This window comes from Delphinapterus leucas, chromosome 13 (assembly GCF_059928025.1).
Source record: "Delphinapterus leucas isolate spDelLeu-1000000601 "Yukka" chromosome 13, BTC_Dleu_Yukka2, whole genome shotgun sequence".
In the NCBI taxonomy this organism is placed as follows: domain Eukaryota; kingdom Metazoa; phylum Chordata; class Mammalia; order Artiodactyla; family Monodontidae; genus Delphinapterus; species Delphinapterus leucas.
Window position 1 is genome coordinate 79,295,709 of NC_143141.1, and position 69,445 is coordinate 79,365,153.

Sequence of the window (69,445 nt, forward strand, 5' to 3'; positions counted from 1 at the left end):
TGCTGTTGGACGATCCTTGAAGCCGAGGCACTAAGAGACCCTGCATCAGGCCTCAAGAACCCGGATGAGGATCTGTCGTCCCTCATAGACAGATCCGGGGACACTGAGACCCCGGAAGGGAGAGCTGCCTGAGGTCAAACAAGTATACAGGAGCAGAGGCAAAACCAGGGCTGAGTGCTGTGTCGGGGTGGGGGTGGAGGTGGGGCATCAGTGGCCTGATGGGAGGAGCGTCTAAGATGGGGGCGCAGGAGGTTGCGTAGCTCACCGCAAACCTGCAGAGTGGGTGGAGAAGAATCCAGGGGCCCACAGCCAACTGTCCCTACTTGCAAAACCCAGGACCCAGGAACGTTTAATCCGTTTAAAGAGAAACACGGGAGACTGCCCAAGAGGCCAAGACGCCTCAGGAGGCTTTCTGGTTCCTAGTTCCGGCCAACCGGGCGGGCCTTGTCTTCTGCCTGGGGAGGGCGGGTGGGGAAGACGCCATCTTTGGTCTCCAGGTCCAAGGTCGTTTGGCACCATCTCTCCCGCCTACCAGATTGCCGGCAGGGCTCTGCCGGTTCTTCCCCTTTTCTTTTCCTGCAGTGGAAGCATGGAGTCTTAACCACTGGACCGCCAGGGAAGTCTCCCCCCCCTTTTCTTTCGGGGCCTTTTGCAGTACACCCGCAGGTCTTCCATAGTCTTTTTGCACCGAGGTTCCAGATTGGTGATGGAAAGACTGAGGTCTGGGGCCTCTGCGGGAATCATGAAGGAGCAGAAACCTCAGTGGTGCTTCTCAGACCTGCAGGCCGGAGATCACCTGGACACAAAGCCATTTATTTTTCCTTTTAGCTCGGAGGATGAAGAGAGAGGGCACTGTTTTCTACAGAGGCACCGAAAAGTCCTTTCTTAATTCCCCACCTTGCCTCGGCAGGCGGAGGTGACCGGAGATTCTTAAATTTTTTAACAGCCCCTCCTGAGCGTGTCCAGCTGTTTAAAGTAAGGCCCCGCGTTCCCAATACTGGCAGAAGGCGAGCGCATGTGGGAACCTGTGCTGGGGGGAGGGAGGGGGGGGCGCTGACAGCCCCATCCGCAGCCAGGGAAGGGTCCATCCGTTTAAGGCCCCATCACCTCGGGGCCCCGCACAGCCTCGAAGTGTTCCTGCCCGGATCTGGGAGTCCCACGCACCTGGAGGGCGCTCGGTGTCCGCTCCCAGAGGGCGCTGCTGACCGTCGCCCACAGTCGACAACCAACTGCCGCCCCTCCCGCCACTCTCCCAGGCAGAGCCTCAATACCCTGGGCCGGGGCGCAAAGGAGTGCGCTCGGCCCCCACCACCCGGGAACCTAGGAGCAGCTGAGCTGCAACGCCGGAACCACGGCCAGCTGGGAAGGTGGCTCCGGAGGTAGGCGAGGCTCTGCCCACGCACCGCAGGCCGGGGGCGGGGCGATCCTGAGGGGCCGGGCCACTCAGGGGGCGTGGTCTTAGGGGGTGGGGACTGGGGCTGGCCCCAGGACCTGGAGAGCTGGGGGTGGGGGGCTAGTTTTTGCAACGGCTAAGGGCCTGCGGCTTTATTATAAGGCGGAGCTCGGCGGGAGAGGTGCAGGCGGGAGCCGAGCTGAGAGGGGAGGAATCCAGCCGTAGAAAGCGGATTGCAGCCGGCGGACCCCGCAGCCCTCGCCTAGGACAGCCAGCCGCGCGCTGGACATCGCTCGAAGGAGCTGCGCGCAGCGCAACCCGCGGAGCCGACCCGGAGCCCCGTGCAGTCTGGGCAGCGCAGCGCAGCCCTGACCCGCGCAGCTCGCCGCGCTCCAGCCGCCGGTCCGGGCAGCATGAAGCGCCCGGCGCTCTGGCTGTGGCTCTGCGCGCTGGCGCTGCGCCTGCAGCCGGCCCTCCCGGTGAGTGTGGCCCGGGGCCGGGCTGGGAGGCGGCGGGAAGCCGGGGTTGGCAGAGCCGCCGATGTCGGCGGCTGCACGTGGAGGGGGAGGGGAAGCGGGGACTTCCCTTCTTCCCGCGCTAGCCCGGCGGGCCCCGGTACCCGGAGCCCCGAAATCAGGGCTCCCGCCCCAATTACCTCCGCCGTCGGGGGGCGCCGCACGGGTTCCGCCGCTCGGGGCGGAGACCCGGGGCCCGCGGCGCCCAGCGGAGCGGAACCTGCGCCGGGGCTCCGCGCTCAATTAGGTAAAACGGTTCCACAGGCGAAGGAGCCCGCCAGCCTGCGGCGGCGCCTGGGGTCGCCGGCTCCCACCCGGTCACCCCGGGCGCCGCGGCGCCGGCTCCCCCGCCTGTGACCCGGGAGGGTGCGGTGATCGCGGCAACTACACCCCGTCCGCGGACCCTAATTCAAACCAGACTCGCCGAGCCCCGGCTCCCGGCCCCTCGGGCGGAGGCAAGTTTGGGCGCAGCGGTGTCGGCGCTGGAGCAGGCGGGCGTGTTCGCTAAGGAGCCCCAGCCAGGGCTGCGAGGGGGACTGGGGCGGGCGGGCGGAGGCGGGGTCCTCGGCTGTCCGTTGGCTGCCCGAGACGAGCCGGGCCGAGCTGGTAGAAGGAGGTTCCGGGAAGTTGGCCCCGGAATGCTAGAGACCCGCAAGAACCCAACTTCTGGGCTGCTGAAGTTGTGCTGCCCGGGGAGGGACGCGAGCCGGCGCTGGGCACCGCCGCGGCGCGCGGGCAGCTTCCCCGAGAGTGGACCCGCGAATGGCTCTTCCCCTCCCCCGGCCTGGCTTTGTGCTGGAGCCGCGCCGAGGGAAGGCGGGTCCCTTGGCCCGCCCAGTGGAGCTGGAGGAAAAGGGGGACAAATGTGGAGCCCGAGGCTGGGGGGGAGGCCTTTGGGTAGGACTCCAGCATCCACCTTTGGCGAGGAGTGAGTCCCCTCTGAAGAGGGACCTGGCCGACAAAGAGCATCCCGAGGGTCCCCAGAAAGTGATCTCCCGCCTCAGCCGCAGTCCGCTGGCCCGCCTTCCCCAAAGGGGGCGCTTTGTTCTCGGACCCTGTAACCCTTTCCTGGGAACCGCCCCGCAGCGCCGTCCCTAATGTGGGTTGGGACCTGGGCTGCCGCCAGGTGTCAGCCCTGGCCGCCGGGTGGTCATGTCCATCCCCCCGCCCAGTCCCCACACCCATTGCTAGAGTCCCGGGGTCCTCCGCGCGGGCCGGGTCGGCCATCCCCCGGGATGAAGAAGGGAGGTGCGGACCGAGGGGCTCTTCCCGTGCCGGAAGTGGCAGTCTCTGGCCTGCACATCTGGACGGCTCGACTTCCCTAGTTCTGGCAAAAGGAGGCACGTGGGAGGGGAAGGAGCGGCTGCCGGGCGTGGGTACTCCGGTCCTCCACTTACAATGTATTATCTGGACAAGTCCCTCAGCAACGCCAACCCGCTGAAAGCGGGTCCCTCCATAATAATAGTAGCTCCCAATTATTGAGAGCCTTGCGGTATTTTGCAGGGTCTGGCTCAGGTGAGGTGCTTTTCAGGCTGATCTGTGAAGTGCCCTCCTTGCTTCCCAGGTGACTGTTATGCTTGGAAACATTTTGGAGTCCAGGAAGGGGTCCCTAATGCCGCTTGAATTGCTGATGAGTTGGGAGTGTTCATGTGGGGTGCCCTATCTGGGGGAGCCATGGGGAAGGACAGGATTTCTGAGCTGGGTCTCCATAGCACGCCTGGCTTTTAGGTCCAAGAAGTTGGCATCTGGCTTCCCCTTCACTCTTGAAGAGTATGGCTTCTGTGGCATTCAGACTGCACCTTGAACCAATAGTTAGTACTCTGGAGAAGAGGGTGAAGGTGTTTGGCTTACCTCCCTGGCCCACCTGGCCTTTCCTGGCTGCCCCACGCTCTCCAGGCACAAGATGGGGCCTTAGCAGCACTCCGCCTATTTCCAGCCAGAATCAGGAGTGCTGGTGGTGGTTCCTTTGCTTGCCTTAGGTGAGGCTGGCATTCCTGAGCGGGGATCCCAGAGCACCTTTTAACACGGGGAGGCAGGTGGGGTTAGAAATTTTCTGTGGGCCACGTTTCCCAGACTTTTTCTGTGTGCTGGGAAGAAGCAGATGCTGCATGTTTTTTTTCTACCCTAGAAAATGTGATACATTATGGAAAGGCAGGGCAGTTGAGTTTCAAGGGGGAAACGAGGAAGGGAGGGAGGCTCATTAGAGCTGTGGTGGTAGGAGGGCTTCCTGGAGGGGGTGTTTGAGCTGAGCCTGAAAGCACCAAGCTTTGGGGTCAGACACTGGCTCAGAACTTAGGTTTTTGTTTGTTTGATTGTTTGTTTATTAAGTTTAGTTTGTTTTCTCTTTCCCAGCCCTGTCCTCTCCCTTTTATAGTGGCTGTCCATATTTGGTTCAAAGTGGGGGCACAAAGTACCTTCCCAGAGCCCTCTTACTAAAAGAAATAAGGCAGTGGGATTTGCTGAAATAGGAGGTGTCCACTGGTTGCAGAAATCTGGCTTCTCCCAGGGTTCACTTTGGCCCCAGTGGGAAGCAGGTCAGAATCCCCTGGGGATCACTGAGGTAGGGTATGATCCTGGGCGCCTGACTTTGGACAAGGGAAGGCTGCTAGGGCAGGAGGTTGCTCAAAACCACTCCCAAGAGACGAGAACAGGTTTGTCTAAAAAGGTTTCCGCATGGTTGTGTGTGTGTGAGATTCCCATGGTCTTTTGTTTCTGCCATGCAAGAAAAATTGCTTGTTCTGGAAAGTTATTTGCTGTTTCCTCTCTTTCTCTCTTCTCTTTCTTGAAAGGCAGAAAATCCCTTTTTGCCTTAATTATGGGGGCTAGTAGAGACATTTCCCGACGGCCTGGCGGAGTGGGTGGGGCTGGGGGAGGCATTAACTTCCTCTGCCTGGGCTCCGAGCCTTCTGGAGGTGATGTCACTCCTGGCTTGAGCTCCACAGGGAGGGTGGGGCTGGTTTAAGTCTCTACCTGTGGCTCATAGTGGGTTCCAATAAAACCTCATTAACCCAGATTCGTGGGGAGAGAAATAAGAAAGGGAGGGAGAGGAGCCTGGAAAGAATTAATGAAAAGCTTGAATTTTGGAGTAGTTTATAGAGGAATCTTTTTTATTGCCGCAGAATTTTGGATTCTGAAGTCTCTTGAGAATGAGGTATCCTTGGTATCCAGGTTTTTTCAGAAAGTTAAGAATCCTTATTACCCTCAAAAATATTCTTACTTTGGGCGGGACTCCGAAATATTTATTTCCCTTCCTTTATTAACGAAAGACTACTAAGCATAGTTAAATCTCTGGATGCCAGGGTCCTCATAGCTGTCACCATGTTAGGTTATGGCGTTTGTCTCCTGGGTTTATTGAGCTCTGAAGAGCACTTTGCCTCTGGCCTGGTGCCCTTCTGTTGGTGCACTTGGGATTCTGGTTTGCGTTTTTTCCTCTTCCATCCCTGTCTGATAGCAGCCATAAGTGACATTTGTGGGCCTGAGTATAGCAAGCGGCTTTTCAGTTCACTTCTAACTGGCACTTTTCTCCAGCAGTACTAAGAAGCTAGTCAGATTTGTTAGAATTATTTCTAAGACAAGAGTTTTCAGCGCTGAGTAAGGGTCTCACCTGTGAGCAATGACCTCTGTGGTGTCCTGATAGTACCTAGAATAACAGAGGCTGTCAAGGGAGGTGCTTATGGGCGGGCTCCCTAGGGGAACAGATGACCCCATGTTCCAAGTTCTTCCACCTGGCTGAAGTTGTAAATGACTTGTCAGTCATGGGTAGCCTGGACCCAGTAAGGCTAACTCCATCTAAATCCTGGTTGGCAAGGGCCCTCATTCCTTTTTTTTTTTTTTAATTAATTTAATTTCTTTATTTTTGGCTGCGTTGGGTCTGTGTTGCTGCGCGTGGGCTTTCTCTAGTTGTGGCGAGCGGTAGCTACTCTTCGTTGCAGTGCGCGGGCTTCTCATTGCAGTGGCTTCTCTTGTTGTGGAACACGGGCTCTAGGCACGCAGGCTTCAGTAGTTGTGGCATGTGGGCTCAGTAGTTGTGGCTCGTGGGCTTTAGAGCGCAGGCTCAGTAGTTGTGGCACACGGGCTTAGTTGCTCCACGGCATGTGGGATCTTCCCGGACCCGGGCTCGAACCTGTGTCCCCTGCATTGGCAGGCGGATTCTCAACCACTGCGAAGGGCCCTCTTTCTTAGCTTGGGCCCTGTCTCTATTTTTCACACTGTGTTTTATTCGGGTGGCAGTGCACCCATACTGTTTGGCTGGCCAGAAACAGCTTTGGGTGAGGTAGAGCCCCCGGTATTGGGTCTCTGCTCCGCCACTAATGTACCACGTAGTCTCAGGCGAGTCACTTCACAGCCAAGTCTTGATGTCCTGTGTAAAGAGAACATCATACCTGTTCTCCTCGTCCTGATTCTTTCATTTGCGTATTCATTTCATAATGAAGGTGTGAAAGTGTTTGGTAATGAAAACGCCAGAGGAAAGTTAGCTGTTAATAGAATTAGGATCACCTTTAACTGAGTGCCTGCTGTTGGGTGCTCGATGCTTTTCCTGCATCCCTATTTCATATTTACCCCAAACCTTTACCATGTATGTCATTGTACCCATTTTGTGGATGAGGCCTGCAGAGGTGAGCCCCTACAAGGGGCCGACATGGGAGAACCAGGATTTGTACGTACGTGTGTGCATATGTGTGTGGCGTGAAGAAATTGAAGGACTGGCAAGTCTCCCCCACAAACCCAGCATAGGAGACTGGCTGAAACCAGCAAGGTTTGCCCTTGTGCTTGTCCCCAGGGCAACAACCAGCCTGCACTGACTTTCATCATGGACACTGGGGAGACATTTGTGGAATTAGTAGATCTTTTTTTAAGCCTCGAAGCCGGGCACCGTGGCCCCAGTCGGGCGACCAGAACCCAGGACTCGTGGCTCCTGTGCTGGGCTCACCTCCCGGCCCCTTCAATGCCAGGTCCCGCCGCCGCTTCAGGAGCAGCCCCATGAGGAATTGTCATTAAGTGCTGGAACCCTGGGATTTCTACAGAACAAACAATTTCCTGATTTCCTCCTTCTTTTCAACAACGAATTTTGGAGTCTTGGGTTGAAAGCCGCCCCTTGAGGGCCTGCGTAAGTGTGTCTAGAGAGAGGGAAGGGGATTAACGGAGTCTGTGGAAAGAGGGCTTTAGGCGCCAGGATCCTGCACCCTGGAACAGATTCCGTGCGGTGTCATTTCCCTCTCAGCTGTTCGGCAGAGGTTGGGCGTGTATTCTGGAATCTCCCTCTGAACGGCCATGAGTGCCCTGGCGGTGCGGAGAGAGGGCAGGCGTGTGGGCATCCCCTCACCCCCGGAGGCACGATCCTGCGCTCGGGGTCACTTCAGCAACTACGCAACTTCCAGCTCCAGGTGGATGTGGGGAGCCCCCTCCACTGCCCCCCGAAGGGCTAGCTTTATCTGTGTGGTGTTACCACCTCTGCCTGTCCTTGGGATGCTGACATTGGGTGGGGAGTCAGCACTAGAAAGTCCCCTGCATTTCCAGGTCCAAGGCAGGGGCACCTGGTCAGCTCCCTGGGGCTTGGTACCCTGCGGGGGAGCGGTGCAGAGGAGGGGTGGCACGGGCCAGAGTGGTCTAAGCTTTTTCTGGAAAGGGTCCTGCTGCCTGTCATGCCGTTGTGGGTTTGGGGAGCCAGGGGTTCTGGCAGGGCCTCAAGGCTGTGGAGGCGCTGGGCAGTCGTGGGGCTCGGGGCCGTCGGATCAGGAGGGGGAAGGTTTGAGGGTCTCTCTCCCGTGTTTATGGCTCTGTGGTGCTGCCTAATTATATGGAGAGGCTGCTCTTCCTCTGGCCTTCAGCCCTGGGAAGAAACTCCTCTGCCCAGTGACTCATGTGAGGGTTGCAGCCCCACGAGAGGCCGTGTGTGCGTGCACACGCTGCATGGGTTGCAGCTATGACTGGGCTCTGCTTGGCCTGTCGATTTCCTCACTGGGCTTCCCCGCAGGTTAGGCTGCAGTCTGAGATTTTGGGAAACCTGGTCACCACCTGTCTGCCACTTCCTCCTCAGAAACCAGGAAGCTGTCTTCCTCCCTCCCTCCCTTTTTAACTGCAGCTCTTCCTCTATCCCGGGCTTTAGAAGAGTCTGTGGAAGTTATTCCTACAGACGAGGGTGGCCAGGACCCCGTGCCCCACCTAGTCTCAGTTTAATCCTCCGTGGTGTGACTTGGGCAGGTCCGCGCCCCTCTGCGTCTCAGTTCCCCTGTGCACTCAAGGGGCCCCCCTTACCTGCTTCAGCTCCAACAGCCATGTGGTTGCAAAGAGACCTTGTCCTGGGGAGGGTGAAGGTGGCACTGGGGGGACCTAGCGGGGGCTCAGAATCCTCCAACATTATTCCTCTGGGGACTCGAGGGGGCACTGCCTGCCTGAGGGCTCATCTGTGGGATGGGAGTCACGGCAGGCTGCTCTTGGAAGAGGTGGACTTAGGGCTCAGTATGGGAACCAGAGGTGTATGGAGGCCCCTGGGCAAGGTCAGGCTGGGGGTGAGGGCCGGGTGATGTTCTCTGCGCACGCCCAGGCCTCCTGGCCACCTGCCCCAGGTCCGCTCATCCGCAGGAACGGAAGCCGCGGCGGGCAGGTTGTGGCAGTGGGGCAGGCAGGCGTGCTTATCGCTCCAGTCATCGGCTGAATCATGGTGCCAGGCCCACAGATCCTCCCCTGAGACTCATCCAACCAGCTTGTCCCTGAGCCCACTGTGTGTGAGGCAAGACTAGGGCTCGGGGGCCTGGCTTCCAGCCCGACCCTTTTTACCGCTGAGTGACTCTGGGCACGGGCCTCTCTTGGGCTCAGTGAGTCCACGTGTGAAATGGGAGTGCGGCTGAGAGGCAGAGGCGAGGTCACGCCTTTGGATGTTGGTGACGTCTCGCGGCTGTGTCACAGGGCTGGTGGCGTCTGGGTGGGGCCTGCCTCTGCTCCTGCTGCCTCAGGAGAGTTCTGCCGCAAGCGTGGGGGGTTGGGAAGCCTACCTGGCTTGACCAGATCTAAAGCCCAGAGCCTGGCTGCCTGCCGTGCGCACAGCCCTGAGCAGGCGGGGAAGGGTCCACGCCTGGTCCGGGGCCGCGTGTAAGAGAGGGTGGCCATTACTGGGACCAGACAGCAGGGTCGGTCTGCGCAGACAGGCCAGGGGGGTAGTGACAACCAAAGGTCATCCAGCCTGAGAAAGGGTTCATCCCAGAGCCCCTCCCATCAGGAACTCAGGCCTAAGGCAGGGCATTTTCTGTGTTAGGGCAGGGGGCCCCCCGATGGAGGCAGCGGGAGTGGCGGAGGCTACCAGCCCCGCTCTGGGACCCCTCTTGGGCTCCCTTCGTCTCCGGAGCAGTGCAGGGACTTGTCCCACCACGGGACGTTGAATTCACAACTTTTCCTGCTTGGGCTACCTGACGCTTCCTGTGGCCGTGCTGGCCCTCGTTGGGTGCCTTCTGCCCCCAGCAGGCTTAGGTGACGGGGTTCTGGGGCCTGGCCCAGGGTGGGTGGGGCGTGGGGAGGTGGGGGGGAACTTCTGGAGGGCCGAGGTGGCTTGTCCACCCCAGCTCCTAGCCCGTGCTGGGCCCCGGGAGGCCTCAGGAGGACCTGAGGACTTGCACTGCTGTTCCCATGTCACGGCTCATGCCCTGGCCGCGTCTGACCTGTTTGGGGACTTGACTGTGTCAGTCCCTTGGCAGGGGCTCTTCTTTCCAGGAGCTCCTCAACACCCCTGCTGCCCACAACACTGTCCGGGGCCTTGGAGTCCCATCTCTGGGGAGTGTCCCGGATGGACATGTGGTCAGGTTTGGGCTTGCAGGGTGTTTCAGGAACCTCTGAGACTATAGTAGAGGCTGAGGTCACTCCAGCTTCTCCCGGAGAAAACCGCTGGGGGCCATACTGCTGTCCCTGGTGACCACACTCCTCCAGGATGCCGTGGGGGGAGGGCCTGGGCAGCACGACCTCCAGGCTGGCCAGGGCCTGCCGGGCTGGGAGAATGGGCCCGCTGGGGCTGAGCTGAGATCCTCGGGTGCTGCCCCTGCCTCTCCTCCGGTGCTGCCCCTGCCTCTCCTCCCTGCCCCCCACAGGCACTGGGGAGCAGGGGACAGGGGTTGGAGGGTGAGCATAGGTGCAGAGTTTCCCTGGGGCAGGCCTGGTTGTTGTAAAGTCCTGGGAGGGCTCAGGCCAGGAAGTCGGCCCTGAGGTCTCCATGGTGACTCTGAAGGAGTGGCTGAGGCCACCTGGGTTCTGTGAGCTGTGTGAATAGCAGAAAGCCCCCAGCCTAACCCCCTCTCCCTTCCACCCCTCTGTGGGACAAGATCGTCCTTCCAGAGCCTCATCTAGGGGCTGGGCGTCCAGTGGATGCCCTGGTCCAGCTCTCCTCCCAGGGTAGTGGCGGCAGCCCGAGCCTGGACGTCTGAGTCTGCCTGCCTGTGGAGTGGATTTGGGGCCCCGTCTGGGGTCCTGAAACCTTGGGCCTGGGCAGGCGAGGTGGGACCCAGAACTGGCAGGTCGGTCTGCCTTGGTTAGTCCCACCTGGGGCTGGCGCAGAGAGAGGTGCTGTGCGGAGGCCGGGAGAGCACAGGGCGTGGAGTCTGGCCAGCCCACATCATTACCAGGCTCCACCGCTTCCTCCCCGGAGCATCCTGGGCAGGTTTCGGCACCTGCCTCGAAGCTTCAGTTTCTTTACACGTATAATGGGATTTTTTAAGTCCTGCTTTGGAGGGCTTCTGAAAAGATCCTGTGAAATAACCTGTATGGTGTGATTGGGAGCCTCTTCCTTGTCTGGGCTCAGAGGAGCAAGTCTGGGAGAGCTTTGGGGCTGACGCTGCTTAGGGAGTCCCCTGGGGAGAGACCCCTGTGGCTGTGGCTGGGGGGAGGGGCACAGTCTGACCCGACCTGTGTAGTCATCCCTCAGTGTGAATGGCCAGCTGGTCTTACCCCAGGGTGCTGATGTCGCAGGACCTACAAACACGGCTTTGGCCCCTTCTCAGAAATACGAGCCTTCCCTGTCAGGCCGGGCTTTGCTCGCCTCTGCCTGAGCCTTTGCCAGGGGCCGGCTCCTGCCCCGAGGAGGTGTGGGCTAGGCTGGTAAGCAGTGGCAAGAGGCCCGGTGAAGCTAGATGCCGGGGCACCTCGGGGGGCGGGGGTGGTCTCAGGCCAGCTGAGCAGGGCCCCCTGGCTGTGGGGGACCCATGGTCTGTGCCCAGAACTGCAGACTGAGGGGTGCCCTGGAGTGGGAGCGGGGCTAGGCTGCAGGGTGGAGGGGGAGGGCCCCACCCCTGGGTCCTCCTTCCTTCTGCACTTTCTCCTGTGCCGCCTCCAGTGGAAATGATGGCTGTTTTCTCCCTGAGGGTCAGAGAGCCCGCAGTCCTCCCTGTGATGGGGTGGCTAACTGCATACCTGCTGGAGCAAGACTGCCTGGCCCCAGACCCCCTCTCTAAGCACTTCAGTGGCTGTGTGCCCTGGGACAGATGACTCGTCCCCTTTGCCTCAATTTTCTCATCTGTAAGATGGGTTTGCACTAGAATCTAAGGTTATCATGAGGTGTAAATGAATTCATTCAGGTAAAGTGCCTAGACTAGTACCGGGCACGTAGTACTCAAGACGTATTAGCCGTGATTACTATTTTCCCCCCAAGACCTAATTCTGAGATTTCTATTGTTCAAGTGACCACCCCCCCCTCCCCCCCCCCCCGCCCAGCCCAGGTCAGGTCCTTGGGTTTTTCCTTCCGCCCCATGACTGTCCTGAGTCCTGGGCAGGTGTTAGGGCTTCTTCCCCTTTCTGGGGTTTCTCTGAGTTCATAAGACTGGGGCTGCATCCATGGTCCTCCTTTTAACTGCCTTAGCACCTACTGTGTGCAGAGGCTGCCAGGGCCTGGGAACTCAGTGCCGGGCATTTGAAGCTGTGCGAACCTTCTAGCCATCAGGAAGCCACTGGAGGAGGGCAGCCTGACAGTGAAGGGGCCCAGGCTGCTTTGCTTCTTATTGGCGGGGGTCCCACCAGTAATCTGGGAATCCAGCCTATTCAGATCTGGCCTTCACAGGAAATTCTGCCTTCCATCACTCAGGCCGGAAAGTACCAGCTCTGCTCTGCCACTGGACCCCCTTCAAGGACACTCTGACCTTTCTTTGTCTTTGTCTGGGCTCCAGCAGCCTCAGTGCCTACTTGGTCTGAATCGTACTTTATCCCAGAGGCAGGTTCCCAGACTAGCCCATTATTCTTCTGGACGTGGGAGGAGAAGCCATGTACACCTGTGGCTTAAGCAGGAGCAAAGGGAATTTCGTCATTCTTTCTTGGGTATGGGGTTGGCTGGCAGCCACATTGTGACACAGGTTAAAAAATTTGCTCTTGGCATCTTTCAGCCTCCTTTTAGCAATCCTTTCCCATCTTCCAAAACCCCTACCCATCCCCAGTGCCCCAGTTCCAAAACTACCCGTCCCCCATAGAGCTAGTTTCTGCTCTAGTGTGAGTGACTAGCACCCCTTAGCCCTCCCAGCGGCATTTTCATCTTAAAAGGGATACTCTGTAACTGCACGGACACTGCTGGGGAGATCTGGAGGATAAAGTTCTCCCCCTCCCTCCACATACACACAGCTGGCGCCCTGACCAGCGGCTGCAGGTGTCAAAAGCTGCAAGTTTCTGCCTCCTTGAAACTTGAAGACGCTTTATTTAGCCAGATCAGGGGGAGGATGTCTCTAGAAGCCCATATGCCAGAAGTGTCAGGCCCCCAAGCCGGGCGGAGTTTGGGGATTAATCAGCTAGAGAGCAGCTCCAGGGGCCCTCATGGGGTCCGACTCGGGGATCCTGCCTGAGCTTCTGGCCTTAGCTGTCTCGTTGGGACAGCCAGGGCTGGGGTTGGGGAGAGGCTCTGGGGGCTTTGGCTGCTCGTTCTGTCCCCGTGGGTTGACAGTTGCCATCTCCAGAGGCACTTTGATGTGGGACATCTCCAGCATCCTGCCGAGGCCATCATGCCCTTGGGAAGCGGAGAGCGATGACCCTGAGTCACTGTGATCAAGTACCCCTCCCCCCACTTGCCATTGAGGGTCCTCCCCCTGCTGAGTGCCATGTTGGTGGTTGGCTGCCCCTCCAGGGCGGGCCTTGAGTCGCCACCCACAGACTCGGGACTCGGACCCCCCTTGCGACCTCTTGGCCAAGCCCCTGTCGTGCAGAAGGGCACCTGAGGCACGGTCTCTTCAAGGTCATCCAGTAAGTTGGAAATAGAGCCCAGGTTTTCCAGTACCAGGTCTGGTCACTCTACCCTGGCCAGCCCTTGTCTGGCTCCCAGGACAGTGCTGGGCACAGAGGCTGGCTGGGCCGGGCCAGGCGGCCTTGCTCAACGCCCAAGTGGAATCCTACCCTGCCCGGCCCAGGTTCTGGCAGGTGGGGAAAAGCAGAGGAACTGGTCTTCCAGCTCCTGGCCTCACACCCAGCCCTCAGCTGGGCCTGTTCTAAGACGAGCCTCGGCACGCGGGCAGTGAGGCAGGCGCCAGCTCTCCGGAGGGGTGGGTACGGGGGTGCTGGTGGCAGCTGTCACCTGGCTTGGGCATCGGGGCTGGAGCTGGCTGCCAGGATCCCCCCTCCTTCAACACAAGCCTGACCCCTGGGGTACTCCAAGGGAGAAAGGCTCCATGACCTTGACCTCGGGTTTCCCTTGTGAAAGCCCTGACGTGCAGTGCCCTGGGAAATGCTACTGCAAAGGGTCTTTAAGCCAAGTGTGGATGGCGCCCTGCACCCTGGCCCTGTCCTGGAATCCCCCAGAGCAGTGAAGTCTGTCTCCTAGGGGCAGGGTGGGAACAGCTGAGGTGGGGTTGTGTGTGTGTATGGGGGGAAGGGTGCATGCCCAGGAGGTCCCCTGAAAGGTCTTCCTCCTCAGGGGGACCTGCGGGTGCCCTCACCGATGCACGTTCTCAAGGTGAGGGCAGACGAAGCCCCCTCTTCCCTGCCTGTCTGTTCCCGGGCCCCTCCCGCCTTGAGCTGTACCCATCACCCCTCTGCAGGTCCCAGCCTGACTTAGTTCTTGGTGAGCTGATAAATGATCATGCCTGTCAGGCCAGGAAATGCTGATGCTGCCCCGAGGCACCAGTGGGGCCCCTCCCTCCTGGAAGTAGAGGGGGTGGGGGGAAGATTTCAGGGTCTTGAGGCCAAAGCCGGGAGATCCGGGCCTCCTCAGTGGCCTCGGCAGGCCTCCCTGGCAGCTCCCAAGTGAGGAAAGCGGTGTTCAGAGAGGAAGTGATTTCTCTGCCACCACCGTGATCTCCTGGGCTAGGGGGAGCCCAGCGTCTTCCTGGGCCCTGGGCTGCGGTCCTGCCCTCCCACCCACCCCGCCATGGCCGTCTGTGGCCAGTTTATCACCCCCACGCCACTCTGGCCTCACTGGTAAGGAATTGGGGCCGCAGGGCCCAGCCTAGCCTGTCAGAACCCTGAGAGGGTTTAGGGCTCTTCAGCCAAGCCCCTTGTGTTGTCCAGGCGGTAACCAGGTCCAGTGAGAGGCAGAGAGCTGCCCAGGTCCCCCAGCAAGGGAACAGTAGAGCAGGACCTCCGCCTGGGGTGGCCCCCCCGGTCAGGGCTCTCTTCCCCCGGCATCCTTAGCTCTGGTCCCTTCCCGGAGACCCTTGATCCAAGATGTTTTGGCCCGCTTGGCCCCTCAGGTCCATGCTTAGGCCGTGTTAGCAAGGGCTGAGGGAGGGAGTGCAAATGATCCCCCCGAGGAGGGAAAGCAAGAGTCACAAACGCCACCCTGCTGCCGGGCACCAGGGCGTTTGGTGGGCCACGGGAGGGGGCTGGGTATTTGTAACATTCTCTTCCCCCGCCACCCCTAGGCGGGCAGGTACCCCGGGCCGATGGCACCGAGGCTCTGCAGCTCCCCATCCCCTCTCAGCTCCTTGGCCTCGTTGGTGGTGCCCCCCACCCCCCACCCCAGAGAGGGCATCAGCGGCTCTGCACGGCTCCCGTTGGTTTCAGCCTGGTCACTGCATCAGGCCAGCTGACGGGATGAGAATTGCCCGGAGAATCGAGGAGGTCCTGTTCGGCCCCGGGCAGGCAGGATGGAGGCTCAGCTCAGCTTCAGGACAGTCGAGTGTTGCTTTTCTTTGTTTCCTGTTTCTAGCACTACTGGGAATTGAGGGGTTCTCCCAGCTCTGCAGCGAGACCTCTTCCTCAGACCGGGCAGGCGCCACAGTGTACTGACTGTAGAGAATGGATGTATCAGAAATGTAGAGAGAATGTTCTGGAACTTTCTCGGATCACTTTGTCCCTAGGACTTGTTTTCGGGGCTACTTGGTACCTCTTCTTTGAACACTGGACCTGAGTGGGGCTGGCGGGGGGGGGCGGTTCTTGCCTCCCCCAGCCCCCAGGCCACTCTGGGTGAGGCCTTCTCCTGTCCAGACTATCGTTCTCCACGTGCAGTCTGCAGACCACCTACAGGATATGGAGTTTGCAACATGCAGAGTCCAAGGCCTTTGCCCCAAACCCACTGAATCAGCCTCAGGGATGGAGCTTGGAAGACTTCATCTCCAATAGTCTCCTGGTGACGCTTAGGGACCCCAAAGAAGAGAGCCCCTGGCCTGAAGGCAGGTGATGGTGTGAATGTCACCTTGGCCAGTTTGGCATCTTGATACACAGGTCAGGGGCAAAGGCTGAGGTTCTGTAGCCCAGACACCTCAGCCCCCGAGAGTTGTGTGGGGTTGGGGGAATCAGCTGTTCTCCCTTAGATCCGTAGATCTGACCAGGAAACTGAGGGGGGTAAAAAAGATTTTTAAAAACCATGAATCTCATTTAAGCCTCCCGAGGATGCCTGCTGTTGGGTGGGATTTTGGTGGGATGGGAACGAGGGGTGTTTATCCTGGTGTGATTGTGTGGCCCGCCTGCCTTTAGACTCCTCAGGCTGGGCTCATGGAACAAAGTGGGCCCCTACCCTCCACCTGCTGCCTTCAGCCCCAGCACGGGCACCAAGGCTGGCTCCTTTCACAGGGAAAGGCTGTGACCTGGGCACTGTGACAAGGGGCAGCTCTTTATCCTTGTGGATTCAGTGACTGAGCTCCCACCACGGCAGCCAGGGCTTCTATCGCCACACCCAAGCCTTACAACCAACAGATACCTAAACCTCCCAAGCCTTACAACCAACAGATACCTAAACCTCCCTTTCCCACTTTGCTGTGGAGGCTGCCACACCAGTGAGGCCCCAGCGTCGCCGAAGTTGTGACTCAGGGCCGAGCGTTGTCCTGACCTCTCCGGGGTCTGGCTGGAGGCTTCATCTGCCGGCCCTAGCGTCCCCAGTGGGGTGACCCTCTGTACCCCATCCTGTGCAGCTCCCCCTTCCAGAAGCGTCCTGGAGTGGGAGCTATACCTGGGAGCTCACCAAGGCCAAGACGAGACCATTTCTTACCCTCTCTTCTCCCCGAAACCCTTGGATGACGGCCCCTGAGCTTTCAAGACCGTTTCTTACCCTCTTTACTGTCGAAGGACCTTGCGTGATACTGTACTTAGGCATGTGACCTCAGTAATGCTTTTTTTTTTTTTAATTTATTTATTTGGTCGTGCCAGGTCTTAGTTGTGTCAGGTGGTCTCCTTAGTTGTGGCATGTGAACTGTTAGCTGCGACATGCATGTGGGATCTAGTTCCCTGACCAGAGATCGATCCCGGGCCCCCTGCATTGGAAGTGCGGACTGTTAACCACTTCGCCACCAGGGAAGTCCCTTCAGTAATGCTTTTTAAAGGATTTGTGTTTATTATCCATCACTTAGATCAAGCAGTGGGTAACACATCAGTGATTCAGGGTGTGGGTTGGAAACCAGAGGTCTTTGGATCTGATGGCTGCGGGCTGATGGGGTGCTGGGGTCAGGGGTCAGACAGGCAACCTCTTCAGTCAGCCTGGAGTTAGAAGCCCTTCACCTGAACATCTCTGAGGTGCCCACTTGGTATCCTGACTTGTGACCCTCCCAAGGAACTTTCATGCTCATGCCCAAGGTGTCTTGGAGGGATGCTGCAACACAGCCCCAGGCCCCCTGGGCCAGCCTGGGCAGAGGTCTGCTCAGATGGAGGTGGCCCTCCTATGGCCAGTGTGGGGTGAGAGATGGCAGGAGTGGGCTTGAGGCTGCCTTCTTGAAGCTTTCTCTGCCAGCCCTCTGCCCACAGACTACCGACATGCTCTTGGGGATGGCTGACAACCTGGTGATGGAGACCCTTAGCCCCTGGTAGCCCTGACCCTGCTTGTCCATGCCATCCTGTCTCCACCTCTGAAGCTGGGCTGGCATCTTGGTCTCCCCTGCTGGCAGGGGTCAGGAACTCTTTTTTTTTTTAATGGTTTGCCTTTTTAAAAAATTTATTTTATTTATTTATTTAGGGCTTCATTGGGTCTTCGTTGCTGTGCGTGGGCCTTTCTCGAGTTGCGCTGAGTGGGGGCCACCCTTCGTTGTGGTGCGTGGGTGGCTTCTCGTTGTAGAGCACGGGCTCTAGGCGCACAGGCTTCGGTAGTTGTGGCTTGCAGGCTCTAGAGCACAGACTCAGTAGTTGTGGTGCACGGGCTTAGTTGCTCCATGGCATATGGGATCTTCCCAGTCCGGGGCTCGAACCCGTGTCCCCTGCATTGGCAGGCGTATTCTTAACCACCAGGGAAGCCCAGGAACTCTTACTTGGTGAGGATGACATGCTCATCCCATGGCTCCTGGGGCCTGTGGTGCATTGAGGAGATTTAGGCAAGTTTCCCTTAAAACAGCTGGACCATCAGGCAAGGTGGTCCTTCGGGGCAGGGGAGGGAGAGAAATGGCAGGTGAAGGGAGCAAACACTGCCTGCAAGTCTGCAGATACTGCCCGGTGACCACTGGCAAGACCCTCACCCTTATCTCTGGGAGATGCTGATCTCAGCCCTGCCTGCCTCAAATCAAAGGATAATGGTAGGAAAGGGATGGAAAATGCTTCCAGTGTCAGAGAAGGCCTCCTTCCTCTCACACTCCCTTTCCTGCTCCGCCAGACCCCTGAGCCCAGGTCCTCTCTCGGGGTGTCCTCCTCACACCGCCCCAGGTGTGGCCCAGAGACCAGTGTGGCTGAGATGAGATGGGCTGGCCGTTCCTCTCGTGTTCCTTGTCCCCCAGCCTCCACGTGTCTGCCCCCCGACCTGAGTGAAAGATGCCGGCAAAACCGGGGAGGCCCAGGCTCTCACCTACACAGAGAGGCCCCAACAGGTTAGCAGTTTCCCAGGAGAAGGGCTTCTCTCAGGACTAGGTAAGTAAGACTTTGGATCTGCCCAGTCCCTGAAAACAATTTGGGACAATTTGGCTTTGGCCTTGCAGGCCCTGGGCTTCCAGGATCTGTGCTGTGTGTGGGAAGGACCAACTTGGCCTTTGCCTTGAGCAGACCAAAGGTGTGAACATCTAGACTCCCTCATATGGCTTTTGATTTGTTGTACAAAAAACTGATTTTCCTGGGCCTTACAGGGGTTAAAGGGCCCCATTAAAGGTACAGCTGGCTCGCCTCTGTCTTCCCAGGCTGTTTGAAGTGGGTTCCAAACTGGGCCAACCCACCCCTGGCATCCCTGAGTTGTGGCCAGTGTGGTCTCAGAACAGTGTCAGAGGCTGTGCCGAGGAGAGCCCCATATGGGGCCTTGGAGGCGGCTGACCACAGGCTCTTAGCACAGCAGGCCTGCTGGTGAAACCGGAAGTCTCACCCCAAACTCCAGAGTCAGCTGGCACCTGGTGAGCCAAGTTCACCCTCAGCAGTTTCTGCTAACTTCCTCCCTGGAGGGCTGAGGCTGTCACTGGAGGTTCAAGCTGGAGGTCTGGGAGATCACTACAGCCTATCCCCTTGGTGGAGACCCAGCCCCAAAGGGGAGAGGCTGCCCTGAGGCCTGGGAGCTGGTTTCAGGGGAGAAAGTGTTTGCTTAAGAGCTTGTTGTATAAACAAGATTGCGATAAGATGAGGGAACAAATTGTTTTCAGGGACTGGGCAGATTCAAAGTCTTACCTAGTCCTGAGAGAAGCCCTTCTCTTGGGAAACTGCTAACCTGTTGGGGCCTCTCTGTGTAGGTGAGAGGCTGGGCCTCCCCAGCTTTGCCTGCATCTTGGGCGGTGCCTCCAAGGTGGACGGGGTCCTGGTGCATTGTGTTGTCTGCAGAACTCAGCGCCCCCGTCTGTGAAACAGGGCCTGGGCCCGGGGACCCTGGCTTCTGCTTCACAGCGTACGGCCGAGGCCGGTACGGCTGCGGCCCTGGCCCCTGCTCCAGGTCCAGCTTTCTGTCCAAGGCTGGGAATTGGAGCACTGCCGCCTAGGGTCTCCTCCAGAGCTGTGAGGGTGTTGGGCGAAGTGAAGGGGGCTCTTGATGAGTGTGGGTGGGGCGTGTCCCCTGAATGCTTGTCCCCCTCAAGCTGCCCTGTTGGGAGCATCTGCTGTGGGCCTGGGGCAGGGGTATGTTAGGGTGTGGGTACCCACTCTGCGCCTGCCTGGGGGACAGTGTTCTTTGTTACTGGACGGGGTAAGCTTTGGGGAGGCGAGGGTCAGCATCCACCGAAGCTCCGTGGAGGCAGGACAGGTGTTTGAAGTGCCACCTGGGGACAGTACAGACAGGATGTGGCCTGAGGCGCAGGTGGAGGCCAGGGACTATGACTGTGCATTGTGGATGGGCCGTGGCAGCTCATACAGGCCGTGCTGCGGCCAAAACTTTTCTCTTGGGGGGCGGGGGGCCGGTGGAGAGGGGAGGAGGTATAGTGTGGGTTTTGTACTTTCAAAGGAAGCTCAGTGGTATTTCTAGCCTCACGGTTTCTACACGTTTCTGAAGCTTCCCTCTGACCTGGGCCCTTGGATGGAGCCTCCACCTGATCCAGCTCTGCCTCAGGAGGCCAAAGGTCTTGCCTGTCCCTCCCTGCCCTGCTGCACTCAAGAGGGAGGCCCCGTGGCCCATGGCCAGGACCTGGCGAGGCCTCTTGGGCCGAGGAGGCTCATTCCCTGGAGCCCAGCCTTGGGCAGGGCCTGCCCTCTGACAAGCCTGCACAGAGCTGCCCGTAAACTGGCTCCCTTCTGCCCCCTCTTCTCCTGAAACCCTACCAACCTCCACCCCCTCTCCTCCTAGACAGGCCCCAGAATCCTCTTCCTCAGGCTGAGTGGCTCTTAATTCCCCAACTTAGAGCAGCCACCACTGGTGGTGGGACCCTTACTGCGAACCAGGCTCTATTAGGTTCTTTTCATGCATAACCTCTTTAAACTTCTGCAACAGTCCTGGGATGTAGATATTACTGCCGTCCCCATTTTACAGATGGGAAGACTGAGGTCGTAGGAGGTTTAATGATGTCCTCAGGGCCATGCAGCTAGTAAGTGGCAGAGGTCAGGGGTCTTGCAGAGCCCATGTGCTCTGAGCTATGCTGTCCTGCTTCTCCATTCGTTCTTTGTTCTGGCCCTTGACGTTGGGACTGCAGCACAGGGTCATTTGGGTCAAAGTCTTGTTGCTGAGCACGATACTTATGGCTACTCTTCCTGCCACCTGGCTGCTGGGTCCTCCCTTCCCCATCTGCTGTCCTGGAGCCAGTGTTAGGGGTGGGGGTGGTTCCCCGCGCAGGCCAGCTCGGCTGTGTGTGGTGTGTCCTGCCTCCGCCTGGTCCCACTCCCTGGCCCTGCTGGCACAGCCCCTGCTTCAGGGCCTGGGTATGTGTTTGCAGTCCAGCACCTGCAGCCTCTTAGGCTCGGCCAGGCAGGCAGTATTCCTGGGGCCGCTCTTCGCACACAGGGCCCATCCCAGGCTCACAGACCATTTGCCTCCTTAGTGCAGGGTCCCTTCTAGATCAGCCTCATCTATCCCCAGGCTGATGGATGTCCTGTCCTTCCTTCCCCAAGTGGGTCTGGACCCAGTTTTTCCAGTGGATGAGAAAACAGGCTGAGTGTGGGAAGGAGCATCGTGGCCAGGCCTGCCTCAGCACAGACAACTCACCCTGGGCTCATCCCTGCCCCTCCCTGCCATGGGGCCCTCGGTGTCCGCACCCTGGTGCTCAGCATGCCTGGAGGCGGCCTCCCTGGAGCCAGGTGGTTGTGATGTTGTTCCGGGGGGCCCTTGAAAGCCCCACTCTTGGACCCTGAAGCTCCCTGGTCAGTGGCCCCCGGGACCTGATTCTCAGTGTAGGGTGGGCTTTGGTCCCAGGGGGGCCACAGTCTCTGTTCCTACCAATGGTGTTGTCTGTCTGCTCCTCTGAGAGGTCTGGGGCGCCCTGAGCAGACTGAGCTTCTAGGGGGTGTGTGCGTGTTGGCGGGGAACCGAGGGGCAGCCCGGAACCGAGGGCTTCCTTCCTGTGCTGTGTGTAGTGGTGTGTGTGTTTTGGGAGCAGGGGGGTGCATGATTTACCCAGCTACCTAGGATGGGGACCCCACAATAGCAGGGCCCGAGCCAAACCTCCACTCATATCCTTTTCTGTTCATTTTCCAGCAAACTGTGGCTGTAAACGTGCCCCCCGAAGATCAGGATGGCTCTGGAGATGACTCCGACAGCTTCTCTGGCTCGGGCGCAGGTGAATGGGCTGGGGGTGGCGGTCAGACAGCCCCCCCGAGCTGGGCCAGAAGGGTGATGCTAGGGAAGAGAATGGGGACCGTGCTGCAAGGAGAAAACATGTGTGGGTTGAGGTGGGAAGGGTGTGGATTCCACGAGGTCCTGGGGGCTGCCTGCTGCAGACAGACTTGGGCTCGTGTTCTCCTTTTTAACTCACTGGGCAATCTTTGGAAGGTGATTTGACTTCTCCAAGCCTGTATTTCCTCATCTGTACAATGGGAATAACATCTTGACTTCATAAAGCTGTTGGGAGCTATTAGGCTGCACAGAGCATAGTGGGGTATAAATGTGCCTTTATCTTCCCTATTTCCCCTTTCCCTGGGGAAATGAAATCCTTGAGCCTAGAGGTGGTCAGGGAGGCTCTCTGAGGAGGTGCTCTTGAACTAGACCTCAGAAGAGGGCTACAGTCATCCCTGGGGAAAGTGGCCTAGGCAGGGGCCCAGGAGCTAGGACGTAAGACACAGGCCTCTGTACTTGGGAGGCTGGGGGGAGGGCAGGTGGATCAGGGAGGGGGCCAGAGAGGTGTGTGTACGGGGATATGGCGTTCGGCCCCTAAGGATGCCCCCACCCCCCAGGGAGTGGGCTTCAGCGGTCGCAGGAAAGATCCCTTCCCAGATGGCTCCAGAGACCAGGCTGTCCCCAGGCACGTGCAGCAGAAAAGGGCAGCTTTGCTGGTTCATTTTCCGAAGTTGAGTTTCGCCTTAGCTAGCTCTGCCCCAGGAAACAGCTTCTCACGGGAGGAAGGGTTTGCTGTGCTGGCCTGGAAGTCAAAGCCTCGGGTCCTCGGCCAGGCCTTCCTCATGGCCTGAGCTTGGCTGGCCTTGATGTTCAGGGGTCTCCCTCACCCCACACGCTGTGCTTCTGGCCCTGCAGGCGCTCTGCCAGATATCACCTTGTCACAGCAGACCCCCTCCACCTGGAAGGACAAGGGGCTCCTGACGGCCACGCCCACGGCTCCAGAGCCCAGCCGCCCGGGTACCACGGTCACCTCCACCTCCATCCTGCCGACTGGAGAGCAGCCTGAGGAGGGGGGGCTGGTGCTCCTAGGAAAGCTGGAACCTGGCCTCACCACCCAAGAGAAGGAGGCCACCCACCCACCCAGTGGGACCACGCTGCACCCAACCACCCACCGGGCATCGACAGCCAGAGCTACCACGGCCCAGGGGCCTGCCACCTCCCATCCCCACAGGGACGTGCCGCCTGACCACCACGAGACCTCAGCTCCCACAGGTCACGGTCAGCTCGAGCCTCAGGCTCCCAGCGTGGAGGATGGAGCGTCTGCTACCGCCGAGAAGACTGCTGAGGATGAAGCCCCCACCCAGCTCCCAGAAGGAGAGGGCTCTGGCGAGCAGGTGGGTGTCGGCCCGCTATCATCCTCTGCATTTCCAGGGATGCCGGGTGGCCAGTGGGTAGGGTGGCCCTTAGTGCCTGGTGGGGCACAGTGCACTGGGTGGGGGGCACTGGCCTGGACACGCGGCACACCCAACCCCCTACACCCTGTGAGCACATCGTAATCACCTCAGTGAAGGCAGTGTCCCGAGGTCCCATCCTCTCCCACCCCCAGGGCTGAGCCCAGGGCGGGACAGACTAAGTACAAGACCAGTGCAAGAGAGCCCTTCAGGATCCCCAAAGAGAGGGCTTCCTAAAACGCACGCCTCTGCGGCGAGTGTGAAAGTTCCACCAGGTCTTATTTTCTGTCTTATAGCATCGTGGTAATGTTACACTTTGCACTAAAATGAGCCTATTTATTTTCACATAAAAACGTGGGCTTTATATCACTTGATGGGTACCTTTGCCACAGTCCAGCAGGGTCCAGTGCGATGTGGCGAGAGGGGCCTGGGTTGGGGTGTGTCTGGGCTGATGGCAGAGGTGACCAGGGAAGCTGGGAGCGGACCTGGACGCAGCCTTCGTTGTGGTCGCCCAAACCTGATCCCATACCTGCCCTCCCCTAGGACTTCACCTTTGACGTGTCGGCGGAGAACTCAGCCGGGGCCACTGTGGAACCTGGCCAGCGGAATGTGCCCCCAGGGGATCCCGGGGCCACGGGGGCCTCGCAGGGCTTCCTGGACAGGAAGGAAGTGCTGGGAGGTGAGTTTTCTCTCTGGTGGGTAGGATGGGGGGTGGGGGGCTGTCTTTAGCTCGGGCGGGGCCGCCACTCAGCCCAAGGAGCAGCCGAGCTCAACTGGCCTCTGTCCTCCCCGCCCGCCCCAGGGGTCATTGCCGGAGGCCTCGTGGGACTCATCTTTGCTGTGTGCCTGGTGGGTTTCATGCTGTACCGGATGAAGAAGAAGGACGAGGGTAGCTACTCCTTGGAGGAGCCGAAGCAAGCCAATGGCGGGGCCTACCAGAAGCCCAGCAAACAGGAGGAGTTCTACGCCTGATGGGGGGGGTGCCCCTCCCCTCCCCCTGCCACTCGCTAGGCCCCCACTTGCCTTTTCTGTGAAGAACTGCAGACCCTGCCCTCCTCCACCGTGCCACCTTCCTGGCGCACCCAGCCCCGCCGGCAGCCCCCTCCCCGCGGAGTCCTGGGCGTGCCGGGGAGAGGGCTCATCTCCGCTTCTCTGACTTCTGCCTGGAGACTTGGGCACAAGGGCTTTCTCGCATATGACCGACCTTTCCATCACAGCCGGCACCTGGCAGCCCACCACGCTGACTCAGTTTCTCCAAACCGGAGCAGTCCATCCCCAGGCCTAACTCTGGAGAGAAGGGGACCCCCGCTGCTCGGGACCCGGATGGCTGGAAGATGCTGTGGCTGAGGGCTGACACGTCTGTAGCACTTACTGGTAGAGACCAGCGGGCCTGGCTGGGGGTGTGTCCCGCTGAGTGGTAGGGACAGGAGGTCAGGGCTCTGTCGGAATTCACTTTGTTTTGTGGAGAGGTCTAATTTAGATGTCAATTTGTTTTTGCACATGTTTCCTCTAGTTTCTTTGTTTATAGCCCAGTAGACTTTGTTACTTCGGAGGTAAGTTAAGTAAGTTGATTTGGTTATCCCCCATCCTGCTTCCCTAATCTATGGTCAGGAGACAGCATCAGAGTTAAGAAGACTTTTTTTTTTTTTTTTTTTTGGGACTAGGAGAACCAAATCCAGAAGCCAACATATAGGCTTAGTTCGTGTGTTGTCTGTTGAGTTTGTCACTCACGTGTGCAACAGGGTATGGAATGTCTGTTGGGTGGCCCTGTTGGTGGGCTGTCCCATCCCGGCTGCCGCGGGTGGTCACCTCTTTGAGCAGTCATGCCTGTGTCCATGAACTCGGGGCCAGGGCCATGGCCCAAGCGGCTGGGATGCTGGGGAGCCTGTGTGAGATTTGAATCCTGGAGCCTCAGGCTTGGGGATCGAGGAGAGTGGACCAAGCCCTTCCTTTGATGCCATCTCTGGGGGACACTTTCTCCTGGAAGGTGACGAGAGGGGTCTTGGCCCTACCTGCCACTGAGCTGCCCTACGAAGGACCAGGTTCGCTTTGATTGGCTCCTGTGGCCCGACTCTGGGCTGGAATCAGGAATGTTCCAAAGAGTTGATAGTCTTTTGCTTTTGGCAAAACTCTGCTTAATCCAATGGGTTTTTCCCTGTACAGTAGATTTTCCAAATGTAATAAACTTTAATATAAAGTAGTCACGTGAACTCTACTGCCTTTGCTTCTTTCTGCGCTGGTCTTGTGGCCGTGACCAGCCTTTTCGCTAAACGCCAATGATATTGGGAAACTTGGCTAAAAGCTCTGTGCCCTTCATCTTTCCCGTGGGGAGGGACTCTGGGGCCAGAGTCCCTCTGGTTTGTTTGTTTTTTTGTTTTTTGTCTTTGCTGAAATTATTCTGGAGATCGGTAGGTTCATTCAAGGTTATATACAAGGCCTGATGTAAATTTCCATGTTGCCAAGTTCAAAGGACAGTCTCCTAAATGGTGATGAAGCTGTGTCGGCCCCAGTCCAGTTTGATCCGAGGCCATGTGCCCCATGGAGGCCTGGAGCCAAGGCCTGCCTCTCAGACACCTTTGCTGGGACCAGAGACCCCCAGCCCGGGCTCCTGGGAACTCCTGTGGTTGCTTATTTAATTTGACAACGTTCCAGCTGCTCTGTTGGCCGCTCCGAGAGGGGACCATCTGTGATTCGGAGAGACGCCCTGCCCAACGAAGGGAACTTGTGCCCTGTATTCCATACAGAGACTTTCTGCTGGAGTGTATGACTGGACACGACTCCCGGGTGGAGAAGGGGCTGTGACTGTGCTCATCTCTGCCGGTCCATGGGACAGCGCTCAACCCATGGCTGGGCCCATTCATGTAGCTAATAAACGGTACTTGTCATTCGGGCTGTGGTGGTGGTTGAATCTCCTCTTGGCCTGGTGATGTCCTTGCCTGTCACCTTCCTGTGGGGAGCCTGGCTCTGTGCTGTGGCAGGATGGGGGCCAGTCCCGTTTGCTGTAAGGGAATCCGTGTCCACCTCTGCCCCCCTCCCCCAAGCCCTGTGTCAGACCTTCATCTCACCTCCTCCTAGGTCTTACTTTCTGCCTTACTCTGTCCTGCCAGCCTCTCCTTCTAGATCATACCCTTCCCCAAGGACACAAGGCTCCCTGCTGACTCAAAGTTTGCTACCTATTCTGTTTGCTCATTGTCATACAACTCCTGGAAACTCACGAGCAAATGGTCTCAGTGCCAAAGGTCTAAAAAAGTCTGCACGTTAGGAGAAAACTGTAATGAAAATTTGGGGGGTTGAGAAAACACAGTGCACTGCAGGAGCCCTAGTTTTCTAAGGGCATCTAGCCACCCTCCCCTTAAGTCTCGTCCAGGCTGCTGACCCCCTCCCAGCCCCTCGGGTGCCCCTCCACAGCAGGTGTCCCCACCTGGGACCCTTGGCACCAGACCTGCTCTCTGGCCCTGGGTGCAGGCCAGCCCCTGACACCAGAGCCCGAGTGTGTCCTGGGAACACAGAGCGGGAGGGACTGTTGCTCCCAGGGCCCTGCACCTGCTGGTGGGTTGGGCATTGCGGGGTCAGGGCGGCTTTGCAGAGTGAGTTCTGTTCTCCCCGAAACATTGTGCTTGAAGGGTTCAGAGGCAGAGACGAAGTCCTCAGATCATTCACTCAACAAACACTGTGTCTATTTCCTGCCTGTCCCTGGACCGGACGGTGAGGGCACAGTTGCAGAAATGGTCGCCTGAATATTAATACTTTCACTGTGGGCTGGACGCTGCTAGACAGCACCTGGGTGATTTCATTCACTAGGAAAAACTTCGGCCGTGTTGGAGACACACTTGTGTGACTTATCCTCGCTTTGCAGGCAAAACCTACAGTATGGAGGGTAAGTACCCTGCCCATGCTTGCATGCCAGTGAGCAGTGGAGCCCACAATGGTGGCCCTGGGTGACAGTAGGACTGGGGAGGCCGTCCCGGCAATGTGGGACCTGCACAGTCCCAAGACCCCAGCCTCCTGGGCCACTTGCTTTCCTCGTATTCAAATGGGCTAAACCGCGCCCCGCCTGCCACTCTCCTCTCACTCTGCTGGTACTCCTACTGCCCTGTGCTTGCCCCCATCACCCCCATCCCGGGCACTGCCAGCACAGGGTGGTGCTGTAAAACAGGCTTTCCTGAGTGCTTGAGACGGACAGTGAAGAAATGAAAATGTGAAGGGTTCCTCTAGCGTCCTGGCCTCAAGCAATTTCTCTCTGCCCATCTATCCTCAGATGTCAGCTTGCTGCCCTACTTCCCACGACCTTGACCCCCCTTCTCCTTCTCTCTTTTCTGCTTTCCCAAGATTCTGCCCTCCCGCCCCCCCGCCCATGCCTGAGAATGGAGCAATTGAGCACTATTTCATTTTCCCCTCACCTTTAGATCACGCCCATGTGGCCTGTGTGTGTATCCAAGTCCGCGTATGCCAGTTTGTACGTTGTATGGGGATGGGGGGCTTGCTGCATTTCCACTGAGTTCTTTCAAGTTCTTTTTTTTTTTTACATTTTTTTTTTTGCGGTACGCGGGCCTCTCACTGTTGTGGCCTCTCCCGTTGCGGAGCACAGGCTCCGGACGCGCAGGCTCAGCGGCCATGGCTCACGGGCCCAGCCACTCCGTGGCATGTGGGATCTTCCCGGACCGGGGCACGAACCCGTGTCCCCTGCATCGGCAGGCGGACTCTCAACCACTGCGCCACCAGGGAAGCCTTCCAGTTATTTTCTAAACTAATGAGCCATCTTCTCTTAGACTGATTGTGTTGCCTTCTTAATTTGTAGCCAGTTTCTGCTTGAAATTGCGTTTTCTGCCTTGCTTGCCTCTTGGGTTTTGCTCTGGAGAGCAAGCACTGTGTTTTCACTTATAGAACAAAGATGCGCAGCCCTGCTCTCAGGGAGGCTGGGGTCCCGGGGGAGACGGACGCCGAGAGTGGTTTCATTGGTAGAGCTCGGTGCGGGCTGGAGGGGGAGTCGGGGCACCTCGGTTCCCAGAGGTGGCACTTGATCTGAGTCTTGAAGGACAGATTGAAATCAGCCTCTTGGACCATGGGGAGAAGGCATTCCAGGCAGAAGGCACAGCTTCAGCAAAAATAAGGACACGAGAGGCTTCCTGCTGGATGTGGGTTGAAAGCAGGTGTGAGAAGAGAGGGGGCTGGAATGTGGTGAGAAGGTGGCAGTTACCTCTCCGAGGGCCACAGGAGAGTCTCAGAGCAGATGCAGGAAAGATTAGGAATTGCGGAGGGATGGGGGTTGGGTGGGGACGGAAGCCCCCGGGGACAGAGGAGGGCTGAGGTGGGGAGGGCTGGGGAGGAGGGGCTGGACTGGAGAGCTTGTTAAGAAGTAAAACTGGCAGGACCTGCGAGGCGTGTCTCCACCTTGCCGCCGGGCGTCACCTTGCTCTTCCACTTTCACACGGAGCCCGAGGGAAAAGGCACCTGTGATGAGGTTGTCCTCGGAGCTGGCGGTCAAGGGTGGGGTCTAACAGGGGCAGAAGGGACAGTAGTCCCAGAGCTGGGCCTCAAGGAGGCTGGTCTCACCCCTCCTAGGTTAGACACTGCTGGTAGGCAGACCTCAAAACAGCATCTGGGAGAGAAGGCAGTTTTGAACAGGTGCAGGGAACTCCTGCATGGAGAGGCGCCCCGCGGCCACGCTCCCACCCCTCTCCCCATCAACCGCACTCACCCCCTGTCCCTGGAGCCTGGCAGAAGAGAAAGTCAGGCTGAGTTGACCTTGGGAGGAGGGGGGCTCCTGGTTCCTGGAGCTACAGGGGCTGGGGAGGCCCAGCCCAGGGAGCCTAGAGGGGCTTGGGATCCTGCCAGCTCTGCTGGGCCGCAGGCACAGCCCTCGCCTCGCTTTCAGCCTTCCTCCCACCTCCCTAACAGCTGCACCCCCTCACCCCCGGTACCGATCCTTGAGCCACGCGAGCTTTGCACCCACACGAGCTTTGCACCCATTCATGGTGTGCAGGTGTGAGAGTGTGAGGGTGCCCCCAAATCAGGCCCTCGGCTGTGCTACCCCAGTGCCTGCTCGACTTCAAGGCTCAGCTCAAAGCTCCTCCAGGGAGAGGCGCTGCATCCTCTGTGCCCGCATAACTTCTGGGTCACTGCTCTTGGGCACCTCTCGCCCCATCACCGCAGGTGTCCGTTTCCACACTGGCTTCCTGTTACCTCGGGTGCTTCTTGAGGGTAGATGCTTTATTATGAGCCCAGCATGAGGCATGGCATGGGGGAGCTCGCTGCAGATATGGGAGCCTCTGCCTTCGGGTGTTCCTTGTGGACGCCTGGTGCTGGGGTCCTGTTCTGCAAGTCAGGTGGTTGTTAGAAGCTTATTAACGGTGCAAGACACTACCCCCACCCCCCCCCCAGAAAGGCTGACGTTAAAATTGGACGATTGTTGAGGGGCACGTGGAGCCACCGGGAAGCTCCTGTGCTGCTGGAAAATGTGCCAGTTGTAAGAGCACTTAGGAAACTAAAGCCAAACCTATGCCTATGCTATGCTCCAGGCAGAAGGAGAGCACGTGTCTGCAGAAAGGTGTGTGTGAAAAGGTCCACAGCAGCCTCACGCATCACAGCCCAGATGTGGAAACAACCCAAGTGTCCACCAACAGGAGAACAGATAAATGAATTGTGCTACGGCCCTGTAATGGAGTACTACTCAGTGATGAAAAAGAACCAACGACTGCTACGCATCCAACATAGATGACATCACAGGCTATATATTAAGCACAAGAATCCAGACACGAAAGAGCCCAGACTGCGTGATTCCATTTATATAAAGTTCAGGAACAGGCAAAACTAACTGGTGATAGAAGCCTGTGGTACTTCTGCTGGGGGCGTGGTCTTGACAAGGCGGGGGCACGAAGGACCCTTCTCTGAAAGTTTCCCTGGCTTGTTGTAGGTGGTGGTTACAAGGGTGTACGTATCTGTAAATAAACCATCAATCTCTACACTTAAGATGCGTGTACTCTATTTTATTCTGCAGTAAGGAAGTTAAAGGGACGGGAAAAACAGCTTATAAAAGGGCTTCTGAGATTCTGATTAGTTCCTTTAAACCCACTGTAGCTTTTTCAGCAAAAATGAGGGAGGCCCGCATGACCCACGTTTTCTTCAGGATCCCAGAGGATTCTAATTTATGGGCGGAGAGGCCAGGGCTGCTGCTGAGTGGAGGCTGCTTCCCCCCCGGGACACCGCCGAGGGCAGCCCTGATGACCCCCTCCTCCCCCGGCTGCAGCCAGACCCCGCTCTTCCTCGGGTTCCTGGAACCTGCCCGACCCAGCGGTGTTTCCAGCACTTAAGGCTGGGAGCTCAGCCGCTCCTCCACTCCAGGAAAATATTTGTTCAGGGACTTGGCACCCGTAGAGGAGGAAATAAAAGCCACCTTGGAGTCGAGCGGGCTGCGCTGCTGCGGTTGCTTTGTCTGCCCCTCGCAGGGGTTGCCTCGCAGGCTCTCAGGCCCGCCGTCCCGGGGCCAGGCCCAGGAATCCCACTCCACAGACGGGCCTGCTTCAGGGATGGGCCTGGGGTGCCAGCTACTCCCGCATTCCTCATTCCGTTCCGGCAGTCATCTGTCAGCCTAGTCAGCAGACGGTTATGAAACCTACTATGTGCCTGGCACAGTGCAGGGCCCTGGACGCTGTCGGTGAACCAGGCCCTGCCCTTACCTCCAGGCTCTTGCGAGCTAGCGAGGCAGGCTGACCGGTGGGGAGGCCGTGACAGCCTAGGGGGAGCTATGGAGTGATGGAGTTGGGGCCATGGTAGGCAGGCAAGGCTGGCAGTCGGGGGAGGATGGGCGGGCACCTGGCGTCAGGCTGAGGGGTGAGGAGGCAAAGATTAGGGGCGATCAGACGGGGCAGCACGGTCAGAGGCCCAGAGGCGAGAGAGAGCAAGGGGCTTTGGGGTGTGGACGGGGGGCGGGGTTGGCCGTGGCTGAGACCCAGGAGTCAGGACACCGAAGGTGGAAGCTGCCCCTGGCGCCGTGGGACCTCCCAGCGTGAGTTCAGGAACGTGGACTTTATCCCAGGGCAGTGAAAGTTTTTGTTTGTTTTGCAACATTTAAACACATTGATTTCGATTCTTTTTGATATAGCAAAGTATAAAGAAGAAACCGAAATTGGCCTCAAATCCCCCACCGCCCCAGATCTTTCCTGATGACATTTTAAACATTAAAATACTCTGTGCACACGATTCGAAATCCAAGCAGAACAGAAAAGTCCACCATGAAAAGTTAAAGCCTCCTTCTCCCCACCTGTCTCTCTCTCCAAAGGCAATTTCACTTAACAGATTTTTGGTGTGTGCTTCCAGACATTTTTTCCATGCATATATACTTGTTAGGATAAGTCTACACTTTCGCAGAGGTACACCAAAGGGATGGTGCTATATGCCGAGACTGCAGCTCCCTTTTCTGACCTGGTTTCATTTCAGCACATGCATTCGGTCCTACCCCGTTGTTCTCTTTTTTTTGGGGGGGGGCGGGCGCTGAGCCTCATGGCTCGGCCTGCGGGATCTTAGTTCCCTGACCAGGGATCGAACCCATGCTCCCTGCATTGGGAGCGTGGAGTCCTAACGCCCGGACCGCCAGGGAAGTCTCTACCCTGTTGTTCTTAACATCTGTGGAGCGTTTGGTTGTACAGATGCGGCAGATGAACACTACCGACTCTTCCCGCTGGGTGGGCATCTTACTTCCAGGTGTTGGCTGGTATAAGCCTTGCTGGAGGAAACCTGCCCTGACAGCCGTCAGAGTACCACGTGGTCCAGACACAGGCAACTGCTGGGAGGATATATACCACGGGCACTTCTCTTGCAGTGGGTTCTGGATGGAAGGGGCCGTTCTTTATGATCATCCTCCAAAAGTTCCACCAGTTTGCCACACCTGTCACTACACCCAGCCTGTGTGGGCAAGGCCCTGAGACCACCCCCTCCCGTGTCACCACACATGTCACCACACATGTCACCAAATGGTTCCATTTTCTTTTCTCCACTAGGATGGGGGATGGAGGTGGTATCCCATGGTTGTTTTGATTTTCATTTATTTAACTATAAATGAAGTTAGGAATCTCTTCATATGTTTTTGCCATTTGCATTTTTTTTCCATAGGCGAACTGCTTCTTCATATTATTTGGCCCATTTTTCTAACAGGCCCCTTGTCTCTTCCTCATCGATTGGCATGGGTTTCTTGCACGCTAATGATTTTGAGCGAGACCAGCCTGTCAAGTTTTGGTCTTGAAAATATCCCTCTGGCTGCGACGTGAGGGGAATGGGGGACTGGTCTGCTGGGAGGCCTGTGCAGGGGTCCCTGTGAGAAGTGCCTGGCCTGGAGCAAGCGGGGGCCTTGGGGACGGGGGCTGTGAAAACATTCAGGAAGCAGCACCAACAGGACTAGCCAGGGGATTGATTTTTTGCACAACAGTCCAGGCACTCGTGGGTCAGTGAAAAAAAAACATTTTCAGCTGCCCTCCCCAAATGTAGTAACACTGGATTCGTATTGATAAGACACAGTTGGGCCAGAGCTCCTGCCTGGTAGTTTATGCCACCCCCTCCTCATCTTCCCCGACTGTGTGGGCACCAGAGGGGTGAGGTGACAGGGAGGACGGAGGTGTCGAGGACGGTTCCCAGGTTCCCACTTCAAGTATTGTGGTCCCATAAACCATGGAAATGTCTCAGGAATTCCAGTGTTTCAGCACATAGATATCGATTGACCCACATTAGGCAGAAGTGATCCAGAGTCCCCCAAAAGGGAAATGAGGGTGCACTGGGCCTGAGCCCGTGTGTTGGGAGGTGTAGGGGGAGGTACGGGCTGATGACACAGCTGAGGAGGGGCGAGAGTCCCACTCCCATCTCCCGTGCAGAGCAGAGGGCTTGGCACGCAGGAGGCACTTCAGAAACATCTACTAAGTGAAATTCGCTAATATTCAAATTTAGGTTAAGGTCAAAATGAATGGGAAAGGGACTGAAAAGGAAATGTAGTTTTTTTCTGTTTTTAAAAAATTAAGTTCTGTTTTATGTACAGTAATTCATTCTTTTTTTAATTAAAAAAATCAAAATCCAGGGCTTCCCTGGTGGCGCAGTGGTTGAGAATCTGCCTGCCAATGCAGGGGACACAGGTTCGAGCCCTGGTCTGGGAGGATCCCACATGCCGCGGAGCAACTGAGCCCGTGAGCCACAACTGCTGAGCCTGCGCGTCCGGAGCCTGTGCTCCGCAACAAGAGAGGCCGCGACAGTGAGGGGACCCGCGCACCATGATGAAGAGTGGCCCCCGCTTGACACAACTGGAGAAAGCCCTCACACAGAAACGAAGACCCAACACAGCAAAAATAAATAAATTAATTAATAAACTCCTACCCCAAACGTCTTCTTAAAAAAAAAAAATCAAAATCCAGTATTTTTTGTTTTTTTAAATTGAAGTATAGTTGATTTACAATCAGCAATTCATTCTTACTGTTGTGCAGTTCTTCTACAAACACATACAGTTGTGTAACTCACCACAATTATGATATACAACAGTGTCAGCTCCCCTAAAACTCCCTCCCATCCCTTTGTAGTCGAACCTCCCACGCCACCCCCCAGACCCAGCAACCACGGATCTGTTTCTGTCCTGGTAGTATTGCCTTTTCCAGATGTCCTATAAATGGAATCATATAGCATGGAGCCTTCTGAGTCTGGATTTTTCACTTAGAAGACTCCATTTGAGCTTCATCCGAGCTCTTGTATCAGGATCTGCTCCTTTGTGTCCCTGAGTAGTGTTCCATGGTACCGATATGGCGACTTTATTTGTAATCACCCCAAACTAGAAAAACCCAACTGCTCTTCAACTATAGGGATTGCCTTATTTCTAGATTCATAAGTCAGAACACTTCCTTTGTCCAAGTACAAATCCTGATTTAGGATGCAGAAAGCATGGTGCCTATTGCCTGAGGGTGAGAAGTTAATTTCAAGACCCTGCAGAGGTTAACAGGCCCCTTGTGAAGAGGGGGACCAGGGCCAGAGGAAGGGACACCTGCTCCAGGTCTGTGGGACTGACTGCCCTACCTCCTTAGGGGCAGGCCCACCCCCAGCCTGCACAGCGCGTCTGGTGAATCGGAAAATGTTCCCCATTTGGGGCCCAGCTCACTTGGCGGACGGTGCCTTTATCCGTTAAGAGAAAGGCACCGTTCCCTCTAAGCCGGTGAGCCTTACAGCAGGACAACAGGATTTCGGCCCCGACTTGCTCCTTGACCCAGACAAAGCCCACGGGCAGCCCAGATTGGGACCTCCCACCCTCAAAGGCTGCAAAGTGCTGGGACTGCAGACCCAGGAGGCAAGCAAGCATGAGACCCTGTGTGAGCCTCAGAGCTGGCCTGTGTGGTGTTCCCCACGTTGCCTCAGGGTCCCAGTGGGCAGTCGGGATCCCAGAGACCTTGCCAGGGGAGCATCTTGACCTGTCAGGAGCCTAAGCTGTCAGGACCCACATTGGCCTCCCCTTGGCACCTGTTCCAGCAGGCCCAGATCTAAGGGCTTCCCCCGACGGGGGCTCTTGGCCCCCACGTTAGCCCCCAAAGTGAAGGTGGTGTGCGAGAGCAGGAGGTGTGGTCACCTCTTCAGAGCTCGTGGGGAAGGCAGGCTAGCACGGTGGTTAAGAAAAAGCCCAGAGCCAGTGGCCTGTGCTCAGATCCTGGTTGCTCCCTCTGCCAATCACATGACCGCCCTCACGGGGTGTCCTGAGGACTCCTAGGTACCATACAGACAGCATTTGATCATTGCTTCCTCTCAGCAAATGGCAGACTTTGGGGTTAAACCAGTGACAGCAGTGCCTGCTGACAAGGTGTCAGGAGCCCCAGGCGGACATTCTCTTGCTAGGGTTCTCTCCCTCTGCCCTGTTCCCCGGTGGGATGTGGCTGTAGGTGAGATGACCCCCCCCCCCCCACCTTTCAGGATTATGCTAGAGCAGGCTGACCAGACCCCGTGAGGACCAGGTCCAGGGGCTTCAGTGATGCCATCGCAGCACCCAGCCTTCTGGGAGGCGTTCCTGCAGCCTGAGGGTCCACACAGGGCTCCAGGCGTCCCCAGTGCAGAAGTGGCCTGAGCCTCCCCGATGGGTCCAGCCTGGCGGCTCTGAGCCACGACAGAACCTGCGTGGGCTCGTCCAAGTTCCAGCTGATGGCTGCCTAGCCATAGTCCACGGAAGGAGGAAGAATTTTACCAACCACATTTCTCTATACCACCAGGTTCTCAAGGCCACATAAAATATGTATCTGTTTTCTCTTCTTAAGGCGTTTTGCCGTATCAGATGTGCTACCACTCGAAACTATGAAAGAAGTCTTTCCTGGTGTGACAGACAAGCGGCTTTCAGGCCTGAGAATGCAGACAGGAAGCAAAGCCTCCTTCCTTCCATCACAGGGACCTCGTTATGCTCTGTGTGCCTAAGTGCCCACAAAATCACTGTTCCCAAGGTGAGCTTAGCTGTCCCTGAGATGTGCTTTTCAGCTACAGTTCAGTGCGAGGTTGGCTACCCAAGGCTCATAGGACACCCTTCCCCAGACAGGGCTCCTTCCCTTGCTCCAAGGTTTACGGGGTGTTATCAATCATCAGATCCTCACGTTCTCACTAACTCCTGGGGCCTCACAGTATTGTTCCCATTCTACAGATGAGGAAACTGAGGTCTGGAGAGGAGAAAGATTTGCTGAAGGTCACCCCTCCCCCGACTCAGTTCTGTGGCCCACGGTGGGGGGCAGAGGAGGGGCTGGTGGGGAGCGGAGGGTCTCTCTGCCCAGACACGCCCGGTCCAGACCCAACGGTCAGCCCTTCTCCGTCTTTCCAGCCCCCTTCCTCACTGCACCCACAGACAGAGCAGGTTTCTCCAATGAGCCAGGAGCAGCTGCTCACCCCGCAGAGGGCAGCCTGGGACCCTGGACCCGGTGCTCAGCCAGGGTCTGCCAGGACTATATGTGGGACCAAAGCCTGAACCTCCTTAGGCCTCATTTTCCTCGTTTGAAAGCTAGGAAAGCTGGTGCCTACCTTTAGGTTCAGGTTCAGAGACTTTGGAAGAGATTTTTTTTTTTGGCCACACCGCAAGGCTTGCGGGATCTTAGTTCCCTGGCCAGGGATCGAACCCGGGCCCCCTGCAGTGGAAGCGTGGAGTCTTAACCACTGGACCGCCAGGGAGTTCCCTGGAAGAGATTTTTTTAAAACTCCATGTCCTGACACATGCCAGCCAGCAGGATTTGCAATAATTACTAATAATAGCCCGACACACACCTACCCTCTAAATTCAGGGGCTCTGCAGTTTGACCCCACTTTACTTGCTGCGTGATTCCCTTAGAACCTCGGTTTTCTCGTCCGTGAAATGGGGCTAACAGCCCTTATCTCATAGGGCAGTGCGGGGATTAAATAAGATAATGTGAGTAAACCGCATCACAAAAACTGAATTTTGCTGTGGCACTTTGTAAGCACTCCATAAATAGTGGCCATTACTCTTATGTTGACGAGAACCCTGAGAGACAGGCATGACTACCCCATTTTACAGATGAGGAAACTGAGGTCCCAAGCCATGACTTCATACAGCTGCTGAGTGACCAAGCTGACATGTAAACCCAGGTCTTTTTCACTCGGAAGCCCATGGCACTCCCTTGAACACTGCTGCTTCCTGTTTCATCCAGTTTGGTCACACAGGACCACCTGGATGGGACGTGCAGGAGGCTCTTCTAGGCTGGGGCTGCCCCAGCAAGCCCTGAGGCTATTCCCAGGCACAGGATAAGATGCTCCTCCACCCCCGAAATGCCTGGGTGCTGGTGCCAAAGTCAACAATGATAACCTGCCCTGCAGGACACCACGGTCACAAGGATACAAACAACAGCTCCCTTCTGCCCAGCCCCTGCCAGCTCTGTGCCCCTGGGGGTGGGCTGGGGGTGACATCTGGCATATCTCAGATCCAGGAGCTGAGGGATGGCCCCTTCCCCCAATCCCTGCCCTGTAGCTCTCCTAGGAAGCTAGCCAAGAAGGTGGCTCTGGGATCTGCCGGGAAACATCCAAGATCTCAACTTGGGCCCCTGGGGCAGCTCTCCCCCTGGAGCCCTGAACATGAAACTTCATGCATCTCATGCCCTCAACACAATCACTGAGGATTTTCCTGGAGAGCCCACAGTTTCGTGGTACGGACAGACCCGCATTATTGAACAATATAGATGTCCAAGGCAGTATCCTAGGGACACAGATGAAGGGCACCTAGTCCAGCCTGGGGAGTCTGAGAAACAGCCTGGAGGGGGAAACATCTGAACAGGGTATTATTAAAGGAGCTGCCAGGCCAAGCAGGAGAGGGGTGTTTGGGGCACGTGCTAGGTGCACTCAGGGACCCTCAGGTCCTATCTAGTGGGCGGTATCCGTAGCGGGGCAGGCGGGAAAGCAGTGGGAGATGAGGCAGGAGGGACAACTTGCACCCTAGGCCGGGGTAAAGGGAAGAGGTGTACGGTGCCGGCTCCTCCTGGCTTGCGGGAGCTCGAGTTCAGTGACCTCACGCTGGTGGTTTGAAATTGGCGATGGTGGGCATTGGCAAGTGCTACAAATCAGAGCCAGTCGTTTAAAAAATAAAAAAGGGCAGACTTTGGCAGATTTAAAAGTCAGGGAACAGGATGACTAACTTCGTTCCTCAGAAGGATGCTCTGTCTGGTGTGAAGGATGGGTGGAAAGCAACGCACTTGGAGACTGGAGCTTGGCCTTGGGTGACCTCCCAGCAAGGGTAAGGGGTAGGGAGGGAGTGGAGAGGACTGGCCCATGGGTCACCTGACTCCGCTGTGTCGGCGCAGCCTGGGGGTGGGGGAGGAGGCTTGGGTAACCCCTCAGCCTTCCTCAGCCGGTGCCTGAGAATCTGCAATAAAACGCTTAACGAGAAACACCTGGGCTCTGCCCCAGCCCAGGCTGTGAGCTGGGACCGGAGGGGATTAGGGGATTGGGAGCGAGGTGGAGAAGGACCTTGTACTCCATGCATTCACTTGCTGGTTCATCAGCTCCCGGGGCCTGGGCCTGGGGGAGGAGAATGGGGTGCTGGGGGAAGAGGGGCGAAAGAAGTCAGTGATGGGATCACCGCACACGGGCCCCCGGGGATCATCTGAGACAAGGTGCTGATTGCGTGGGTGCTGATTCTATGGAAGCTTCTGGTCAAGGTCACAGTGTGTCAGAGCCGCAACAGGCAGGGTCCTGGGTCTCCCACGACTTCCCCAGAGAGTCCTGCGTGGGGCTAAGAATGCAGGAAGGATGCAGGCTGAGCGTCACTCCCCCGTTCCCCCACCACCCTGTCCCCCACTGCCTGGGATGCACGGGGCAGCGAGTGTCTGAGACCCCAAAGGGGAGACTGGGCTGATCCCCAAGCCCACTGGGGCTTGGCCTGGCCTAGCCTGGCCTTCATATCTGAACTGCCCTATGGACTTTGGTGCCTGGAGAACCAAGGCGGCCACTGGGGAGCCTGGGCCGCAGTCCTCCACCCACCCTTCCCTTGAAGGAGGTGCTGACAGGGCAAGACTTGCCTTGGGTGGGAGGGCACTTCCGACTGGGCAGCATTTCTCTTGGCTTCTCGAGACCATCCAGGGCTGGCGCAGAAGCATCCATGGGGCTCCCAGTCCCCGTGCCCACTGGCAGAGCTGAGGCTCCCAGTTGGAAGTGCCAGTGGTCAACAACCGGCTGGGTCAGGAATTGGAAAAAGGCTGTTCTGACACTGGGGGATGCCAGCTTGGGAACTGAGTTCCCACCAGTTATGCACCTTCAGAGCCCTCCTCCCCACCCATATTCTGCCCAGGGATGGGTGACTCCCAGGCACCGTCCCAGGGCCTCAGGGGCACACAGATCACCTCTGTGTACATTAGAAACAGCATCCCCTCTGGGGAGACCCAGCCCTCTGGGCACATGGCTTGGTGAGGAGACATGACCTTGATTGCAACTAGGAAGGAGGATACTTTCTTCAAGCAGACGCAGCCCTTCCGAGGTGACCAGCGGGCACACGGTGGCCCCAAGCACACGCTCCAGAGGCTGGAGGAGAGGCTCTGTGTGCACACACACACCTAGGGCTGCCATGCCTGCTCTGCCCTGCCCCCAACCACGGGCCACCCCAGCCCTTGTCATAAACAGCCCTGCAAAGGATCAGAGGGACCTGGAGGGTGGGGAGGGGTGCCCTGAATGCAGAAAGCGTCACCCTCTTTGCACCCCACTCGGACCACCCACCCCCTGCTGACAGGCCTGCTGCGGCCACTTCCAGGAGAGGAAGGCCCGCACTCCTTCTGGGCACCAGGTGGGGAGGGAGGCCCAGGTGTCTGGAGATGAAAGGCACAGGACCAGCTGCAGCCCCGCCACCCCTCCAGGGCTTCCCTCCAGTGCCCTGTGGTCCCATCTGGCCCCCACCCCACCTCCAGACAGGCGGCGTCGGGGGCGGAGCCACAGAACCTCCTGGGCAGAGGAGCTGGTATTGCCGGCTGGGCTCTGAGAGGTGGCTCCTTCATCTCAGCCCTTGCAAGCTGAACACCCTTCCCAGCACGCGGGCCCTCTTCCGACCGTCCACCCTTTAGGGCAAATCCTCTGGGAAAAGAGGGGAAGGGCACAGAGCTGCAAGCCGGCAGGCCCAGGGACCGGCCCTAGATCGTGGGCACCTTCTTCCCTCTGTGTGTGTGTTGGGGGACCCTCCGGTCTCCCATCTGTAAAACAAGGTCAGAAAGTTACATAATGTGCAAGTGAGAGACAGAGCTGGGATCAGAACCCACAGCTGCTGGCTTCAAAGCTTCCTTGCGTCACCACAGGGCCGCTCTGCCAGCCGGGGCTGACGGTACCAGCTGGGACATGCCCCTCACGGGCTCCTTTAGGGCACGGCCCGCTCCTCAGCGCTTCTTCTCAGATGTGGACTTCTGGAAGTCACAGAGCTGTGAAGATTCTTAGGGCTCTTGCAGCCACACCCTTGAAATTGAGGTTCAGAGAAGGGAAGTGATTTGCCAGGCAGAGGGGGAACCAAGGTCTCCTTGCTCCCAGCCCAGTTCTCTTTGCGCTGCTCCGGGTGGGCTCTAGAAACCCATGCTGGTTAGGCTGCAGGTACATCGAGCCCATGTTGTGCCTGGGGACCTCCTTCCAACGGGAGGAGCCGTCCCCCGGGAGAAGCAGAAGCGATGCGCCTCCCTCTGTGACTGTAGCTGTCACATGAGACCACCCTCTGCCTCTGCTTCCAGTTACTGACTCACAGACAGCACTTAGTTCCTCCAAGGGCGAGGAGCAGAGGCCAGTGACCGGCGGAACGAAGTTGTTGAGAGCTCCCTGGGCGGTCAGTTGCTGAGACCAGGCCCCGGGTTTGTGCAGAGGCTGCAAGAAGCTGGGCTGTTGTCCGCATTCCTGGAGCAGGGCTGAGCCTGCATGCAGGAATTCCAGTGGCTCTTACAGGCGGGCCAGCGCTGGCCTCGGAGACTGGCGAGAGGGTGTAGACCAGAAGGGGCTGGACCTGGGGAATCAGTACATCAGAGTCCCCACTGAGTACCCACAGAGGCCCAGCCCGGGCTCCCCTCAGGGATAGGTACCCTGCCCTTAGGGACCCCATGGTCCTGCTGGGAAAACACACATCAGGGGACTTGGCAAACTGTGAGCTGGACCCTAAGTCCTGCAGAAGTGCCGGAAGGAGGGAGAAGCCTGCTGAGGGTGGGAGAGGGGGGAGGGGGGTTGTCAAGGAGGGGTCCTCAGCCTGGCCTGCAAGGATGGGTAGGAATTCCCCATGGGAAAAGTCTAGAGATATGAAAAAATCGGAAACTAAAGTCCAGGCTGGGGAAGTAAGTTGGCCTGGACCCCAGCCTCTCTGGGTGGTGCTGGTGAGGGCACTGGCTCTCTGGGAGCAGCTCCCTGCAGCAGCCACAGCAGTGGTCAGAGCAGGCCACCCCCGAGGGGCACGATGTCTCGTGGAACTGTGACGACATGGGCTCCAGTGAGTCAGGGGCCACCCCCTGACCCCTGATTCCCAGCAATCCCTCGCTGCTCAAGGACCACTTCCTGTGCCGGTTAGTCAGCTCTGTGGGTGCCCCCAGGCGGGGAGGTCAGACAGCATAGTTAATAAGTGTGTCCCCCATCCGCCCAGCGCCTCCTCTTGGTGGGGGGTAGGGGCTTCTCTTGGGCCTCCTGGACGCTCCCTTTGTCCTGTCCAGAGAGCTTCCCTCTCACTGCTGCCTCTCCGCATAGCTCCCCTTGTGCCATGGGCAGCCACCTGGAGGAGGGGTCTTCGGTAGCTGGGTCCCCAAACCCACAGAGCCAGCCTCCCGGGGAGCAAGAACCCAGGATGCTGGGTGGCATCTTCTCCCCCTCCTCCCTCCTCCCCCCTCTCCCACCCAGTGTACTCCCCTGGCCTCTTCTTCTCCTTATTACTTTCCCAGCAGCTGCTCAGGTTCTAAGGCCATCCGCGCTCACAGGGAGGACTTCCAGGGAATGTTCACTCAGCTGGGTCCTTGAGCCCAAGGACAATCTGTCTGTGACTTTAGAAACTTCTGGGAGTTTCTAGGAGCTTCCAGGGGAGGGCCGAGACTGTGAAGGGAAGCAGCTGGGCCCCTCATCCCCCACCCTCACTCTAACCGACAGATCCTCTTCCGGCACAAGTGGGAGCAGGGCGTTGAGCAATGGGAAGAAGGTAGGACTAGACTGAGGAGTTCTCAGGGTACGGGACAAAGAATTTTGTCTGTCTGGTGGGGTCTCCAGGTCCGGGGCTGCCCGTGGACACAGCAGGATTTAGAACCCAGAGAGAGAGGGAAGGGGGTGAGGCTGTCTCTCCTCAGCGCCCCTACATCCTGAACACGGGAGCGTTCCTGACTCTCACATCAGCGTCCTGGCGTCTCTGTTGCCGGGCAGCCCCTCCTCAGCTTTCCCCAGGAGCCCCTGGTGATTTTAGGATGGTTCCATGGTGCCCATCCCCAGAGAGGCCCTTCTCCCTGTGCTGTGCTGTCGTGCGAATTGCTGTGGAATCCAGCCTGGGTGCCCAGCGCAGAGAGCCCGTGCTTCAGCCAGGTGCCCTGATGGCGGCTGGACGCTGGACTCGTGACAGTTACAATACCATGCCCCTCCTCTACCCTGCCAGGGAGACAGATGACTTCCTGAAAAGGGGTTAAATGGAGGGGCTTTGTGACATGGAACATCTGATGTGACCTGAGAACTTCCTGTTCAAATGACCCCTGGGGCTCCTGACCTCAGAAAGTGTCCCGTGCACAGTTAGAACGAGCCCCAAGAGTCACGCTTCTCTAAGCAGAGATGCTTACAGGCTGGGCCCGCCCTGGGCAGTGGAATCCAGGCTCCTCTATCCCCACAGGCTCATCTGAGCTGCTGCCACAGAGGCCTTGAGGCTCAGAAAGTCACCAGGGGAATCCCAGGAGGAAGAGGACATCGTCACGTTCCATCCTCCACCCTCACAACTGGAACCCTAGAGTTACAGTTTAATTCCTTCATGCCCAATAAGGTGTAGGTTCACTAGCTGATCACCTAATGGGTCTTTTGGAATAGCCCGAGTCCTCAGCAGGATCTGGGGTGTCAGAGAAGATCCAGAGAGCAGTGCTCAGCCAACTAACACACCCTACACCGTGCACTGACCGGGAGCGATTGCTGGGCTACACTAAGGAGAGGTCCCTGGCCTGATGGCAGAGCCGGGAAGGCTCTCTGGGAAAAAAGCCCTTCCTGAGTTTTTCAAGGTTTCAAGGCATCACCTGGTGAGTCAGGGCAAGGGGCTGTTCCGTGGGCCCTGTCTTAGCCTCCCAAGGCTGAAGTACACCCAGCTGTCCTGTGAGCTGCGTGGACCAGCCGTCAGTCAGACCTGGGTTGCCCGCAGCATCAGCTGTCTGCTCACTGGGCTGCCTGTGAAGCAGTGTGGCTGAATCAGGCCTTGAGTAGACATTAAAGGACTGGGGCTCGAAGCCGTGGTGGCGGGGGCTTGAGGGCGCCTCTCAGGAGGAGGCAATGTGGTAATTCACCGTGGGCAAAGGGAGAGAAACGTTGTGCAAACTACCGCCCCCTCAGAGGCATTGAGTGTAAGATAAAGACTCTAAGTGCCTGGTGTTCGGTGGGTGAGAGCCAGCAGAGAAGCCTGGAAGCGGTCCCAGGAGAGGGTAAAGCATGAGTGTGGTCAGCACGATGGAGAGGCAGAACCAGAGTGTGTTTGACTTCCTGGGAGAAGGCAAACTGAACAGTGACTCAGTTGAGAAATATTCGATCAAGTGTTTTTGGAAGGACGACGTAATCAGAAGGCAGTCCAGCTGTGAAGGGGATGAAGCCCTGGAGAGTCTAATAGAGTTATCCCCACGCCCCCTTCACCCCATGTAGTATTGTCCTAACACAGGGACCCACCCTGGAGGAAAGCCTGGACCTGACCTCCTGCCTCCCGCAAGCCACAAAAGATGAGTGGTTAAAGGGAAGATTTAAACCAAATATCCCCCCAATGGAGGTGCCTCACGGTGTTCCGCATCCCTGGCTGGTGGGCAAGAGCATCCTGTCAGCTGGCTGCTCCGGCTTTATTTAGCCCTCAGCCCCTCTGGGGATGGAGTCCCCTTAGACCTCTCCTGGAGACCCCAGCAACTTCCCATCACTCCTCCCAGCTAAGTTCACACATCTGAGAGCCTTTTCCCTACATCAGAAAGAGAAGGAAAAGTCCAGCAAATATTTATTCACGGACTGTTCTCCAAGGCTCCCAGGTCATTCCCAGTGTGGTGGCTCATCTGGGAGAACTGAATGGGTCATGGCTAAAGGTCGGGAAGAGAATCAGGGCTGCAGGAAGGTGGGGTACACCGGTGCATTTAGCCACCTGGATATCCTTCAGGCACCACCACAAACTCATCGTTTCCATTCCAAATCCCTGACTCTCTCCCTGGGGATCCTCTATCTCAGCACCTCTGTCCTCCAGCTACCTCCGCCAGCAATGCCACTTATCCTGGAGCTTCTTCCCGTTCTCTCATGTTCCTCCTTCGGCCTGTTTAGCTTCTAAGTGTGTCTCCTTGCCCTCACCACCACTGTCCCGTTTTGGGGCCGCATCTTCCTTTATCAAAATCGCAGCAATGGCCTCCTAACTGGTGTCTCTCTCCAGTCTCACTCTCTTTGAATCAATCAGCCAAGTTGCACTCAGGATAAATTGAGAAGAGTTGGCAAAGCTGTGGGCAAGGGTAGTGAGAGCCCTAGCACTGATGATGTAAGTCAGGCCTCAGGCTGTGGCTTTCTCCCTGAGGGAGGCAGCCAGCTTGCAGACAGCCCGCAGGGAGGGGTTGGGGAGTTCGCCTCGCTCCGCTCTCTCTCCCACTTCCTGCTGGGCTCCCTGTTGCCTGAGCCCATCAAGCAGTAGGAGAGCGGAGGAGCCCATGACTCTGTCCACACAGGTTGGTCTTCTCAGCACAGGGCAGCAGGGAGGATGGTGGAGGAGGGATCTGGAGGGCAAGCAGGTGTTCACACAGATGCCCAACCGTCCTCCACGCAGCCACCAGGGCAGTGCTGCCAAAACCCATACCTGAGCAGGTTCCTGCCTATGAAGCACATGAATGAATAACAGACACCCTCTCACCCTAAGTGGCCCCTTTCACAGGACTTTCAAGGTCAATGCCAGGTTCCCATTTTACAGGGGAAGCTCAGAGAAAGAAACGCCTGGGTCTCACAGCCAGGGCCTGGTGACACTGGAGCCTGAGGCTGGGCTGACCCTGCTGTGATAACACCTCCTCCCTGGGTCCTCAAGGCCCCCTCCCATCTTGGCCAGCCCCGCTCCTCACTCCTGGGGCTCCTGGGCTCTGGTCAATCTGCGTAACTAGTTCTCTGAAGCCTCCATACACTCTCACTTCTCCGAGCCTGTAGGACGGGGGTCAGCAAACTGTGGCCCGTGGCCCTATCACTCCTCCGGGCCTGCTTCTGTGCCGTCTGAGACCTAAAAACACTTTCTACGTTTTAAACGATGGAGAAATGTACAAGAAAACTATTTTGTGGCATGTGAGGATCACGTGACATCCAGTGTCTGTTAATAAAGTATTATTGGCATATGGCCAGGCCCATTTGTTCATATACTACCTGGGACTGCTCTGGGGCTCCATGGGCTGAGCTGAGTAGTTGTGACAGGAAAGGCATGACCTGCAAAGCCTCAACTATTTACCATCCGGCCCTTTACGGGAAAAGTTGGCCAACTCCTACTTCAGAGTGTCGCTTTTTGATGTGCTACTGTCTTCATTGTGTTTGCGTGTGTGTTTATGTTGCACCTGTAATCCAGGCCTAGCTCTGCCGCCATCCCGTCTGGGAAGCTTCCCCGGCCCTCCCTTTCTTAACTACCTTGCTTTGTAGGCAGCTAAGAGCACAGGCACCCGGGTTTGAATCCTGGTCCTGCTACTTATGTCCTTGGGCAAGTTACTCGACTTCTCCGTACCTTGGTTTTTCCCTTATCCTGCAGTGAGGGTCATGAATTTATCTCCTTCATATCTTGCCGTGAAGCTCATGTGATGAAAACAGGTAAATACCCGGGACCTGCTTAGAACAGGGCCTGGTGTACAGAAGGTGCTGCCTAGGAATCGCAGCTCATCAATCGTCACAGCACCCGGACTGGCCTCCGTCATGGAACTTCTCACTCGTTCTCTGCCATTTGTTCACGTGCCCTGAGGGCAGCCAGCATATTCTATTCTCTTCACCAGAGCAGGTGTTCAGTAAACACACAGATTTCCCGTAAGGAGGCAGGTGGGCGGGGTCAGGGCAGGGGTCTCGCATGGCCCTGAGAAGGTGAGACCCAGGTCTTCCCAGTCCAGGTTGGAGAGGGGGTCCTCCTATGAGGGTATAAACAGCGTATGGTACCCCTGAGTACATAGCCCAGAACTTGGGGTCCCGGAGGCTGGGCAGGTGAATCTGGGGCAAAACAGGGCCCAACCTGTTGGTCAGGAAGAGCCCACCCTGTGTTGCTGCAAAGTTTTTGGAAATCCTCGAGGTCACAATGTCCCTGGGTTGAGAGGAAGGGCCGGGCAGCCCAGTCAGACTCCTGGGCAGCATTGGGCCTGGGGGATGGTCTGCTGAGGGGCCTTTCCGGAATATCGAGGAACCCAAGTGGGGCTGGGGCGAGGGGCAACCTTGTCCGAGGCGGCCTCCACCCCCTCCCACCTTCAGAGAAAATTCTCTCTCACTGCCCACTCCCCACCCACCTACCCACACATCCCAACCTCCTCCAGGCTCTGGAGTGGCGGAGCTGGAGCTGAAACGGGCACAGAGTTTCTTGAGGACAAAGGACTTCAGTGCTTCGTTCAACAAACAAACGGAGGCCCAGCTTCAGGCGAGGCTGGGGTGCTAGTGTACGGGTGTGGCAGTGAGTCTCCAGGCGGATTTTGGCCCAGTCTGAGTGTGAGCGCTCTGGGAACAAGGTGCTCCCGGGGAAGGGGCCCCAGGGGCTGGCACGTGTGTGGGTGCAGCAGGCCTGGGACGCGTGTGCACCTGTGTTCTTCGACTAGCAAGGGGCAGGGAGGGAGGTGCAGAGGAGCAGTGTGCGGGGCTCCCTCGCCATCTCGGGCCTGGAGGGTGGAGGGCCCAGAGTGAGCTCCTGCCTCCTCCGGTCCAATCTGGCGTGTGCTGCTCTGTCGCTGGAGCCAAGGGGGCCGTTTCAGGTGACATTGTTTGAGGAACATCTTCATCAAGGTGGACCCCATGAGCACTGGGGCTGGAGTCTGCTCCCGTGGTGCACAGGAGCCCCTAGAAGAGGCTCCAAGAGCTCGGGGGCTTGGGAGGGGCGGAATGTGGTGGTGATCACGTCTGCAGGTCCAGCCGGGGTGTCCCTTGTCCTTCCCAGGGCCGTTTCCCCAGCTTCTGGGAGCCTGCCCGGCCCTGCCCCCTGGGTCACCCCCGAGCTGGGCAGGCGGGTGCGGTAGCTGTTGTGCAAGGGGTGAGCTAAACCGCCGTGCCCGCCCTGGCCTGCACCGGCCTGCCCGCTGCAGTTAATCATTGTTCAAACGCCCTGGCAGGCGAGCGGGCTACAGAGGAAGGGCAGGCCCCCCACACACACCGCCCCAGCTCTCAGCAAAGCTCGAGCCACTCCCCAGGACCCCACATCCTACAATGGGGCTGGGACCACCTCTCCTAACTCTTTTGTAGGAACTCGGCAAACATCTTCGATCCCATCAAAGAGCATCCCTTTGTCGGTTTCCTCTCTTAGGGTGAACTCAGAGCAGTTCAGTGGCAGGGCTAGGAGGGCGGCCCCAAAGCCAAGAGGCTTTGGTTCAAACCACAGCTCTGCCACTTACCAGCTGTGTGACGTTGGCCAAGAATCATAGTCTCTCTGTGCTTCAGTTTCCTGGGCTATAAAAAGCTGTTGCTCTGCTGCTGCTACTTTCCTCAAAGGACCATTGTGAGGATTACGATATACAAACATGCAAATATTTGCAAATATAATATAATATAATGCAAATATTATATACAAAGTGCTTTTACTGTGTCAACAACACAGAAACCCCAGCGCCCAGAACCAGGCCTAAAACAACTCATCACTGGGCTCTGCTAACTCCCAAGAGGAAGCCAAGGTGCTGGGCTGGGCTGGGCTGTTGGTGCACGCTGTGTAATCACACTTCATGTGGTTCGTTGTGAGTCAGGTACAACTGTCCCCATTTCCCTGATGAGGGCACCTAGCTCTGGGAGTGAAGTGACTGCCCATGGTCACATGGTGTAAGTGACAAAGCCAGGGTTCAAGCCCAGGTGCCCGAATCCCGAGTTCTCTCCGCCACCCAGCGCTGCCGGGTTTGCAGATCAAAGATGTGAATCTGAAGTTGTCAGGCGCTGAAATTCTGCCCACACTCACTGACATCCTTGGAGCATGGGGGCGGGGGTGGGAATGGGGCGAGGGGTTCCGGGCTGGGTTCTGCCATGAGAAAGACAGAGATGAAAAAGGCCCAGCCCAGTTCGTATGCTCAGAGAGCCCCAGACAGACGAGGAGACAGGAAGAGCCGTGCACAGGCCTGCAGAACCCCAGCACCACTGTGGGCTGGGATCTGGGGGCCCCAGGACCCCAAGACAGGCAGGGCTTGGGTCGTAGCGGGAGGGACAAGGGCCTTGAGGCACGCTGGGGCGTTTCGGCAGTCTGTGTTGACATGGCATGGCTCGGGGAAGGGGAGCCGTGAGAGGCCTAGAGCCCCTTCTCCAGCCCACCCCAAGCCTCCCCACGGTGCAGCAGGAGGCAAAGACAGTGGCAGTGGGATTGTACCAGAGATTCCAGCTGAATGACCCCGGCAGAGGAGCACACACCTCCAGGGAGGGACTCTGCCCCCTGCAGGGGCTCCTCTGCTATTTCAGAGGCATACCTTGAGGGAGAGTGCTGGGACTCGGGTAGCCTGCCCCTGGGCCAGGGGGAGCATTTGGGGGCCCCATGGGAGCCAGCACACCGTGGGATTAGCAGCTAGGAAAATCCCTGTCTGACATGTGATCTGAGACCCTGGGAAAGAAAGGGCCATGAGGGAAACTAATGCAGCCCGGAGACCTCAGGGGTGTGTGTGTGGGGTGTGTGTGTGTGTGTGTGTGTGTGTACGCGTTCGTGCCTGTGTTGAGAGCTGGCTAGGGCGTCAGTGCCCCTCCTCAGAATGCTGCAGTTCATTTCATGGCAGCTCTAGAAAGCTCCCTCTGGATCCTTCTGCCACCCTCCCTGCGTCCATGTGTTGGCATAGACGCCCACCCCTTTCTTCCCTCCCCCACCGCCTTCAAACACGCAGTGCCCTCAACCAACTGCCCCTCTCTCCAGCCAAGCAGGCCCTCAGAATATGCTCTGGTAAACTCACTTCCCCTGAGCTGTTGATGGCTGAGAATAAGGCTTCCTGAGGGGCCCTACTCCTAGCCCCTCCCGCCATCCACGACTGTCGCCCTGCCTCTAAATGCGTGGCTACTACCTGTGACCAGGAAGCCCAGGGGGTGCGGCTCTGAGCAGCCAGGCCCCTGGTTTCATAGGACAGTGAGGCAGGCTGTTCCTGCCGGGCTACAGCTGGAAGCAGATGAAAGGAAGCCGAAAACCAGTCTTGGCCACCACGATGAATCCCAGGCCCAGAGGCCAGGTTCTGGCCACGGAGCTCTTGTGCACGTTTACTGTCGTGCCTCGGAGGCCTTGAGCACAGAGACCTTTCCTGGCCGTGGCTGAAACCACAGATGTAGGTGTTGGGAGCATGGGTGAGACCCTGGCGGGGTGGGAAGAGGTGTGATACATGGTGCTGGTGCCAAGGAGGTACGTGAAAGATGTTAGAAACTTCCTGAAGGAAGTGACAGGGGTCTAATCTCCCCTCTAATCTACCCCCTCCACACACCACCACCATTATCCTCCTGATCTCAGGCTATCAGGGGCTTAAGTAAACACTGGTGTCCCCAAGGATTAGGCTGGGACTCTTGAGTCTTTAGGCGATGCCCTAAAGGAGCATATGTTACATAAAAGCACATTTCAGACCAGATTCTGCCACAGTGACATATTTTTAATAGCAAGTAAGCACCAAAACAGTCATTTGACCCCCTCACTAAGCTTGGGGGCGTCCCCACTCTTTGTCAAGCGCTTGCATGAAAAGTTCATTGCCCCCAAAATAAGCCTATGTTCTGTCATCAGGACCAACCCGCCTTCTAGCTGCACCAGGAGGCAGAGACGTCTGTCAGAATTGGGGATGGCTGGGCCCAGAGGAGAGCCCAGAACCGCATGGGAATAGACCCGGAGCACTGGTCCACGGGCGTGAGGCAACGGGTTTGCTGGATCCTTCTGTCTCTTTTAAGCAAAGACAAAGTTGCCTGCACAATCATTTCAGCCAAACACATTTCTTTTCTTTTTTTTTTTTTTCCTTTCTGCCCACGCCGTGTGGCATGTGGGATCCTAGTTCCTCGACCAGGGATTAAACCCGTGCCCCCTGCCTTGGAAGCACGGAGTTTTAACCACTGGACCGCCAGGGAAGTCCCCAAACATGTTTCTTGAACATCACTTATTTCTTCAATAACAAATTATCTAGAACACCTTTTGTTTTTGTTTTTGTTTTTGTTTTGGCCGTGCTGTGTGGCTTGCGGTATCATATTTCTCCGACCAGGCCCCCAGCAGTGGAAGCGCAGAGTCCCAACCACTGGACTGCCAGGGAATTCCCTAGAACACCTTTTATGCTAACTAATGAATTCTGGGGAGCAGATTTAGATGACTATATTGGAAGCCCTGGCTAGCCACTTCTAGAGTGTGAATTCCTTTCAGTGTTAACTAATCATCCCTAGAGCATAAATTACTGTGAACTCACACATGGATACACATTCCTCCTGTTCATATAGCAATGCTTTAAGGTAAATTGCTTTAAGGTAAATTCCACATGCCTAGGTTCCTCAGCCTCTGTGTGACTGATACTTTGGGCCGAGTAATGCTTTGCTGTGGGGCTGCCTGAGCACCTAGCAGCATCCCTGGCCTGTACCACAAGGTGACAATCACACCCCACCCCAGCTGTGACAGAATGACCCAAAACGTCTCGAGACGCTGCCAACTGTCCCCTGGGGGCAAAATCCCTTCTTATGAGTGAACTAGAATGACCATATTTCTGTTCAATCTGGGACACTTTTTAAAAACTTTTTATATCAGAAAATTTCAAACAAATATAAAAATAGAGACGAGCTAACGAACACCCATGTATCCACACCCAACCCCAGCAATGATTAACTCAGCCAGTTTTCTTTCTGCTCCCACCCATTCCCTCCCACCAGCCCTCCCCTCAGATTTTTTGGAAGCAAATCTGAGACAACATTCATCTATAAATATTGAGGTATATATCTCTAAAAGACAAGAACTCTTTTTTTAAACATAACCACAAGGCTCTTATCCTATCTTTAAAAATTAAAACTAGGGGCTTCCCTGGTGGCGCAGTGGTTGAGAGTCCGCCTGCCGATGCAGGAGACACGGGTTTGTGCCCCGGTCCGGGAGGATCCCGCATGCCGCGGAGCGGCTAGGCCCGTGAGCCATGGCCGCTGAGCCTGCGCGTCTGGAGCCTGTGTTCCACAATGGGAGAGGCCACAACAGTGAGAGGCCCGCATAACGCAAAAAAAAAAAAAATTAAAACTAATTCCTTAATATCATAAAATATCCAGTAAGTAAAACCAGGATACTTTTGAGAGTGTCACGGGGAGTGGACGGGGATGGCGGGCATAAATCAAGACTGTCCAGGAGAACCAGGACTGAGCCAGGCACACTGGAACATTTGGTTTCCCTAAACAGAACCCTCCTAATGCACATGTCCTAAGGGTCATACCCCAGCTCAAAAACCTCCAAAGGCTCCCCGGTGCCAAAACACAAAATCCCAACTCAAGCTGACCCTCGAGGCCCCCTATGATGTGGTTCCACTTGCTTCTGCCTTATCCTCTGATGTTCCCTCTCCTGCCACTGCTGAGGTTACATCTGGTGACCAAATCTCCCAAGGAGGCCATCCGCCTGCTTCCTGCTGCCCAAAGACCATGCTGGCACATGGGGCAGGGGGTGTGCATGTGCAGCGAGGCACTGGGAGCGCCCTGGACGTGGTTTCTTCATTCACTTAAGCTCTAGCTCTCCCTTCCAGGCACATGAATTTGACTGCTGGCAGAAGTAGGATGTTTGGTGTTTGCTGTAAAAGACATGCTCTGGGCTAGTGAGGGCTCAGCCTGGTCTGAAGGTTTTTTTGTCCCTTTCCTCCCTCCCTTGTTTCTTTCTTTCTTTTTTTTTTTTTTTAACTTTTTGGCCACGCTGCTCAGCTTGCAGGATCTTAGCTCCCGAACGAGGGATGGAAGCTGGGCCCAGGCACTGAAAGCACCAAGTCCTAACCACTGGACTGCCAGGGAATTCCCATTTTATTTTATTTTTTATTTTACCTTATTTATTAAAAAATTTTGTTTTCTTCCCTCCTTTCTTTTTTTTTCAAACACATATCCAGGACCTACTTTGCTTTTGCAGGACTGAAAACACTTACTCCCAAATGCAGGCTCTCATCCATCCTCAGCCATGCCCGGGGAAGGGTGCAGAGCTGGGGCTTGGCCGAGGTGTGTAGCCAGAGCTGCCAACAGTGGAGGTGCCATCGCCCCCGCACAGATGGACAGACAGACATACACAGACCTCAACTTTTTGTCCAGAGTCAGTACTGCTGCTTCCCAGGAGGGTCTCCTCAGAGCCCAGGGCTCCCAGTAAAGGAGTCTTGCCCTCTCTGCCTGGAAAAGGCAGAATCTCTTTCCTCTCTGGCAACCCCAGCTCCACACAGCCAGACTTGCTAGGGGAGCTTCTATCTCTGCACGTCTCTACAAACCTCCTGATCTGGGGGGCTTCTCGCCGAGCCACAACTCTGAAGAATGAAAGCAAGCCATACTGCCTGAGATGAAATTTTAAAATAACCAGAAAATTGTCCCAGATCCCACAAGGCTCTGTCTCACCCCACATACCCAGGACAGGCTGGAGACTGGCCTGTTCAGGTCCTGGCCACCTACTGCCAGGATGCCATCAAGACAGACCTTGCCCTGGTGCTTGCAGAACCCCGTTCCTTGGCTTTCCCCACCCTAGACAGGTCTCCCTCTGCCTGCCCAGTAGGGAGGCCTTGTTTGTCCAGATCTCTAGCCAGTCCACTCTAGTACCCAGCGCCTGGCCCAGGCCTTGAGTTGGCCTCATGTTTGCCCCGTCTTCCTGGTGGGTACCCTTCTGGGCCCTTAGAGTCCTTTCCTGCCAGCACAGCTTCATTCATTTATTCATGAAACAAATACTGAGGACCTACCAGGTACCAGGCACAGGACTAGGTGCTGAACACATTGAAGCAAATACAAACCAAACCTGCATTGTGGGGCTCTTACTCCAGGGGCCATTTTCACCCAGGTCACCATGATGAGTTTTCATACAGGGGTTGGGGTCCCTTCTTTTTTTGGAAGCCCTGGGATTCTTATGCAAATGATTCCCCTCTTCCCGAGGGACCAGGTTTGCAGGTCAAAGGCCCTGAAGAGAGGCCTACCCTGGTCAGGCCACAAAAGGTCGCATTACCCCCTTACCCTGGACACTGGGGGACTCCAGCCCCTACCTTTACATAACAGATAGATCTGTCAAGTGGCCTTTCTCTGAGGAAAGAAAGTGCAGTTCAAGGTAGGGACCTGCTCTTTCCCTTGGCGAGGACAGGAGTGTGTGGGGGGAGGTGGGCAGTGGGGATTGAGGCTACTAGAAACAGTCTGGTGAATTCTATGTGAATTTTCTGTGGCTTCTAAAAGGATTCTATGAATCTTCTACGTGGACTCCGTTAAGATCTCATAAGGATTTTAGGTTCATCCACAAGAAGTCTACACGGATCGGTAAAGATTCTAAGAGATCTCACTGTGTCGAGCGTTGAAGCCCTGAAGTGTGAGCTGGATGAACGTTCTGCTTTTGGCTGCACCCGGCCCACCGCAAATGGCCTCCCACCTCCCCTTCCTCTATAAATTATATAGCATTTCTTTTCCGCTGGGTTCCTTCTTTTGCCCTTTACTGAACCAATCAAGATGAGTTTATAAACGAATAAAAGGAAAACCCCAGAGCAAACAGCACATGGCTGGCTTGGCTAGGGACATCCTCTGACATCAAACGCTCCAAGGAGCATCAAAGATGCCGCAAAACAAACACTCAGTGCCCGCCCCCTCCTGGGGCCTCTCGTTAGGACCAAGGCGAGTGGCTTCCAAAAGGCACACAGAATCAGCTCTCTTTCCAGTGCTGGGCTTCCGGACGCCAGAGCTTGGGATGCAGGCAGGTGGGCGGCGGACCTCGCAGGCCCCAGCCCCCTGGGCCGCAGGAGGCTCAGCTGCTCCCATGACTGCTGCCTCCTGGTCAGCTGCCGGCAGGTTCCCACAAGCCGCATTCCTGGCCCCTGGGTGGGTGTGGGCAGCAGCAGACAGGCATCCGGTCAGGTTAGGCAGCCCAAGAGAGGGGCTCAGGCCTGGGCCCTGGGTGGGGCCCTTCCCCAGCTAGCTGGTCCTCCAAGGTCTTCTCCCTCCAAGAAACACACCTCCGCATCTGGCTTAATTCCAGCGTTTTTCATTTCACCTGGCTTCCTTCTAGGGTCAGTGCTGTCAGTAGAATTTTCTTTTTTTCAATAAATTTATTTTATTTATTTATTTATTTATTTATGGGTGCGTTGGGTCTACGTTGCTGTGCGGGCTTTCTCTAGTTGTGGTGAGCGGGGGCTACTCTTCATTGTGGTGCACGGGCTTCTCATTGCAGTGGCTTCTCTTGTTGCGGAGCACGGGCTCTAGGCGCGTGGGCTTCAGTAGTTGTGGCACGTGGGCTCAGTAGTTGTGGCTTGCAGGCTCTAGAGCACCGGCTCAGTAGTTGTGGCACATGGGCTTAGTTGCTCCGCGGTATGTGGGATCTTCTCGGGCCAGGGATCGAACCCATGTCCCCTGCATTGGCAGGCAGATTCTTAACCACTGCGCCACCAGGGAAGCCCAGAATTTTCTGTGACAGTGGAAATGTCCTATATCTGAGTATCCAATCCAATAACCTCTAACCAAATGTGGCTCTTGGACCTAAGGAACTGAATTTTAAGTTTTACTTAATTTTAATTAATTTAAATATAACTTGTGAAACGTGGCTAGTGGCAGTGGAACTGGATGGTGCCACTGTGAGCAGGGCCTCCTTTGGCCCATGGCTGCTCTCCTCCCACGTGCTGTCTACACAGAGGGCCTGGCACAGGCCTGGGCACACCGCAAGCCTCAGGCTGACTCTCCTCTGTGTGTCTCACGCAGCTTCTTCCCAGTTCACGCCTGTCTGCAGTGGTGGTTCCTGTTGCCCAGTCCCCACTGGGCCCAGGTCTCAGGGGCTGTGGACGTGCCTCAGCCTGGGGATGATGGAGGAGACCTGGGTTCTGGTCCCAACTCACTGCAGACTTTGTGGTGCCCTGGGCTTCTCTGCCTCTCCACCGTGGCAGAACAGGGCTTGACGGTGACCGAGTTCCACGGCTCTTCCGTGGCCTGGGGTCCAGAGAGGTACAGTTCAGCTAGACATCCTTCCTTGTTTCTCTCCCTCTTCCCCATCAGGCACACCAGTGGCTAATGGGACGGCTTTCCAGAGCCAAAGGAAAATATTGGAGACAATTACCCCAGTGGTAGTGGTTAAGAACATGCCTTTGGAGCCAGACTGGTTTCAAATCTCAACTCCGCTACTTACTACCTGTGGACCTCTGGTACGTTTAGCTGTGTCAAGTAGGATTCAGAGCGTGGGCTTCTGTGTCAGAGGTCCTGGGTTTAAATCAGTGTGTGCTGTACCCGGCTTGGACACTTCACAAGAATGACTGTGAAATTTTTGGAGATTTTGAAAGCCAGTTAATAAACGTGGCCATTGTTAACAATTAACTTAAACTTGAATAAATCATGTGAAAAACAAAGATAACAAACTCACCACTCTCCAATTATTTTACTATTGTCTACACTCTGAGGTCATTTACAACTATTGTGTCTGCAGATGGAAATCCTACATAACAGCCAGCGTCCCGCTTTACATCTCCTACCAACTCTCTTCCCATAACGTCACTTCGGTAGCTTGAAATCAGCCACAGTGAGAATATTTACACCGTGGAAATTGGCAAAAACTATAAATCATGGCTTGATTTATTGTTTAGTTGGTTGCCTAGATGTAAGAAAGCCCTGGAGAAAATGTTAATAATGCAGGTAAAATGTGTGTCATGTCTGTAGTTATTACATTGTGAATAGCATAAGAAACTAAGGAAATATCCAATTTAGCAAAGAAGGCACTTGTGTCAGCGAGGAAAGAGTGAAGCTCCAATATATGTCTTTGTTGTTTCACTTCTGTTTTATTCATTACCAGAAAGAAAAATATCAACCAGCATTCCTGTTGGAGTGACACGTGGAGAACTGGTTGTCAAAACTTTGCCAGCTCTCTACTGGCTTACGTCCTTTAAGTCCTGGTTTTGCCGGTTGCTAGGAGGGTGACTAATTCAAATGCTTCTCCTCTCTAAGCCCCAGTGTCACCATCTGTAAAATGGAAATTTAACTGTCAAATATGCCAACAGCTTGCTGGACTGTCGGCATCCATTTTCCCTTCCTAATGTGCCATCCCGTTCACTAGAGGTGAGAAAGATAAAACTACATTTACACATTCCCTTGCAGCTAGGGTCCTGGGGGTGAACTGGTTCCCCCAAATAGATGCACTCACAAAAGATCTGGAAAGCAGAGGGGAGGTAGAGCTACGGTTCTGGTGCTTCCAGCAATGTTGTGCAGATGTGGGATTGTCTGGCAGCAGTGCCTCGGCGCTCCACCAATTCTTTAGTGTCATGAGGAAGTCGAGGTAGGCTTTCCTCGGGCTCTTCTTAGTAGCAGTGTCAGGCTGAGGCTCCCAGGTCCTCTCTGAGCCCCAAGGGAGAACCCCAGGGACACAGTACATTGAAGACAGGTGCACAGGTATGCACAGGTGAGCTCTCACTGCTCGAACCGGTGCCCAGGGCTCCTGGGTCAGCCCAGGCCATACCCGGTCTGACATGGACCCACTCTCTCCCTCAGAGGGTTGCATGCCCTCCCAAGCCCCGGCCTCTCTTCCATGGGCCTTTGATAGCCCCTCAGCCCAGGCTGAGGCTGACTCGCTTTCTGCCCACTTGAACCTCTCTGGGCTACGTTGGATCCAAGGACAAACTTCCCCATTTCTGACACCAGGAATAAAGTCACACTTCGGAGGATGTCCACGTCAGCCGGGAAATGTTTAGGTGTATTTCCTATGCTCAGAAGAAGGCCAACAGTAATCCAGCACCTCAACCTGACAGTGACTCCACAGCAACCCCAGAGAAGCCCTACAAAACCTCCTTTCAGGGATCTGTACCCTTCCTGTAGGAACTTTACCATGACCACGCTCAGAATGGTGCATTTTCATTTCCCCAAATCAGGTGTTTCCTTCTCCTGGAATGACCTGACTTCTATCTCTGTGTGTCTCAGCCCTTCTGGTCCTTCAAGGCCAAGTTCAATGTTACTTTCCCAACTGAATGTGATGTGTTACTACCTCGATCTTCCCAACTTCACTTGCTCCCTGTATATCCCTCTATTAAACTTCTGTCAAAGACCCCAGTGAGATGAAACTTCTCAGCTCCCACCATCCCGTGGGCACAAAGGAGGCCACATGAGCATGGCTCCCCCTTCCACTGTAGGGCTGCAGGGCAGTGGAGTCACCCCACCCCACTATGGCTCAGGTCTGTTCAAGAATGAGCCACACCTGCTGGGCGCTGCAGCTTTCTCTCCCCCCAGGCCTGGGGGCATTTACCTGCCCACTGAAACTTTTGTCACCAGCTCCTTCCACTTTTGCTGCTCCTCGTTCCAAAGCATCAAATGCTTGTGCCACCAACCCAGGGCAGTGGTCCCTTCAGGTCCCCTTGGGATGGGCCACACCTCCAGGTCTGCTCTCCTTCCAAACTGTGTCACATTTTGTCACCTGGGCCTTAAGGTAGTACGCTGCTGATGTCCAGGCTCTCAGAAAGCTCTTTATTTCAAGAAAATGAAAGGAAACAAAACTATTTTCAGTTTTTGTCTATAACCCCTCTCTCCATACAGCCTCAAAAACTAGCCCAAGGGGTGGGCAGGGGACCGGATGTGGTCACATCCCTCCATGGTCCTATGCGTTTTCGAACACAAGTTTGTGTGCATGACACAGTGAGGCCAAACAAACTGAAACGTCAGCGTTTGGAGCAGGGAAAGGTTTATTGCAGGGCCAGGCAAGGAGAGCGGCTGGCTCAAGCTCAAAGAACCCCGAACTCCTGGAAGGGTTTCAGCGAAGGATTTTTAAAGGCCAGGTGAGAGCGGGGCGTCCCATGGTGTGTGATCAGCTCGTGCACAATTCTTTCTGATCGGTTGATGGTGAGGTAACAGGGTGGTTAACGTTATCAATCCTTAGGCACCAGTAGGTCTGGGGGATACGCTCATGATCATCAAGTAGTTAATTTCTTCCATTTGGTGGTGGTTTTTAGCATCTGAAAAACTCAGGAAATATGCATGAGATACTATTATCTGGGTACTTCAGAGAGGAGCTACAGCAGAGGATATGGGGGAGGAGTCTGTCCCCAGAAGCCCCCATAGGTCCTGCTCAGTCACATATGCTCCCCCCGTTCTTTAGACAAATGTCTCTTGCACCTGAGGTTTCCTTTCTTTTTCATCACCACCCCCTCCCCAAAATAAATGAAAGGGCAAAAGAAAACCCATGGGTAAATCTACTTGCCTAAAAGGATACCCAGGAAACTCCTTGTCAATCTGACCAGCACGTCTGCTTAGGTGGGCCCTTCCCTTCCCCATGCTGCACATGTGGGTCCCATGTCACTCCAACTCTAAGTACAGATCAGGGGAACATTGCCAGAGGGGGGCTTGTTGAAAGTCACCGGTCAGTGCCAGGGAGTGTACCCCACTTTTCCACGTATAAAGCCTCTATGTCTTCCTCTCACATGCTCTACCTCAAGGATGGGTGGGCGTCATTTATGCCAATCACCCAAAGGACTTTTCAACCCCCCTCCCTCCTGCAGAGTCTGAGGCACCTGTTCCTCCCTCAGGTGTAAACAGAAGGAAAGGGGGGTAGGGACCCACTGTGCTACCCCTCATCGTGTCAAATGCAGAACTTGAAACCTCCCCTAGGAAGCCTCTTGTTCTGTTGTGTGGCTGCCCTGGGGCTGCCACGAGGGGGGTCTGGGTTCTGGTTCCCTCCTTTCAGGCCGCTGGAGTCCGCCTGTTGCAGGAATGGGGACTCCTTCGGGTCTCGAGAGTGGGCTCTTGTCTAACACTCGGAAATGAATTCTCTGAGGAGACACATGCACTGACAAAGCAAGAGACTTTATTGGGAGGGGGCGCCTGGGTGGAGAGCAGCAGGGTAAGGGAACCCAGGAGAACTGCTCTGCCACCTGGCTCGCAGTCTTGGGTTTTATGGTAATACAGTTAGTTTCCGGGTTGTCTCTGGCTAATCATTCTGGCTCAGGGTCCTTCCTGGAGGCAAGTGCATTGCTCAGACAAGATTGATTCTAGCAAGAAGGATTCTAGGAGGTTGGTAGGACATAGGGACTGGCAACTCCTCCCTCCTTTTTTTTTTTTTTAATAGTTTTATTTATTTTTGGTTGAGTCTTCGTTGCTGCGCATGGGCTTTCTCTAGTTGCGGCAAGCGGGGGCTACTCTTCGTTGCGGTGCGCAGGTTTCTCATTGCAGTGGCCTCTCTTGTTGCGGAGCACAGGCTCTAGGTGTGCGGGCTTCAGTAGTTGTGGCTCAAGGGCTCAGTAGTTGTGGCTCGTGGCCTCTAGAGCGCAGGCTCAGTAGTTGTGGCACACGGGCTTAGTTGCTCCATGGCATGTAGGATTTTCCAGGACCAGGGCTCGAACCTGTGCCCCCTGCATTGGCAGGCGGATTCTTAACCACTGCACCACCAGGGAAGGCCCTCCTCTCTCCTTTTGACCTTTCTCGAATTCTTCCGGTTGGTGGTAGCTTGTCAGTTCTGTGTTTCTTACCAGGACCTCCTGCTGTAAGATAACTCATGCAGGTGGTGACTATCATGCCTGGCCAGGGCGGGCAGTTTCAGTCAGTGGTTCCCCTAACACACCCACATAGGAGCAGGAAGGGACTTCTGGTTTTCCTCCATGAGGTGTATATGGGAAGGAGGTCTCGGCTGACACAGCACTACAGCGGCACTTGCACAGCAAGCCTCAGGGCACGACCACAAGCAAGGCCTTCCCCAGACCCCAAGGCTGGGCGCTGGGAGAGGCCTCCAGTCTGCCAGACAGGTGTAGGGACAGAAACCTGCTCCTGGTGCTGGCTGCCCTGGGTGTGGCGGCTGTACTGGAGCAGGCTGAGGTCAGAACTGTTTTGTCCAGCCTTATATTTTTGGACACTGTTCTGCAACCCCACAAGTTTCCTGAGATAAACTCAAGCTCGGAGATTCTTCCCTCAGCCACATCCAGTCTATTCATAAGCCCATCAAAGGCATTCTTCATTTCTGTTAGTGCTTTTGATCTCTAGCATATTTCTTTTGGTTCTTTCTTAGAATTTCCATTTCTCTGCTTACATTGCCCATCTGTTCTTGAATGTTGTCTACTTTATCCATTAGAGCCTTAGCATCTTAATCATAGCTGTTTTAAATGCCTGCTCTGAAAATTCCAACATCCCATCTGTGTCTGGTTCTGACGCTCTGGCTCTGGCTCGTCAGATTGTGGTTTTTTTTGCCCTTTAGTATGTTTTATAATTTTTCTTGCTAGCCAGGCATGATGTACTGGGCAAAAAGTATTGCTGTAAATGGGTGTTTAGTGATGTGGCAGTGAGGTGTGGGGATGGGAAAGTGTTCTATAGCCTGTGACTAGGTGTCAGTTTTTTAGAGCGCCTAGGCCTCTGGACTCTGTTTCTTAGTCTTTTTCTCCTCTCTTAAGTGGGGCAGGACGGCTACAGTGGACTGGAGATGGGTGTTTCCCTTCCCCCAGATCAGTTAGGTTCTGATTTAAACCCCAGCAAGTTAGGCTCTGGTTAACCAGTTTCCCCTGAGGGCAAGAAGAACCTTTAGAATGATTCCTTTACCCTCCTCCTGCAGGAAGCCGGAGGGGATTTTTCTCTGCTATTTACTGGAGAGCTCTTGGAGATAAATCTCACAAAAGTGTGGCCTTGCCCCCATGACTGGTCCCACTGCAGATTTTCTACTGAGCCTCTAGCAATTTGTCAATTACAGTTCGATTTCCCTACTCAGCACTGCTTCCACCCCAGGGGAGGTTTCTGTTCCTGGTCTCACATTTGGAGTGATTCCTGGATTTGCTTGTCGGTCTCTCCAACTTTGGGGAAGGTGGATTGTTCAGTGACACCACTGCTCAGAAAAATCTAAGAAGAGTTGATTTTTCACTTGTTAGGATGAAGTGGCAACTTGTTTAGATTCTTGTGTGCTGGATGGAAAACAGGAGGTGACCCCACAAATTTATAGGCACACTTTTTTATGTATGTGCATTGTTTTTTTCTGGGAATAGTGTCTACAGATTTCGTCAGATGCTCCAGGGTACTCTGAGCCCTTTGTCACAGAGCCAGGTGGTGGAGAGAAGAAGGGCTTGGGCTTGGAGCCAGGGGATGTGGCTTAGAATCCTCACCTGGTTCCAAATTACTTCGTGAACTAGATGAGCCGCTTTATCCTAGGCCCTCTCTAAAATGGGACAATAGCCTTTGTCTTGTGTGGTGAGTTAAAAACACATTCACAGTCATGTTCACACATCTTTGACACGCTTCCCATCAACAGGTGGAATCTGTCTTCCCCTTCAGTATGGGCCAGCTTTGCTGAGATGCTTCTAGTGAATAGAGGCAGGAATGAGGCTGTGTTAACTCCAGATGTTAGGTTCGAAAAGGGGGTATAGTGTCTGCCTGCCTTTCTCTCACCCAGGATACACGCCCCAGGAGCCCTGAGCCTGCCTGTTAGAAGTCTGGCTGCCCAGAAGTGGCCATGCTGGAGAGATAGGAGGCATGACTCTGGGCTGAGAGGGAGGAGCCCCAGCTACCAGGTATTCCCGGGCCGGAAGCCAGGCAGGTGAGTGAGCGGCTTCAGATGACTGCTCCCCGCAGCCCTGGAGCTGTCCCAGCTGATGTCGAGTGGAGCAGAGACAAGCTGGCCTTGCTGAGCCCTGCTCACTTTGCACATTCACAAGCAAAATACATGTTGCCATTGTTTTAAGCCACTCAGTTTTGGGGTGGTTAGTTACGTAGCATTAGATGATAACCCAACACCCTGCCTACCTTCAAAGGGAGTCGTAAGCATCACCTAGCAGGATACCCTCCACATGGTAGGTACTCAATCAAACGAATACGTGTGACCTAAAATCGGGCCAGTGTGAGCAACTGTCGGTCATGTTGCAGAAGAATCTGGTCACTACCACAGCTGTTTAACTATGCTAAGTCACTCGGGGTTTCTAGAGGTGCAAAGGCTTAGTCACCCCAGGCCAGCCAATCAGCTGGTTCCTTGGGGGAGGGGGTGGTGTGTGTGCGTCTGGACCAGACACAGGCGCTATGGGGAAAGCACAGAGGGAGGTTGTTCTTTTTCCTGTTGGCTGTTGGCCAGCTGTTGGCCACCATGCAGTTCCCAGGAAGGGGTGGGGACAGTGAGGAGGGCCTGGGAGCAAAGTGCTGAGGCTGGACTCGGCGATGGTGGTCCCTGTGGGATGCACAGCCTGCCCTTCCACCATTTGGGCTCTGTGCCCTCACCCCGAGCCCGGGGGCCTCTCCTCTGTGCCTCGGCTATGCATTCTGTTATGCCTGTACCGTCACACATCTATTCGCTGCTCCCGTTCTCTCACAACCAGGAAGTCCTTCAGGGAAGGCCTTGTACTTTATTTTGTTACCCCAGAACTCAATACACAGGCTGGCACGAGTTAAGTGGCCAATAAATGTGTGCTGAAGGTCTCTGAGCATCTCGCTGAGTAGGCAGAACCAGGGCAGGGGGTGGCCATAAGCTGAAGTGGCTCCCCGAACGCTTGCTGTGCTGGTGGCTGAAGGACCAGAGTGGGATCACCCCCCTTCCCCCCTGCCTCCCTGCTGGGAGAAGAGGCCGGGGGGGGGCAGCACCCTCCCTTCAGGCCGAGTTTGGAGGTCCTGTCCTGCTTTGTGCCCCACGTTCCATGGCCAATCCCCTGGCAATAACCTGCCCAGTCGTGCCAGTCTCCTAGGATGGGGTCCCATGGCTGGAGCTCCCGCCAGCTCCCCGCGCACTGCCTGCTCGGCGGTTAGCCTCCTCCAGCCCATACCCGGTCACAGCTGATGGGGGAGGCTCTTCGTCTCCCTGCCCAACTGGTCGTACGAGCCACAGTCTGATATCAGCTCTGACTGTTGATTTCCCAGAAGAGGGTTTGCCCAGACTAGAACTTAAAATCCACGTGAAGACCCCTTCCAAGAAAAGGCTGAGTCCGGGGCTTCCCTGGTGGCACAGTGGTTGAGAGTCCGCCTGCCGATGCAGGGGACACGGGTTCATGCCCCGGTCCGGGAAGATCCCACATGCTGCGGAGCGGCTGGGCCCGTGAGCCATGACCGCTGAGTCTGTGCATCCGGAGCCTGTGCTCCGCAATGGGAGAGGCCACGACAGTGAGAGGCCCGCGTACTGCAAAAAAAAAAAAAAAAAAGGCTGAGTCCTCTGAGGCTCTGAGACCATAAAGGAAGCAACCCAGGCTGCCCTGAGCCCCACCTCCAGCCTGCGTTTCCTATTAGACACAGAGCTCTACAGCAGGAAGGCCTGTCCACCAGAGCCTCAGGACCCAGCTGCTCCATCCGCCTGCCTGCCCCGGGCCTGGATGTCTGCCCGAGCATATGCGATTTAACTTGCTGCTGGAGAAATATCTATAAAACATTAACTATGAACATAAAACAGCCTGTCAGACCTAGGGCTGGGCTGATGGAGGGGCACCCAGCAGCCAGCGCAGTCCCTACCATGGAGGCCATGACACACACCCTCTTTCTTTATCCCCCCAATTCCTGACCCCAGAAGATGTCTTGACCCCTGACACCACGGAGCTACCCTGATGGAAAGACAGGTCAGCCTTGTGCTGTGTGTCACAGCCGCGTCTCAGTGTCCACGCCCACGCTGGTAGGGCCCTGGAACCCTGTGCTCCTGAGACAGGGACTGCTTCTGTCCCTGTGTGTGGGACAGGGTGTGGCCCGTAACTGGTGCAGCCCAAGCGCAAGTTGATTGCCAGAAATCAGCCTTCACTCTGGGATCTTTTAGTTGCAAAGGAAGTGAGGGAGCAAGGAGGATGACATCCCCTGGCCGTGTGGCTGACAGCCCTCCCAGGGCGTCCTTCACAGCAGGTGTGCTCATAGATGGTGAGCATCTCCGCCCTGGTGCCCCCATGGGGCATGGACTCGATGGTGGGAACTGGGGTCATCTCAGGAGAACAGCTCCCTAGGGGGCTTTCTTGGTTCCTCCGGGCCCTCTGCTCCTGGCCCACCTGCTGCTTGGAATTGCCACAGAGCTTTCAGGGGTGTGAGGGGGCTTTGTAAGCTGGGAAGCTTTAGCTCTCAGTCTAATGCCGGCCACAAAGCACAGCGCTCCTGCCTCCCTCCTCCCCCCGCAGTGCTGGGGCACAAGTGCTCTCAGAGCAGCCCCCACCCCCCATCAGCTGGAACAGTAACTCACGCTCAGACCCAGGAGACCCAGCAAGACGAGCCGGGCAGGCTTCTGGGGGCCACTGTGCCCACGTGTCCCCACGTCATGAGATGGGATTTTTTCTTTCTTCCCACATTGCCCACATCCCCCGTTCTGGGCCTGGCAAACACCGGTATCCCTGGCACATAGCAATGCCAGGGTAATGAATAGAGCATTGAACTCAAGACGAAGAGAGAGAGAGCGACTGAGCATAATTCCACACTGGCTGCACGCGGATAGGTGGCCCACGGGGGCAAGGTGAGTGGACCATTTATCTTGGAGACCTGCATCTGGGATCTGAAGTCAAGTCCCTCCCTCTGGGCACATTTCGAGCGAGAACAGATGGAGCAGAATAGCTGACAACACAGGCCATTGGTTGGGGGACAAAGGGTCAGCGTCCAGCCAGAAAGGAGAAGGGAGAAGGACCTTAGTGGCTTCGGGGGGTGGGACAGAAGAGAGAGGCCAAGAGGGAGGGGCTTGCTCCCTGTGACCTGCAAGAGTAGGGTCCTGTGAGGCGCCCCCAAAGACAAGGGGGTGAATGAAATGGAGCAGAGGTGCCCCAGCAGAACCTCCTTTCCTGTGGGGCCTCTGCCTGGGCTGGTAGACGTGACCTTGAAATAAAGGACTGCTTGGGTTTGCTCCGGGGCTCCCTGTATGAGCCTGATGCACAGAGAGTAAGGTGTGCAATAATAATAAGACTGCTAACAGCAGATGTGTGGACTAGACAGGGGTGTGTGTGTGTACGTCTGTGCATGTGCACTTGTGCACGCACACGCACCCTTGCAGGAACGAGGTATGCTCAGACAGAAGCTCCCAGCAGGGCAGGCAGCTAGCACTGTGCACTTACTGTGTCTCCATGGAGCCGCAAAGGAAAAAGAGGACCTCTCTGCTGGAGAGGGGTTCCAATCTGTCTGGGAAAGACACACCCCGCCCGCACCCCGACCCCAGACACCGAAGGGATAATCAGAGTGTGAGTAAGCGCTAGACAGTGGCTGTGTCACCCTGGTCTGCGGTGTGAGTAATGGGGCTGAGCAATGCCATGGGACACGCAGAAGACATCCCGGGCTCATGAATCTCTTTCTTCTTGGCTTGGTGTGAATCACAGCTGCCATTTGCCAGGCGCGAGCATCCACGGAGTTTTGAGGCTCTTCTCCCTGGAGATTGTGATATTCTCCTGCCATCTGGAGTGAATCCCACTTAAATCCAACTCGCCCTCACCGTAACTGGCAGACGGCATCAGGAGATCTGGAGAGTTCAAGTGGGGTTTGCTATGAAATACAGAGGCGCTGGACTCACGTATCCAGGCTTTTGTAGTTGACATCTCCCTGCCCCGCTGCTGGGTATATTTCTGGGAATGACCAATGAGCTGGCCTGTCAACCCAGAGATGTAGACGATTGCTTGAAAGTCTTGGGTTGAAGGACACCCCCCCCCACACACACACAGCTGCCCCAAAAGAGCTGAGTCAGCAAATTGAGGTGAGGAGGCATGTTTTGTGTGTGTGTGCGCGCGTGCGTGCGCGCGTGTGTGTCTGTGTGCGTGTGTAGGGATCCTGCTCAGCATGGCCAGAAAGGATGGAGAAAGGATGGGACACATCCCGAGGCCCCTGTGCTTCCAGAGCACATGGACCAGGCTCCTGCCCTTCTCTGGACAGAAGAGGTTCCCTGGCCCGGCTCAGTGCAGACAGGGAGAGTGGGGGAGAGGGAGGGGGAGGGGGAGGGGAGGGGGGAGGGGGAGGGGAGGGGAGGGGAGGGGGAGGGGAGGGGGGAGGGGAGGGGAGGGGAGGGGAGGGGGAGGGGAGGGGAGGGAAGGGGGAGAGAGGGATGGGTGTAGCCGCAACGCTCATAAAACCTCTTCAGCTGAGTGTTTATGGGCCCAGGTCCCTGCGGTAAGCCTTTAAAGTCACATAGCAGACTCCTGTGTGTTCATAAGTGCGTTTCTGCCTGTAATAAGTTGCCTCAGCAACACTAACTGGTCCCCGCCCACGTCACAGCCACTGGGAGATGGGGAAGTCGGGGTGCGAGTGGGGGATGGGAGGATGAGGGAGATGGGGGTGGGGAGGTTTCTGGAGAGTCCAGGTGGCTGTCTCAGGATTGGGGGAAGAGTGGAGGCGGCTACCAGGCAGGGCTTCTCCAGCCTTCCAAGGAACTGCCACCTTCCCTGATTAGCTTCTGCCCAACTCCCTGGTGGTGGAGGGTCCCAGCATCTCCAAGCTATGTCCCAGCTCTTCCTCATTCCAGGAAAAGTATGTGTAAAGTAGGGTTGCCAGATCAAACACAGGTGGCTCCGTTAAATTTGAATTTCTCTTAAGCAAAGGGTAATTTTTTTAGTATAATTATGTCCCAAATATTGCACAGGGCATACTTGTACTAAAAAAAAAAAAATCACTCATTGTTTATCTGAAATTCAGATTTAACTTGGCATCCTATGATTTTATTTGTTGAATCTGGCAACCTTAACTTGAAGGGAACCACAGCTATTGTCGAAAGTCATTGAGAGAGTCTTTTCTGTGTTCCAGGCACTGGGCTGAACCTTTGAATGTGTCCTTTCATTTAAACCTCCCCATTACCCCGTATCCCAAACTTGGATGATTCTCCTAATACCTTTAAGATGTTTGCAATACCTTTTGCACAACACCTGTACTATTTTTTTTTAAATTTTTATTGGAGCATAGTTGATTTATAGTACCTGTACTATTTTTTTAATTTAATTCTTTTCTTTAGTAATTTACTTAAAAAAACTCCCTTAAATCCATTTATTTTTAAAGGAAAATTTACATCCACTATCACCTGTCATAAATAGATGCAAAATTAAATACAATGTTATTATTGTATTCCCTGCTGTAGGCTGAGGTGACTGGGGAGGTATTTTAACCACTTATGGGAGGTTCCAGACTCTCACTGTGTCTACACTGTTATCTTCAGCACTCTTATCAACACTGTTACACCTTCTTCCTGGCTGGAAGGAAGAGCCTACCCACTCCTAAAGAGGCTAGAAATGCTATGCCCCCTTCCCCAGCCTCCCTTCAGCCAGGACATGGGATTATGGCCCATCTGTGGCCCCTGTGACCTGAGTGAAGTCCGCTGGAAACTTCTAAGGAAGATTTGCTTCCCCTTTATATGAAACAAATGCTGGAAGCAACCGAAATGCTTACCGAAGGTTAAATGGATAAAGATGTGGTATATACATACGATGAAATATTATTCAGCCTCAAAAAAGAAGGAAATCTTGTCATATGCTACAATATGGATGAACCTCAATGGATGACATCATGCTAAGTAAAATAAGTAGTCACAAAAAGACAAATACTGCATAGTTTCATTTATATTTATATGAAGTATCTAAAACAAACTCTTAGAAACAGAAAGTAGAGTGGTGGTTGTCAGGGCCTGGGGAAAGGGGAAAATAGGTAGTTGTTCATTGGGTACAGTGTTTCAGTTTTGCAAAAAAATTTAAAAAGATCTAGAGATAGTAATACATAGTTACTATTGTATTGTGCACCCCAAAATGCTTAAGATGATAAATTTTATGTTATATATTTTTTACTATAGTAAAAAAGTTTTGGAATTAAATAGTGGTGATGGCTGTACAATATGGTGAACTGCTGAATGGTTCACTCTAAGACGGTTATTTTAATGTGAATTTCACTTAAGTAAAATTTATCTTGTGTTTATCTTAAATGAACAAATCCTGATTTAAGCTACTCTTAATGTCTTTAAATAAGGTCATAGATGCATATGAATCCTGGTGCAGGTGCAGCCATTTTGTAGCTATGAGGGAACATGCCTAAGAACCAAGCCAATAAGATGAAAAGGACAAGGAAAGATGGAAAGGACCTGGGTCTTTCATGACTTCTTTGAGCTGTTGAACTTCCTTGAAAGTGCCTTCCCGTGAAAAGTTATGTGAAATAATACATTTTCCTCATTGTTTTATTCACTTTTGAGTGTACTATTTTTTTTTTTTTAAAGAAGATGTTGGGGGTAGGAGTTTATTAATTAATTTATTTATTTTTACTGTGTTGGGTCTTCGTTTCTGTGTGAGGGCTTTCTCTAGTTGTGGCAAGTGGGGCCACTCTTCATCGCGGTGCGCGGGCCTCTCACTATCACGGCCTGTCTTGTTGCGGAGCACAGGCTCCGGACGCGCAGGCTCAGCAGTTGTGGCTCACGGGCCTAGTTGCTCCGCGGCATGTGGGATCCTCCCAGACCAGGGCTCGAACCCGTGTCCCCTGCATTAGCAGGCAGATTCTCAACCACTGCGCCACCAGGGAAGCCCCTTGAGTGTACTGTTACTGCACTCAAAGCATCCCAACTTTTACAAGTATCAGAGACTTTCTTCTTATATAATCAGAAGATTTGCAGGGGAAGGAAGAAAAAGGAATAAATTCCCCACCATGTAATTCATCATCATTTAAAAGTATGTCAACATACTACATAAAATAATCTATTATACCGTTTAAAATCTCCAGTGATAAGCATTCTACAATTTAGGAAACTCTGTAGAATTATTACTCCTGTTTTTCAGATGACAAAATAACTATGGTGACATAGCTAAGAAGCTGAATAAGCTTCTTCACTTCCTAATGAAGCCCTGAATTTGCATGGTGCCACTGAAACCAAGTATTTCAGGGGAGGAAGGGCAGGTGGATTCTGGCCCAGAGCCTTCCTTCCCTCTGTAGGATTCTCTTTTTGCATTCTACTGACCCCCTCTACACTGGCCCCCAGGATATTGATCCTGTATCTTCTTAGACGCTCCTTCTCTTGGAGCATGGTGGCTACTTCACAAGCCTCTGGCCAGGCCTCCCCCTCAATTCCTGCTGCAGGCCTGCCTCCCCATAAAGGGTGCCATCCTGTGCCCTAGTATGTGCAGGCTGGTCTCCTTATTCCTGGACCCGTTGCTGCCCAAGCCAGGGATTTGGTTCTAACCCTGCCCATCAGGTTCCTCCATACTCACCTTGAACCTCTCATCTTGTCCTCAGGGGCCAGTCAGCTGCCAGGCCCCCATTATCCATCCCATCGAGTAATGACCCTTTAACCTTTTAATGATCATGGCCTTGGTCACAGATCCAGGTAGAAGTGCAGGCCTGGCCTCTGAGAGACAAGTTGCAAAGCAACAGGGAAAGAGGGAAGTAGGGGTTGGTGGAGAGGAGGCTACGTGCTGTCTTTTGGGATCTGCTATCTGCTGGGTCCCCACTCAGCAAGTGAAAGGGAGACCCTGCGGCTGTCCCTCCCCACCATTCCAGAGCCTTCTGGGAAGTGCCTGGCACTTAGGGGACGGAGGACTTGCACTTGGCCCCAAGCTTCCCTCTCTAAGCTCCAAGCCTCTTCTTTCATAAAAAGGTTCCTATACATATCCTATGGGAACATCCACGTCAAAAGGCTTTGTTTCTATACAATAGCCACAAATTTGAAAATATATGTGAAAAAGATCCTCTTCACAACACAATTAAAACTCAGAAAAAATTTAAGACCAGTCCTAAAAAGAAACGAGAGACTTACTAGAAGAAAACCATGGGGAAATCCCTGGCAGTCCCGTGGTTAGGACTCTGTACTTCCATCGCAAGGGGCATGGGTTCGATCTCTGGT

At 55.6% G+C, this 69,445-nt stretch overlaps 1 protein-coding gene across 3 annotated transcripts; it reads left to right on the forward strand.

The window, feature by feature from the left end:
* Positions 1 to 1,766: 1,766 nt before the first annotated feature.
* On the forward strand, positions 1,767 to 29,796 carry SDC1 (syndecan 1). 3 transcript variants are annotated; one of them, XM_089923411.1, is made up of 5 exons: positions 1,767 to 1,872; positions 21,299 to 21,380; positions 22,292 to 22,770; positions 23,371 to 23,506; positions 29,346 to 29,796. In XM_089923411.1, the coding sequence occupies exons 1-5, from the start codon at positions 1,807 to 1,809 to the stop codon at positions 29,543 to 29,545; spliced, it is 963 nt and encodes a 320-aa protein (XP_089779537.1). In that variant the 5' UTR covers positions 1,767 to 1,806; the 3' UTR covers positions 29,546 to 29,796. The 3 variants fall into 3 exon arrangements, with proteins under 3 accessions (XP_089779537.1, XP_022430081.1, XP_089779538.1); XM_022574373.3 differs by lacking the exon at positions 29,346 to 29,796 and adding an exon at positions 23,630 to 25,027; XM_089923412.1 differs by lacking the exons at positions 1,767 to 1,872; positions 29,346 to 29,796 and adding exons at positions 4,958 to 5,059; positions 23,630 to 25,027.
* Positions 29,797 to 69,445: the final 39,649 nt, after the last annotated feature.

Excerpts from the sequence above, each read along its gene's own strand:
- SDC1 (XM_089923411.1), top strand. The coding sequence starts at position 1,807 with ATGAAGCGCCCGGCGCTCTGGCTGTGGCTCTGCGCGCTGGCGCTGCGC. Across the intron at positions 21,381-22,291 it reads CTTCTCTGGCTCGGGCGCAG|GCGCTCTGCCAGATATCACC; the intron begins GTGAATGGGCTG and ends CTGGCCCTGCAG. Across the intron at positions 22,771-23,370 it reads GAGAGGGCTCTGGCGAGCAG|GACTTCACCTTTGACGTGTC; the intron begins GTGGGTGTCGGC and ends GCCCTCCCCTAG.